The 72089-nt window shown below is 33.9% G+C and overlaps 3 protein-coding genes and 1 non-coding gene across 13 annotated transcripts in view; 2 read left to right on the plus strand and 2 right to left on the minus strand.

The window, feature by feature from the left end:
- Nucleotides 1-2068, plus strand: part of LOC142630723 (uncharacterized) — a 5298-nt gene extending 3230 nt beyond the window's left edge. For 3 of the 5 annotated variants that reach the window (XM_075804755.1, XM_075804758.1, XM_075804759.1), the window contains 2 exons: nt 1-88; nt 1043-2068. The exon at nt 1-88 is cut by the window's left edge. In XM_075804755.1, the coding sequence (XP_075660870.1) occupies nt 1-88; nt 1043-1494 (540 nt within the window). In that variant the 3' untranslated portion in view covers nt 1495-2068. The other 2 variants (XM_075804756.1, XM_075804757.1) reach the window with 1 other exon arrangement.
- Nucleotides 2069-10664: 8596 nt separating this feature from the next.
- On the minus strand, nt 10665-11909 carry LOC142631376 (calmodulin-like protein 3). The gene has a single exon (XM_075805515.1). The coding sequence runs from the start codon at nt 11615-11617 to the stop codon at nt 11165-11167; it is 453 nt and encodes a 150-aa protein (XP_075661630.1). The 5' UTR covers nt 11618-11909; the 3' UTR covers nt 10665-11164.
- A 17829-nt stretch (nt 11910-29738) lies between these two features.
- Nucleotides 29739-29820, minus strand: TRNAS-GCU (transfer RNA serine (anticodon GCU)). The gene has a single exon. It is a non-coding gene; the product is annotated as a tRNA-Ser (tRNA).
- An 8119-nt stretch (nt 29821-37939) lies between these two features.
- On the plus strand, nt 37940-50907 carry LOC142631377 (uncharacterized). 6 transcript variants are annotated; one of them, XM_075805519.1, is made up of 10 exons: nt 37940-38065; nt 39906-40044; nt 41358-41487; nt 41632-41711; nt 43444-44550; nt 45484-45521; nt 45611-45812; nt 49047-49133; nt 49583-49635; nt 50696-50907. In XM_075805519.1, the coding sequence occupies exons 2-8, from the start codon at nt 39910-39912 to the stop codon at nt 49047-49049; spliced, it is 1695 nt and encodes a 564-aa protein (XP_075661634.1). In that variant the 5' UTR covers nt 37940-38065; nt 39906-39909; the 3' UTR covers nt 49050-49133; nt 49583-49635; nt 50696-50907. The 6 variants fall into 6 exon arrangements, with proteins under 6 accessions (XP_075661634.1, XP_075661633.1, XP_075661637.1 ...); XM_075805518.1 differs by lacking the exon at nt 50696-50907 and adding an exon at nt 49882-50054; XM_075805522.1 differs by lacking the exon at nt 50696-50907 and adding an exon at nt 49882-50019 and having other exon boundaries at nt 49047-49137.
- The last annotated feature ends 21182 nt before the right edge of the window (nt 50908-72089 follow it).

Raw genomic sequence — 72089 nt, forward strand, 5'->3', positions numbered from 1 at the left:
CTTCTTACTATTCCCATGCTTGTTGCTGGGTTCATTAAGTATGCAGAAAGGATACTTGTCATGCGATTGGCAAATGACACTACAGAAGGTACGACATATTTTTCAACCAAAAAGTATGCAAATGCGACATTTGATGGATTTGATGTATATGATAACTTTGTAATAAATTTTCCAAAATTCAGACCTCTCTTTCAAAATCAGAAGATGACGCATTACACAAGCGAAGTTAAAACTATAAAACCTCTTGATTTTCAAAAGGTATTCAAAATGATTGAGATTTATCTTGGACTTGCATATGATGATTTCTACACAAAGGCACCTTTGTTTTCTAAGGCTTGGGTTTGCATCTTCCGCGGCATCACTTTTTCTTCCACTGTTTTAGTGTTTGTATTTTTCATTATAAATGAGAGGCACAAACACCTGCAAACAGATTTGATTATTACTTACATTCTACTGGGCGGAGCTCTAGTTATAGAGATATATGCTGTGATTTTACTGACTGCCTCTGATATGGCACATTGATGGTTATATAGGAATGTAAAGTTTTTGAGACCAAAAATGAGCAGTGATCAATTTTTTGCACGAAAGTGGTCAAACACAATGGGTCAATTCAATATGCTTAGCTTTAGCTCGAAAAATCCTGGAATTGTTCTGCAGGGAACCCCAAAAATCTTTGCTGACTTAAGAGTGTGGTTCTTCATTCACATATTGCCAAAACTAAAAACAGAGCTAGAGATGCTTTTCTATAAGACCAACAAGGAGATTTCTGATGAACTGAAAAGCTTGGTTTGGAACACAATTCTAGAAAAAGCAGACTTGGATGGACCAGGGTTTTCTGAAGACTATAACCAGTACTTAACTTTGGATAAAAGCGTAAACTTGGATATTGATGAAAGCATAATTATCTGGCACCTTGCAACGGAAATTTGCTTTTACACTGATAATGATATCAATGCAGGATTGGATTATAAACGACATGTAATTAAGGAGATATCACATTATATGATGTACATACTTGCTTTGTGTCCTTTCATGTTTTCAGTGGGAAGTGCAAAGGTCACCTTTCAGAAATCATGTAGCTACATTCAGGCTGATCTCCTAAGTTGGGTTGTCCTCGGATCACCAATGCCCAATGTTATTGAAACATTAAAGATGCGCCTATCTGACAGGACGACTTACCCCGAAATAGAACCAGACAATGGTGAACTTGTCAAGGAGCGTTTATGGGGTTTCAATTTCCTACCATGTGCATATGCAGTTGCACAAAAGTTAAGAGAAAAGGAAGAGCAAAAGTGGGAAATCTTGATTAAGTTTTGGGTTGAGAACCTAGCTCGTGTGGCAACACTTTGTCAAGGAAATAACCACGCTCAACAGCTCCAAAAAGGTGGGGAGTTTCTTTCGCACGTTTGGCTTTTGATAGAGCATATGGACCTCCAAGAAAAATTTCGAGTGCCAGTACCAGTTCCACAACAGGGAGAACAGGCTCTACCATAGAAGACTCGGGATCTATTTATTTTTGCATTGTAAGTTATTGTCTGATGTGGGGACATCTAACGAGGATGACGCATTCTGCAGTAGCAACCTTTGAGATTTGGCACTTAGCGAGAACCAAGTGATCGATGGCATTCCACGGCAGGAATTAGGGAGAAGTAATAGGAGGCCAATATATCCAGAAGATTACCTTCCTTATCTAAGGTTAATATGCCAATCATGCACAAGGGTGATGTCTATCTTCAAAAGAAGTTCAAATTTAGAAGTTGAAAAGCAGGAAATTTCCAATTTAGTTATTTCCCTTATTAGTCTCTCGGTTGACTTAATAGTCTTATTTGCATTTGAATTTGAATTAGGATTTAGATTTATTTGCTTTCCTAGTTTATCTTTATCTTTATTATGTTTCCTAGTTTGATAAGGAATCTTTTTTTTATTTTTCGGTTTTTGAGAAGTATGTAGTTTGATAAGGAATCCTAATCATAAGGTAAGTGAGGTTCTATTATAAAAGGGTGTAAGGGGACCTAAGGAAAAGGCAGCTTGTGTTTTTTCAAATTGATTATTATAATGAAACCTGAATGTTTTCATCAAGAGTTGTTGTATCACCCTTTTATCTCTTCTTTTCGTATTGATCATGGCTTGAAAAACCATAGATTGGAGTAGAGTCGTATAGCTTTTCTTATTTCCCGTATATTTCCGTTGTTTGGTTCCGCAGAAGCTGCGGATCCGACCTTTCCCACGTTATTGTCAACTTATAACCACATATTTAAGTTGGCATGCCCTTACAATACAATAACTTCTTTCGTTTTCTTGTTTTCCCCTCTCTAAATCAATATAAGTGAAATAAATTGTAATGGAAGTTAAATTTAATTTATAAGAAATTATTTCCTATTTCTATAATGGATGTTTTGGTGCTTCTTTGTTCCAAAGCTTTAGGATTTGTTTGCTCTATCCAAGGTTTTCTTATTTCCACAAAAAAAAAAAAAAAAACCAAAAAACAAAGTTTCCTTATCCTTATTTCCGCATCGGACCTATTTTTTTTCTTCGTTTATACATAACGAAAGAAAAATCCGTTCTTTTCTTATCTCAAAATGATATTTGATTAATCCAAAAATAAGATTACAGATACAAACTGTAAAACAAAATCATGCACGATAATTGATTAATTATCATGTAAAAATTATTAACTCTCTTATTAAGTGATCCTTAATTATTGTCATAAAAAGATCCAATAGCGTAGGTATATATTGCACCTCTCGATTATTAAATACTAAAAAATAAAGGAAGAAAAATATGACCTTTATAGTCCTTTGTGAAACTTTATTATGAGAACTAAATTGAATAATGGAGATTGACAAAGAAACTGAATTGAATAAATTTAAAAGTTTAGGATTAAATTGAATGAAAGTGAAAGTAGATTATTGATTAAATTTTAGGCAAAATTAGAAAGTACAATTTGTAAGCACTTTTTTTTCTTTCTTTTTCCTAGTTTCTACTGCTTATTGGTAATAAAAAAAATTAAAAAAAAAAAAACCCATTACAACTATTAAATATCCCTAAATTAGCTTATCCCCTTAGTTATCAAAACGACATGTAGTTTCTGGTTGTAAAGCAATGGAGCTACAAGTCGTAGTTGTTGCTCAGAATTAATTAATTATTGGAATGTACACTTGTCATGTGTTGATAGGTTAGGCTGTCAAGTTGAGTTGGTTAGATCAGTTACTAGCTGTTACTTTCTTTTCAAGTTACTTATTTCTGTTAAATCCCTGCTTCTTGTATATAAGAGTGGAGGACATGTCTCATTATCGGTAACGAGGAATTAACCTTCTGTTTTTTTTCTCACACAAACCCACCATGATCTAGTTTGGTACTCTCTGTTCTCTTTGTTTAATACAACAAAATAAAACCAATTCCAAAATCCAAAATTTATATTTAGGGAAAGAAATGTTAAGCATCACTCATTTCTCAACATTTTCTTTTTCTAACTTGAATCAATGAAAGATTTAACACCCCTAATTTATATTTGGAATTTTGTGATTGAAGAAGAATATGTAAAAGAAAGGGACTCGGTTTGAGGAGAGAGAAAAGCATAATAAATAAATATCTAGACAAAAAGATTTAGCTCCAAATTAGTTTGGAGTTATCTTTCTTCATTCCATTATGTCCATTTTATTAAAGAGATTATTTATGTGACTTATTTAAATAATACACATAAATATTTTAATCATGATTACTGAACTTGAACCAAACCATACGAACTAACTAGGTTAACAGCAAATTGACCCTCAAGTTAGATTTTATTCTCAGGAAACCAAAAATAAGGTTTTATCTAAGAACCATTTGAACCATCGATCCAACCACTATGCCATCAAATGCTTTGTGTTGACTTATGAAGAATTATTATATTTATTTTAAGTCAACCCTCTTTTTCGCCTCCCATAACACCTTATGTTGGCCTTTCCATTTTTTTTAACACATCCAAATAAACAAAAATACAATTTATTTTTTTAAATGATCATAAATTATATAAAAATAGTTTTTTACTTGAAGGATTAATAACTTTATTATATGTTTTATTTGTCTTATTGAAGTTGTTAAACACATTTTAAAAAAGATGTTTAAATGTCTTCATATATTATTTTTATTCAAATTTTCTATTTTTACTAATATAATATATTTATTTATATTTTAAATAATTATTAAATTAATTATGATATTATCATGATTCGACCCTGGACCGGCTTTAAAACTTTAAACCTCTTCATTTTTGGGTTCTTAAAAAGGTCCGAGTTTCAAAACTATGATTCTTAGGAATTGGTACATAGTGAGTTAAAGCATATTTGTCCTTACTAATTTGGAGCTAATCAATTTTCTATATTTAAATTATTTTTTTGTGATTGAAGATGCATTACTTTGTAAGACTTTATATAGTAAAATTTATAACATCAATCCCTAAGAGCGTTCACATTCGAGCTGCTAAAAAATTTAGCTTTTAGTATCTCAAAAATCTACTTTATCTATTTTAACACTTCACTTAATAATACACCCTATGTTATATCTCCTATTTTAGCAATTAACATATGAACTATTAAAATAATATTAAATCATTTCAACCCTTAAATAATAATAATAATAATAATAATTAAAAAAAAAAAAACCACCACACAAGAATATCATCACATCACAGCCACTCCACCACTTCCACAAGGACCACAACCACCACTTCCACTTCCACTTCCATGGCCTGGCGGAGATCTTTTTGCCTCTTCCACATTTTCCCCTTCCTTCATCGTCATCCTCCGCCATTGAAATCACACAAGAAACCTAGGAAATCACCCACAAATCCCACTACAAGACTCATAAAAATCCTAACCATGAAACCTCAAATCGCACAAATTACAACCATGAAATCACAACCAAAAAACCCAGAAAATCACCCAAAATTGCACAACCCATACCCACACCCACACCCACAAGCCACAACAATTGCAACCCATACCAACAACAGCTCCTCTGTAAACCCATTCTCACAACAACCTAAACTACCACACCAAATGCACCTACGACCTACAGCATGACCCACCAAACCAACCACCACAACTCACGATCAAGAGAGGCCGAGATAAGAGAGATGGAATAAATAAATAAATAAATAAATAAATAAATATATATATATATATATATATATATATATATATATATATATATATATATATATATAAAGCAAGTAGCAACTTGCTAACAATTCACTATAGCAAGTTGTCACTTTTTTTTTGTTTCCAAATATGACAACTCCAATGCGTATGTTTTTTGTTGATTATGGTGCTAAAATAACTTTTTGGCCATTATAACACCACCAATATGAATGTTCTAACATCACAAAGTTCTGCAACTACTTCTCATAGTGATCTTTAATAACCCCACCTATTTGGCATGAATTCTCTAACAAAAGAGCCATCAGTAACTTAATTATTGTTCAAACACACTTTAACTCAGACACTGGCTGTTAAAAGAAAAACAATGTGTATGCACACTTTAACTCAAGCACAAGCTGTTAAAAGAAAAACAATTTGTATACGCTCTTCTCCTCTCTTGAGTAGGACATACTGTGAAGGCACATGTTGCTAATGGTATGGTTGTTGACACAGTTGGTGATAAGGCTGCTGGTAAACGACCTGTAGTATAGGTAAAATAGGAGGTAAACTACCAGGTAGCATAGTGTAGTTGAGGAAGGGAGTAGTCTATTACTGTTTATGTACATGTGTTAGAGTTTGGGAGCAATTGAATGAGAGTTGGTTAGGTTTATTCCACACTTTACGGAGATGGTTACAATTATATATATTGGGGCTTGTATTTGATTCAAGTAATGAATAATAACAGAATTTTCTTCCATCAAATCTCTCTCTCTCTCTCTCTCTCTCGTTCTTCTCTATTTTCCTTTTATCTCTTTCTTCTTGCATTATATTACTTTTCATGGTATCAGAGCCACCATTAATGGCTTAAGCTCCGAGCTCTAGTTCTTCAACAACTCCTTCTACCACTACAACCACAAGTCCTCTAGTGAATCCATCGTTGCTACTATTATCAAATTTGTCGAGCATGATGACAGTGAAGCTACATTTCACCAATTATATTGTGTGCAAACATCATATTGTTATGATTCTTGAAACTTATGCTATGATTGGTTTTCTTGAAGAATCGTGTGTAGCTCCAGATCCTTTCTTGAAAGATAGTTCTGGAAATTTCACTAGAGAGCCAAATCCAGAGTTTCTCAATTGGAAAAGCAGAGAGCAAGCTCTTTTCACCTTCATCAATTCCACTCTATCACCATCAGTCCTAGCCATCACCGTGGGTTAGAAATCTGCGAAGGGAGTCTGCAATGTGCTTGAAAAGAGGTTTACTTCTGTATCTCGTTCTCATGTTTTGAGTTTTAGGAATAAATTACTGAGTATTAAGAAAGATCCTGAAAGCATGGATAATTTCTTTCAGAGAATTAAAGAAGCTATGGATAGATTGAGTTCTGTTGTTGTGTTTGTTGATGAAGAAAAGCTCATACACTTTGTTTTAGAAGTATTACCACATGAATATAGTGCATTCTGTTCTACAATTAGGACTTGTAATGATGTGGTTACTATTGAAGAATTGAATACTTTGTTGAATGCTAAAGAGAGGGCTTTTAAGAAGAAATCTGAAATTAGGGATACAACTAGAGATACAACTATGGCTATGATTCTTCTGAATGGTTTTAATCAGAATAATAATAGAGGTAAAGGTAGAAATGGCAATTAGAGGGGTCGTGGCAGAGGTTTTAATAATTTTGGATTTAATAATGGTCAATCCTCTGGCAATGCAACTGGTATACCTCAATTTTCTGGATTTCAACCACAAGCTAAGCATAAGAATGGTTCTGGTTTTCCTTCATTTTAGTCTCCAAGTCACCCTTAGTCTTCAAGACCTACTTGTCAGGTTTGTGACGAGAATGGTCATATTGCATTGGATTGCTATCATCGCATGAATTTTGCCTATCAAGGCAGACATGCTCCAGCCAAGCTAGCATTTATTGCAACTAGTTCTATGGCAGCAGCTGCCAATTCTACTTCAGCAAACGCATCAAGTTGGCTTACTGATACAGGGTGTTCTAATCATGTTACACCTAATCTCTCTCAACTTTCATTGACTTCTTAAGCTACTGGTAGTCATGAAACTGTTACTATTGGCAATGGGAAAGAGTTACCTATGACTCATGTTGGTAATGGTAAGCTTCAAACACCTTCCCATTGCTTTCGTTTAGATAATATCCTTAAGACCCCTGATTTAGCTTCCAATCTATTATCTGTCCAAAAACTTTGTTTACAAAACAATGCCTTTTGTTATTTTGATGCCAATCAGTTCTTAATTGTGGATTTGGCTACGGGGAAGGTCTTTTATCAAGGCCTGAGTAAGGATGGTGTGTATCCTATTCCATTTCCTTCATAACTATCTGCTGATTCTGCTATTGCTTCATCTCTTGCTTTCAAGTCTTCTGTTACTGCTCCTGTTTCCAATGAAGCAATGTTGTGGCATCAAAGACTTAGTCATCCTTGCTCCAAGCTCCTTCATTCTACCTTATCTTCCTTCAATAATAGTGTTAAAATTTATGTACATGATGACATTTGTTCTCAATGTAAATCTTGTATAAGTGCTAAAATGCAAAAACTTTCCTTTCCACAACATGTTATGTCTAGCACTTCTCTTTTACAACTTGTTCACAATGATGTTTAGGGCCTTGCTCCTGTTACTTCTACTCTTGGTTATAAATACTATGTCATTTTTGTTGATGACTTCACTAGATTCACTTGGTTGTTTCTTCTTATAAATAACTCTGAGGTGTATACTGTTTTCTTGCACTTTAAAGCTCTTGTTGAGAATCAGTTTGAGTCTAAAATCAAAATCCTTAGGACTGATGGTGGGGGTGAATATATGAGTAATCAATTTAAGTCTTTTTGTTTGGATCATGGCATCCAACATCAGTTGTCATGTCCCTATACACCTCAAAAAAATGGTATTGCTGAGAGAAAACATAAGTGCATTGTTGAGAGTGGTCTTTCCATGCTCTATCAGTCCAATCTACCTTCTTCTTTTTGGTATTATGCTTTTAATACTGCCATTTATCTAATCAATAGACTTCCTTCTTCAGTCCTAGCCTTTAAAAGTCCTTGGGAATTGTTATTTCATTATGTTCCTTACTTTTGGCTGTGCTTGCTTTCCAATGCTTAAGCCCTATATAGATCATAAAATTCAGCCTAAGTCCATTCAATGCATCTTCTTAGGACACCCTCCATTATCCAAAGGGTATATATGTTTTGAACGTCATGCTCATAACGTTTATATCACTCTACATGTTATCTTTAATGAATCTGAATATCCTACTCTTTCTACTGGTCCTCATGATTCTTCTTGCACATCTTCTCATTCTTATCCTCTTTTGGACCTTTGGATCTCTACTCTTTTGTCTAGTTCTTCCCCTTCCTCTTTCTCTAGTGTTATTGATGTTTTTCCTTCTGTCCTTTCCTATTTTCCTGTGTCTGGTCAGTCTTCTAATTTCCTTGTTACTTCCATTGATGTTACTTTACCTTCTTCTAGTCTTGTTTCTTCCTCAGGTCCAGTTGCATCCCCATCTCATGCTGTCACTAAGTTTCCTGATCAGTCACCTTCTCAAATTGTTCCATCCTTCTTCTTCACTTCCAAACACTCATCCCATGCTTACCAGATCCAAACATGATATTTTCAAGCTTAAAGCCTATGCAGTTGTGAGAAATTATCTTAAAAAAGAACCTCCTACCTTTAATATTGCTTTTAGATTTCCCCACTGGGTGGAGGCTATGGATTCTGAATACAATTCTCCTTTAAAGCATAAACTTGGTCTTTAGCCCCTCTTCCTTCTAGTAAGAATGTGGTGCATTGTAAATGGGTGTATAAAATTAAGATAGGTAGTGATGGTTCAATTGCTAGGTATAAAGCAAGGCTTGTTGCTAAGGGATTTTTGCAGCAATATGGCTTGGACTATGAGGAGACCTTTAATCCTGTTGTTAAGCTTGCTACTGTTAGGACTATTTTAGCATTGTCTGTTCAATTTAATTGGTCCTTGAAGAAATTGGATGTCTTTAATGCATTTCTACATGGTGTGCTTCAAGAAGAGGTGTTTATGTCTCAACCCCCTGGCTTTGTTGATTCTGACCATCCTGATCATGTTTGTAAACTGCATAAGGCTATTTATGGTCTTAAACAGACACCTAGGGCCTAGTTTGACAGTTTTACAGCTTAGTTATTTCATAGTGGCTTCCAAGCTTCTTCTGCAGATTGTAGTTTGTTCATTTTGCATCAAGGTTCTTTTGTGGTTTATCTCCTCCTTTATGTGGATGACATCATAATTACTGGTAATAGTGTTCCTTTCATTGAGCATATTGTGACAAGATTTGCTGCTGTTTTTTATTTAAAAGGTCTTGGTCCTCTTGCTTACTTCCTTTCCCTTTAGATTTAGTATACCTCTTCAGGCTTATTTGTACATCAATCCAAGTATGCCTTGGATTTGCTTACCAAGTTTAATATGCTGGACTGTAAGCCTTGCCTCACTCCCTGCTCTCCTACAATTCATGTCAGCTCTTAGACTAATTCTTTGCTTCCTAATCCTAGAGTTTTTAGAAGCATGGTTGGTGGGCTGCAATATTTGACCTTCACCAAGCCTGATTTGGCCTTCTCAGTGCAACAAGTGTGTCAATTTATGGGCAATCCTACTCACCATAACTTAGTGGCTGCTAAGAGGATTCTTAGATATCTCAAGGGTACATTGCATCATGGCATTCACTTCTAGCCAAGTTCCTTGGTTCTTTCAAGTTATTGTAATGCTAATTGGGCTAGTGATCCTCTTGATAGGAAGCCTATTACTGGTATGGTGGTCTTTTAGGGTCATTCTCCTATTACTTGGTCTGCTAAGAAGCAGTTTGCGATTGACTGATCCTCTACTGAGGCTGAATACAGGGCCTTAGATACCACAGCTGTTGAGTTGAGTTGGATTCAAATGATCCTTAAGGATTTAGGTCTTTTCTTGTCCTTGCCTCCAATGCTTTGGTGTGATAATGTGTCTGCTTTGGCTTTGGCATCCAATCCCATCTTATATGCTCAGACCAAGCATATTGAGGTTGACTATCATTATATTCGAGAGAAGGTTCTAAGTAAGGAATTGAAGGTTAATTTCATTTCCTCTCTTGATCAGCTAGCTGATGTTTTTACCAAAGCACTCTCTTCTCCACGTTTTCTGGATCTTGCTCACAAACTGATGGGAGTTCCTCCCCTTAGCTTGAGGGGGGATGTGAAGGCACATGCTGCTGATGGTAAGGTTGCTGACACAGTTGGTGATAAGGATGTTGGTAAACGACCTGTAGTATAGGTAAAATAGGAGGTAAACTATAGGTAGCATAGTGTAGTTGAGGAAGGGAGTTTGGGAGCAATTGAATGAGAGTTGCTTAGGTGTATTCCGTAATTTACGGAGATGGTTACAACATTAGGGCTTGTATCTTATTCAAGTAATGAATAACAACATAATTTTCTTCCATCAAATCTCTCTCTCTCTCTCTCTCCTTTGTCTTCCTTTTATCTCTTTCTTCTTGCATTACATTACTTTTCACATACATCATCACTAAGAAAAATAAGTTGAATATTCTTTTTTTTTTTTTTTGGTTTACAATTCTGCTCTAAATAATAGAGCCTACCAAAACTTGGGTTTCCCTTGAATCATCCCGACAATGGATCAGATCCATAGCAGTACACACACTATCAAAATAACATGAACAAATAAAGACACGGGAAATTAGAAACATAAAAGAAACCTCCACACCAATCTTATAGAGTCGAACACAAAAGCTCACAAATAAAACACAATTAATTTACATTCTTTGATGATATTAATATGGAACCAAACCCGTGCCGACAGACCCCCTCTTCTCATCCCAAGAGCATTGGTGCGTGTGTCCGACCCGTGCCGACAGACGTTATACACTACAGAAATGGCTTGAGCCAAAGGAATGTAGCCATGAGAAGGATCACATTTCATCACTACTAATGGATCTCCAAAATATTTACAGCCTATATTGGACTTTGGTCCCCTTCAAAATATCACTGTTTTATTTTTATGTTTTTTTCATCCCAAAGCACTAAACCCACCACCTTTCATCATTTGCTTAAACTCCTTATAATTAACCATACCATCTCCATCCACATCCACCTTCATTATCATCTTCTTGCAATCCTCTACAGTCCTCCCTTGTTTAAGACCAAGAGATGCCAAAACCGATCTTAATTCATCAACAGTGATGAACCCATCACCATTTTGATCAAACACATTAAATGCCTCCTTCATGTCCTCCTCCTCGTCACGCTCGTCCATTATCGATTGGTACAACTCCCCAAATTCATCAATATCCACGCAACCATCTCCATTAATGTCAATCTTTTCAATCATTTGGATTAGCTCTTTATCTGGGATAAAGATACCCAAATTCTCCAATGAATCATTCAATTCTTTTTTCGTAATACGCCCATCCCCATTTCGATCAAACAATTGGAACACGCGCTTTAACTCCATGGGGTCCATACTTTTTCGGGCACGAGACAATTATGACAATGGTAGTGGTGGTGGTGGTGGTGATGGTGATGGGAGGAAGAGAATTAGAATTATGGAGATTGAACCAAAGGAAGGAGGTTGTATTGTAAACAAGGAAAATTTTTAGCAAAAATAGTTGGCATATATGGAAAGAGTGAGTGAGTGAGAGAGAGAGAGATTGTGTGGCGGGTGTTGTTTGCATAATATTGTTGAGAAAAACTTGGAGAGAAAATTGGCTACTTAAATAGAAGAATTAAGGTGAGCATTGGATCCACCATGGACCATGGTAGAGAGAGTTGATGATGGTGGTGAGAGCCTTTAAGAGCTGTCATACAGTGACACTTTTACGCGGTATTAGATGACACAAATTATTATCATTAAAATTTACAATTTTCAAATACAAAGACGCGTTGCTATAATTGTTGTTGTTTAGTGTGTGTGTGAGACCTAAACAATTGTAGAAAGTTGTTGTCCGTTGCTTTGAAAATTTTTAAATGGTGTAAATGAAAGGGAGAGAAATGTGACCGTTGATAACGGATCTGAAATTAAAGAGACAGAGAGACGTTGGGGACTGGTACGCGCTAAATAATAAGGGAGGCCGGCTGATTTTTGACCGTTGGATGTACTTCAATGGCTATTTGTGCTTGATTGGTGGGAGGTGGTGACACGTTGCAGCAGTAGGAGAAGTAAGTACTAGCTACTATAGTGCCAACGCGGTAAGAAAAAGAAAAAGAGATATGCCAAGTTTACAATATTTTCACAACAAACTATAAGTGGCTAGTACCACAAAAAGTTTCATAACACATCACGTGACAAAAATTAGTAAATCTATGGGATCACTCGGTATATAATTATGGTAAAAGTTGTGACTTTTTTGATACTATCATTTCCTATGAAGTAAAAATAATGGGTTTCTCGGTCAAAAAAAAGTACCAGGTTTGTTTCTTTAGGCGAGGTTTGGTAATTGACGTGGATACTGGACTGGCTTGAAAAGGACCGACGTTCATGTTCCAAAGAATTAGAATACCTTGAAATTGAATTAGGGTTGTTTGTATGTAGTGACTTTTAGCCTTTTAGGTGAATTGTAGTTGCATAGGTACAGCCGTAAAATAAGAGCAACCTATTATTTTCTTCCCATAATTAAGGGAGTTCATCTAATAAAAAACAATTTAAGGGAGTCTTTTTTTCATATTAGGTAAGTGATTTATCATATTGATATTAGGAAACCAATTCTTCTTTGACCACAATTTTTGCTACAATTTGATGAAGTGGTCAATAATGATTAGTAGATAATCATTTTTTCATAAATCTTATACTTTTTTCCTACCACTTACAATCAACTACTTTAAAGTTATGTAAAAGTTATGGTAAAAAATTGTGTTTATATACTTTTTTTGTTAATTAAATGCATTTTTGCTTACGTGAAATTATTCAATATACTTTTTTGTTAAGTAAATGCAATTTTGCTTACGTGAAATTATTCGATGTACCTGTGTATTACATATTCTTTTATATAAAGGTAGATCTCATATATGTGTCTTGCACATTAGACTTACATTTTCTACAACTACAGGAATTGGCAAGCTATGATTGATGGAAAATAAAAATAGCATTAATGATAAGTCCATGTGAAAGTGATTGTATAGTACTCCTATAACTTGTCATGTTAACCTATTATGTTAAAAGTTTTAGAAAAAATTGTGCGCCTCCAAATTTAGTTCATAGGGAGGGAATTTGAAGTGCAAAAATGGACAACTATTGTGTATGTTTAGCTTACTAGCATCATATTCATATATTGGTAACTACAATTAGTAGGAATAAATCAAAAGAAGTGACAAATCCTTTAGGACAATTCTTGTCTTCTTTGTTTGTCACAATCACAGGATTGCACCTCTGCTCACGCTAACATATATAATCTGCATTTGTTATTATAGGATAAATAGACCTCGCATATAAATATATGGTTTTCGGTTTATCCTCTTAATCTATTAAGAGGTTTTTATTATTATTATATATTTTTAAGGGAATATTAGTCTTTCTCTGAAAAACATCAATTTTCTTTTCTAATTAGAATGAGGAACATCATAGTGAGCGAGTGATTATGCACAATACATGAACCCCACTTAGCAAATAGGTCCAGTGCAAAAAGTAAAAGTTGAGGGGTTACACTATAGAGTATAGAGACTATAGTCCACTCGACAAGATTGCCAGTTGGCTTACAAAATTTCAAGCATCAAAGTGCCTCCAGCTACGCTTCTTTTGAAGTTTTAGTTCACTTTGTGCAATCCTTTTCCTGGTCAAGAGTCAGGACTCTAAACCATACCCCAATCTTCATGGAGTTTCGATAATTAATTTGGTTTGTTGATTGTGACCAAGTTCATTGATTTTGGAACTTTAGCAACAGAATCTAATTTGGTTTTCTTATTTATGTATTAATTATTAGAAAGTCTCACATAAGTGGAGCCAACGGATAATTAATCCCCAACTAGCAATGGCCTCATGCGATGTGCGGATAATACTGTAAACTGTTATGTGAAAAACTTATATAGAATGTTCAAAATAATTTTAAGTAATAATATGAAGTAATGTTGTGATAGTATGAAGATGTTTCTGTTAAATTAATGGTGTAATACAAAATTAAGGGGATAAACAATTTAGGCTATAAAGAAAATGCTACATAAATTAGAACTTAGTTATTATGTGGTGTAATATCTACTTAAAACAAATGTGGTGTAATAACTTGATTGTTTGTTTAATAATTTTTTTTCTAAAATTTTTAATCATAATTTTTGTTTCGTCATTGGCTTGGAATAAGCATGAAAAATTTGTAATTTCATGTTAATGTTTAGTTGGCTTATGTAAATATTATTCAAAGTTTATAATGTCACGTTTATGTTATTGAAGTATTAATGTATGATAGTAGTAGGTTTAAATACTTAGGGCATGTTATTGAAGTATTAATGTATGATAATAGTTATTCCTATAATTTAGTTATTCTTTCGCTTGGTTATGTTTTTATTATAAGGAATAGTCATTCCTTATGAATAATTATTTTTTTAAAATGAGGAATAACTATTCCTCTTTAAAAGGGTTGTATTAGTTATTCCTTAGTAAGTGCAACAATTTCAAAACTTAATATATTTCAAAATAAACAAACTTTCCATACACATCTAACAATTATAAAAATAAAAAGAGAAATGATATGTCCACAACATTTTTACAACATTTTTACAACAAATCTTAAGTGGCAGGTTGTTACTGGTTGTTATTGTTGGGGCAAAAAAGTAATCTTAGTGTTAAGTTCAAATTTGAACCAATAATAACTAACCACCTATGATTTGTTGTGAAAATGTTGTAAAAATGTTGTGGACGTAGCACCTCTCAAATAAAAAATCATAAAAAATAACATATATCTCTTTTAAATTTAAAAAATAATAATTTTTAAGGAGATATAATTGTATGAATAAGATATTTCCTAAAATAAATCTTAAGTTTTATTCTAATGTTATGACTCACAAGCAAACTTATGAATATGTTTAATTATTACATTACAACACATTTTATTCCTAATAATAAATATTACAATTCATATCGTAATCCCTATTCAGTTTACCAAACGTAACCTCAAAGAAAATAGTAATATTCTATTAGTAGAATTTTATCATAATCCAAAATATGTAAAGAAGTTGAGGTTGAAAACTAAATGAAAAGTTACTCAAACAAAGTGCCACATGATAGAACCACGGGTTCTCCACATGAGGTTTTTGCTTTCTTAAAGTGTATTTACTCCATTGACACATTTAATGAATTAAAAGTTTTACATAAATGCAAACTTTGATGATGTGGAAGCCTACATAAGAGAGTTTCAAAGGATGTGTCATTTAATAGAATCTCATGCCCTCACACGTGAGGTCTCTGCCATTATATATATATATATATATATATATATATATATAGAGAGAGAGAGAGAGAGAGAGAGAGAGAGAGAGACCTCACGTGTGAGGGCATGAGAGAGCCCTCACACGTGAGGTTTTTGCTTTCTTAAAGTGTATTTACTCCATTGACACATTTAATGAATTAAAAGTTTTACATAAATGCAAACTTTGATGATGTGGAAGCCTACATAAGAGAGTTTCAAAGGATGTGTCATTTAATAGAATCTCATGCCCTCACACGTGAGGTCTCTGCCATTATATATATATATATATATATATATATATATAGAGAGAGAGAGAGAGAGAGAGAGAGAGAGAGAGAGAGAGAGAGAGAGAGAGAGTAAATATCTTATGCATCTTCTCCATGAAGCATGCCACTCACAATTTGTGGACCTTATAAGTAAATGGGATCCACAATTAGTTGTGAGTGGCTTGTTCCATGGAGTAGGTTAGGGCTAACTTGATAAAATTTGAGACCTAAAGCTAAAGCAACATTTTTAAGTAAAGTATTCTCTTATATTTAGATATTAAATAAATAATGTTTATATAAATTTATATATTATAATTATTTACTTAAAATTCATTACTTTCAATTTTTGTTAGATGCAAAATTAGTAATTAAATATTTGCATTCAAGATTTGTAAACATCTCATTTTTAAATGATAAATGGTTGATTCTCTTGATCTTTATTGTGACAATAAATTTTAGGTAGGAGAGTAAGTTTAGGGGTAAGATAGAAAAAGAGTGGTTAAGATAAAAAAAAAATAAAAACAAAAGAGAGGAGAAGTTTGACCTTCTCTCCTCTCTCCATGTGTGTGTGTTAAAATACTTAGTATTCTTTAAAAAAATTATCAAAAAATGCTTTTAGTGAGAAGAAAATTCTATATAGTTTGATGATGACTAGTTACAAAATTATATTTTGAATGAAGAAGGGATAAGGCACGTTTGATTTAAAGTTTTTTTAAGTGAGATAGAGAAAAACAAATGTATATGGATCTCTTCAATTTTTAGCTAGGCATTGATACTTTCAAATAAAAAAGTAAATAAGAACGTGATGTATTTTATTTTAAATTAATACAAAAATATAATTGTACTATGTGACCACAATTATGGCGCCTTATTTTTTATGGGAGCCTTATGCTATGTTTGGAAGTTTGGAGGGAGAGGAGAGTAGAGGAGAATAGAGGAAAGGAGAGTAGAGAGGAATGGTTATCCTCCACCTTATTTGGATATTTTTAAAATTAAGTAAGGGAGAGGGAAATAATTAGTCTTTTCATAGTTTGTAATTTTGTTAATATGGTAAGGGTAAATTTGGTAATTCATTTGGTCAAACATTTTATACTCTACTCTCCCTCCAAATCTCTCTAATTTGGGGGAATTAAAAAAGAGGGGATAAAAGTAGTTAGAACCCCTCTAAATCCCTCCCCCTCCTCCCTTAAAAAACATCCAAATAAGGTAATTTAACTTACTCTTACTCCCTCTACTCTACTCCCCCTCCATCCAAACAAGTTATTAGTTAAGGTGGGAGGATAGTCTCCTTTAGTCTAAACATGGCTCCATCCCTGCAACAAGAAATTATGGAAAATCTTTTTTGAGCTAATGCAACCTCCAATTACAATGTTCCAGTGAAAGACATTGGGACATATATTGATGTTTCATTAGTCATCACTATAGGGACGAAGGACCCAGTTAAGGATATTGGGTAGTGGACCGCACCTGAGGACGTCAAAGAGCCTGAAGACAAGCACGTATTAGTGAAGGCAAGTAGATTACTGGACCGAGGAAGAGGTCTGATCATAATGAATAGGTGATGTTGTCCAAGGAGCAATTTCACCTCGTCCACTAGAGTGGAAGCCCAAAGTTCAACCACCCATCAAGTATTGGGCTATGGGCAACCGCAATTGGGAGGATAAGCTTTAGATAGAGATAAGTCAATAGAGAATTGAGAAAGATCTGGGAAAAAAACTGCTACCACCGCATTGAATGCTCTCATCTAACCTCCTGGCTGCATTAATGTAGAAGTGATACCTGAACAGTGACTTTCAACCTCACAGCTACCCACAAAGATTTTAGGAAGGTAATGATGGGACAAGTATCAAGGAGATTAGCAATTTGATCTATAAGTGGAAGGCTAAGATGAAAAGGGGGAAGAGAATATAAAAGGGAAGGATTCCATTATAGTGGAGATCATGAGAAATCTAAGAAAGAAATCACGGTGTAATCAAGAACTTGAATATTTGTATTAGTCTAGGAGAAATATATAAGAACATATCATCCTTGGACCTAACTGATGAGTATCTTTTCTTTTCAAACTGTTTGTCTAACTCATTCTAACGCCAACTAGCCTATTGTGATCTACATTCTAACTCATTGAACGTTCAGAACAGGCCCACTCTCTATCAAATTTATTATTTTTGGACTCATTGGGCCATTGTCCAAATCTCTTGGGCTGTGGAGCGAATCGTGTCCTTACAATCACTATGCTACTTTTTTTACCCACGAAGTGTGTGTGTGTGTGTGTGTGTGTGTGTGTGTGTGTGTATATATTAAGTTACACTTTTGATCTTTTAAATTTGGGATAAGTTTTATTTTGATTATTCAAATTTTAAAAAGTCAATATCTAATACCTAAAATTTAAAGAGAACAATTTCATCAGTCAATGGGATTGGTTTAATTTTGGTCCCTTAAATATGAAGTTAGTTTGATTTTGGTCCCTTGGATATGTAATTGATTTGATTTGGTTCCTCAAAAAGGGGTACTTCAATATCTCATTAGGCATGCAAAATACCAAACAAATGAAAAGATACCAAAATTCTCAATTTTTGTAATATGAGGGACCAAGTATGATCTTTTCAAATTTAAAGGTATTTAATCATAAACCAATTTTTAATTAATTTTAATTTCTTATTAATGTGTGCAAGTACTTGAAGTGAAAACCCAAATCAAAGTAAAATTTGGTTTTACAGATTAGGGTTCGCAGTCCAAAATACCTCTCTTAAGAAGACTTTTTGCTGCAATGCAAGTACAATGACAGATAAGAAACTAAAGTGACTACAATCCTCAAGAGACTAATTCCAGTTTCTAAGTCTAACTCATATTCCAATGCTATTGATTCGAAATAACTTGATTCAAAACAAACAGACTCGAAGTGAACTATTCCTAACCAGCCTAACTCAAAGTGCACTTATTCAAAGTAAACTACATCAAAGTGAAATAATTTGAAGTAAACAAAAGCAGATAAAATCCTAAGCCATGATTCTAACCTCAAATTGATTGAAAGCAAGCATAAATGCAGACCAACCATAGACTAACAACTAAATCTTGCATCAAACTCAAATAAATTTGATTTTTTTTGAAGATTATAAATTGCAAGGAAAAGCACTTATAACTTACAAGTATAAATTCTTCGCAAATACTAAAAACTAGAAGATCTCCTAAGAATCTAAGAACAAATTATCTTAGAACACTTCTAAAAAAATATTATCTAGGTTCTCTAGTATTTTTGTGGTATCCTTTTTCTATAGAATGAATATTTATTTTAACTTGAGACTGTAGTGGTAACTTCTTGTTATACTTTCCACGTGTCGCTCCTTCGATGAATCTCACTACCACTTGACATGTAATTATTGATCTCAATAACCTCTTATAACTTCGTTAAGTCATGTTAACTATGTAATTGCTATATATGTCCGCTCTTGTAACAGCTCGAGGTGACGACTTATAACTTACTCAAGATATATAACTGCCCCATTTCTCTTGTAACCACTTCAAACAAAGTTGCATCATTCCTTGCTATCATCATCCTTTCTTTTTCTATCTATCTATCTTCTAGTATGCCACATGTTCTCTTTAAATTATTATTTCTGGCCCTAACAAAAGGATCAAAATGAAACCCATACCAAATTTTTTGGCACAAAATTATTATTTACTGTTCTTTTTCTAGTAGCCATATTTGACACCATGGGTAAGTTGTCTAGGGTAAACAAGCCAAGTCAAGTATTAAAAATTCATAATGGTTCATATTAATTTTACTTTAAATATGAGTTAAGCTTAGATTCATCGACAAATCAAATTTTATTTCAAGTTTTGTTCATTTTTTGTTAAACAAGTTCTAATTTGTTTGTGATATACTTGAAAACTTATTCTTTTTCATATATTGTAAACATTGTGACTAAAATTTGTTATCCCTTCTTTAAAATTCTATACTAATAATTAATACATAAATTAAATTTAAAATTATATTATTTAAGTTACTTAGAATGTTTTTCGTTTACTAAGATTTAAAAATTAGATTTACTAACCTTGCATTGTTAAAAATTAGTATATATAATTTTTGTTACAAAATGGATTATTATTATAGGTGCCCAAAAAGTTAAAGGCCCAAGCCCACTGAGAATAGTGGTACCTTGTCCTTTAGATCAAGCCCAACAATAGAATTTCTATAGAGAGTGAGAAAACAAACTCAAACACAGTTCTAAATCAAGTTTTAGCTTATGGATTCCCAAATGATTGACAAACGTAACTAGAGTGAAAGTTATGAGTAAAGCTTTCCTCGGGCTGGTCCAAGGATAAGTTCCAATATAAGATTAGTTCAACTTTACACCAGATAATATATTGTTCACTTCCTTCTTTTTCTCCTTTTTTTTCCAAAAAAAGTCTCTCCTTCTGGGAGGTTCTTTCCCTTTTATATCCTTCCTCCCTCTATCACAACCTTTCACTTGTACACCTTAAAACATTCCTTAGGATATTTGTCCCATCACGGCTCTACAGAAGGTGGTTGAAGAGGCTGCTAGCTGTGAAGCCACTGTTCAAGTGTCATTTTCATATTAATGCAACTGATATGGTTGGTATGAAGCATTCAATGCGGAGGTGGGAGGTATATCTTTCAAGAAACTTCTTGCCACATCCCTTGCTCCTCCCACGGTCGCTCCTTCTCTTCCTGGGCCTTTGTAAGATACTAAATACTCTATTTCTACTTCCATCCTCAGAGAGTTGGGTTCCTTGGATCTTACTCATCTCCTCGGGCTAGCTTATACAAGCTTTTCCTTGGTATGATCCTTCTGCTCCTCGGATCCCCCACAATAGCCCCTAAAACCTTGCTCCCCTGATATACTCAGAGAGTAAGGTTTTAGTAATAGCGAGAAGAATAGTACATGCCAGATGCGTTCCCACGAGGGGACATCATTTCACATGTCCTCTGAACACTCCTGATGCTTTGGTATCCACGTTTCTGCAGTTATTAAATCTAGCGGTTGTTTGTCTTCCCACGTTCTACGGTGAGATGCTAATCCAACGGTCTAAATTTCCTGTCATTTTTAAGCGGAAAAATTACCACTCTCTTTAACTCCTATATAAAGTGGGGATGGGGGGTGATTTTTTCCCACTTACATGCTTTCTATAAATTTTCTTGAAGCACCAGTTCGAGAAGATGAGTAAGATCTGAGGAACCCGACTGTCCGAGAATGGAAGCAGAAACAAAGTATTTAGTATCTTACAAAGGCCCAGGAAGAGGAGGGACCGTGAAAGGAGCAAGGGATGTGGCAAGAAGTTTCCTGAAAGATATACCTCCCACCTCCACATTGAATGCTTCACACCAATCATATCAGCTACATAATGTGAAAAATGACACCTAAACAGTGACTTCACAGCTAGCAGCCCCTTCAACCACCTTTTGATTTTGAATTAGTGAGAATTGCGACAAATTGTTTGTTACATTAGTTCAGTGCATTTTACTATCCTTGAATGGAATGAAATTCTTGCAATTTGTAAATTTTTTACTATTTGAACTTTTCTAATTTCATTTGATGAAGAAGAGCTTGGCCTTGTGCTGATCGACGTTTTCTGGAGCTTATTTCAGTGGTTGAAGCGTGCTGTGGGTTTGGTAGAAGGAAAATGGATAGTGAGATGAAGTGCAAGCATGGGTAGTTGGAAAAGTTATGAGAAAATACCCGTTGGATTTTGGTAGCCTGCAGTGATGGAACTACACATTGCTGTGGGACCCAATGTGGCTAAAAATTACGAAAATTGCCACTGAGTTAATAAACTCATAACTTGAAAACATGTGTTGGCTGTTTCCAAAACTGGTAACTCATCTCCCACAAAACTCAGTTTTGATAACTGAGTTAACTGATCCAAAAACCTGCCAAACAAACTTTATACATGTGGGGCCCACGGTTTTTGGGTTATGAGTTAACAAAACTCAGTTTTGTTAACTGAGTTTGGCAAAATCCAAATAAGGCCTTAATTTGCAGAGGCAAGGTTCTCCAATAAAAGTTCTCCACAAATTTATTAAGGGAAATGTTAACTAGCACCGTGCAGTGCTGGTTAACGTTTCCTCTTTTGTGTTTAACTTAAAAAGAGGAAAAAAAGTTGTAAAAAAAATTGCTAAAAGAGATAAAAAGAAATTACTAAAAATTGAAAAATTGTTAAAAGTTAAAAAAGTTACACAAAAAATTACCCAAAATGCGTTGTTAACCGGCAACTTACGGTGCCCGTTAACACAACCCATTTATTAATACAGACATGTGCCATCAGTGCGACAAAGCCCTGCAATTTCTCAAGTCTACACTACATCATATGCAACTTGCCTAAGAGCGTAAAGACAAGGGTTCACTTGATTGTTTGACTCTCAGTTTAATTGGACTAGATGCTGTTTATTATATACATTATATGACACAAATGGGAAGTAATTTTCTGCAACTCGTTCTTTTTTTTCTGCAACGCGTGTTTAGATGTAGCAGGTTTAAACTTTTAGTACTTTTATAATGATTGGTTGACTTATAAGTTACTAAAACACAAGAGAGTGAGAGACAAGTATGGTTGTTGTTATCCATTTTAATTACAACTGGCTACAGATTTAGAATTAGGAAACATTTCTGTCTCCATCAGCACATGAGCTGCTCTCTCTCTCTCTCTAAAGTAGCACTTATTACAAGAGAATCTAGGCATGTATCCCTTTAATCACGCAGGCACCCACGCCAAAGAAGCAATAGAAATGTCAAGCGCCAGCTTTCAATGCTTTCTCTATACTCTTTTTAGAAGGTATCACATGTAGGAGAAACTATTTCCCAACAGATCCCATAAGTTTGATATGCTGAATCTATATTATATGAACTAGTCGCTAACCCGTGCGATGCACAGGAAATTTTTTGTAACTATAAGATTTTAGCAAATCAAATGCCTTAAAATTTGAAAATCTTAAAGAACTTACATTAGCACTCATCAATTTGTTTACAAAGCTAATGCTAAATAGATCTATAAATTACATTCTCATATTCTCGGTCATATGCAAGGTGAGAGGACTCTTTTGATTATGGTTTGCATCATTCTATCCTTCAAAAGCTTTAAGAAGTGCCATGCGGTCACTGCATAAGAATGTGTATAAGGTTATACAAAATTTTGTCATTATAATCAACATCCTAAAGCTAATATCCAATCCAAAAATGTGTAACCAATGTTACATATTATAACAAAAGCCCAAAGAGACAACAAAAACAGTTGTAGTTATATAAGAGAGAGAATCAGATCAAACATGTATTTCTATTTTTGCTTACTTTGAGATCGAATTTCAAGACTGAAACTTAAAATCCAGAATTCCAACAACAAAAGCACAGAAAAACCTCTCTATCTAACAATATCAAAAAACTCTACAGAAAAGTACCAAATTTAATATGATATTACCCACTTTGCTTTGAAAGAAGATCACAAAGACATCACAATAAAGAATAAGATGGAATATACTCCTTCAGTCTACCATGCTTCCAATCAGCTAGTCTTCTTTTCCACTCCCAACCATAAAATCCTGCATATTATAATCTATTGTAAACTGGAAAGAGATATATTCTCCTAGAGATTCAAGATATGATGAGAAGGAAAACTATTATCAAATTTGATGGAAATGAAAAGGAATATCATATCATTCTTAGGTAAAACTAAAACATAAAGTTTTTTGGATAGAAATTTCATGGTGTGAGCCTAAGAAGGGACCATCATGCATAATTTTACATGATAAGCTACAACCTAAATATGAAGAAAATAGTCCTCTTGCTAATGCTAATTAGCCAAGAAGGTCATACAATCATATTTTAAATAACTCCTCCTTAGTCCTAACAAATCCAATTCTTAAGGCCCTTGTGCACAATAAAGTATTTTGAACTCTAAATGTAGGCTGTAGCTTCACTTCAAGTGAGAACTTGAGTTTAATATTGATCTTCAATAGCTTCTTTTCTTTAGTTACTGTCATAATTATGTAATTTATTTTTCTGTTTTTTTTATATCTTAATTTCATAAAATAGAGTAGCCATTGGGAGAACCCATGGTCTCGAAGAGACAATGCAAAAATAGAAGAGAGTATATTATACCTTTTTTATACGCAAATTTGAGCAAGCATTAAGTATATATGTCCACTTATTAAACCTAAAAAAGGGACATTGTACAAAATCAAATTGTGGAAAAAAGAAAAAAAAACTAATGTAATTCATCAAACAATTTGCATTTTCTTTTGATTTACATATAGGGTTTGAATCAACAACAAATTCAAACCAAAAACCCTGTAGATGATGGGAATAAAGTTGAGAATAATAATGTGTTAAGAGAGTTATATATTGGATTAATTGAGCAAACAAATTCCAAAAAAAAAAATTAAAAAGAAAAGAGAAGTACATATTAGAATATGTGCAGGGAAGACTTCCTATTGTAGGCTTTCGTGAGAAGAGACATGTGTTTCTTGAAAACCAAAAAAGAAAAAAAAATCTGAAATAAAGAAAACACGGGAAACATATTGGAAGCAAAAAGTACTACTCACAATACCAATTGAGAATACACTTTGATCATATATATAATTATTTAAGACATACAATTAGAGAAAGATTATTAATCAACCTCATGCAATTCATCTAAAAGTAAAGAAAATTAATCATACAAGAATACATATTTGACATCAAGATTAGACTCAACTTTTACTTAAAATTGAAACCTAAAACAAGTCCTAGTATCAAAATTTTTGGAATCTCATAACGTAAGATTAGTACCCAATTAAAGAAACAAATGGATTTTAGAGAACCAAATTTAAGGTACATAAACTATCCTACAATTGTATTATGACTATTTGATAATCCTTTCAGATTTTTAATGAGGCTCCTAATCCACAATTTTATCAAATATGGGAATGACAGATAAGTTTGCTTAAGTTCCAATTCAATTTTTCAATCTCTCTATTAATTTACTTGTAGAAAGTTTTGTAGACAAACTTCGTAAAAAAAAAAAAAAAAACTGACAGAGAACAATGGTTCTAGGAATTTAATTAAATAAAACTGTATCTCACCAAAGTTCAGTCTGCCTCTTGAAAGAAAGAAAATACACTTTTTAATAAACAAACATAAGTTGTCATTAAGACTTGCTATGACAATTTCTCTATACTTTTTTTCATATCAATAAAAAATCTGCCACCCCATTATCTTATGCCACTTTGTTGATTACTAAAAATATTTGCTTTAAAGATTGAAAATAAACAACTTTCAAGGGAAAGAACCATCAAATTTTAATGTGGTTAAGCGTTAGAACACAATAATGGAAAATAGGACAAAATAAGGATCTGAAATATTATAGACAAAATAAGGATCTAAAATATTGTAGACAAAATATTATAAAAGAGTTTCTAGTCCTCTTGCCAACCGAAGTTTTGAACGTGAAATTAACATTCTAGAATGTGCATCACTTTCTTCTACCTTAAAGCATAAACTTGTAAACAAAACTAATATAAATAAATATGTTTAGATCCCACTAGAAGGAAAAGGAAAAATTATACCTTCTAGATGCAAGCCTTGTCTTAAGAGATCTCTAAAATTAACTTTTCTTGAAGCTTCAAGCAAAGCTAAACACCAACGTAGAAAACATAAACAGTCATATAAGGTGTAGAATTAGAACATGTCATAATCCCTAGTATTGTTTTATACAACAATATCTAATAATTCAGCAATTAGTACAGAGGCAAACAAATACCATTCCTTTAACCTTGATTCGAATGGAGGAAAAGACTGAAGAGAAAGGCAATAAAAAAGTAGAAATTAATTAGGAATATTAAACCTAAATAAAAGTGAATGGAAGAGAAAAAATTAAGAATGAAACCTGCTTTAAAACAACAAACAAATGTACAAAGAATTGAATCTGTTGCTGTTTGGTATTCATTGAAATCTGCTGTTTTAAATCTATTGCAAGGAAGGAACAACACAAATGTACAAAGAGTTATAAATTGAACAGCCGTAAATTGGTTTGGTGCATAGAAAATATATATATTAAAAAAAAAAGAATAAACACTATTGCAAAAACTATTTATAAGATAATCGTTATAAAGTCCTAATTAAATTTGTTTATAGTTACAGATTTCTAAACAAATTTGACAAATTTGATTAAAAAAGACATGAATTTGTACAGAAGAGGTAGAAGGTTTGGAAAAAAAAAACAAGGGATTAAGTGGAGACAAAGAAGGCTGACATCTAAGGTGCCCAAATAATTATTCAATCAAACAAATGATTAAGCTAAGCTAAATTAGATGTGCTAAAAAACCTAGATAGCAAAATAAAGCAAAACTTGAAGGTAAAGCAAAACATGTAGGATTGTTGTCAGATTTTGAAGGTTGGGAGGCTCTTCAATACATCTCCACTTTCTTACAAAACCTGTACAATTTGATTTTCTATGAGTGTTTCCCTGACTTCAACAAAAAAGAATAGAGAGAAAAAGGGGTCAGGAATTGAAATCCCCAAATTGACAAAAAAAAAACCTAATTAAAGATGAAATCCTTAAATTGACAAAAAACCCTAATTAAAGACAATAGGAAAAGAGTTTATTCATAAATTAATTGAGAGATACTGAGAGAGAATGCTTTGATATGGAGGCTGGGTTGGAGATTGAAAACATTGGCTCCCATGGTTGTGCCTTGCAAGCTTTCTATGAAATAGCTTGGATTTGCGTTTGAGAGAGTGTATAGGTTCTGTGTTTGGTGAGTAATGTCGAAAGGAGAGGTTTTCAGAGTGAGGTTCTGCCTTGCGTTTTGGTTTCAGAGTGTTTTGGTTTCAAAATTATATTGGGGAAGAGTATTAGGTAGAGAAAGAAGAGTATATATATTAAAAAAATAAATAAATTAGATTTACAGATTAAAAAAGAAATGCTGACGTGGAAAATTGTGGAAAGGTCAAAGCTTTGGTTATATATATTGATTATTGAATTTGTAGTGTTTGATCCGACAACCAAACTGAATACAAAATTTTCAAGGGCCTAACAAAAAGGCCTAAATAATTCTTGCAAAAAAAACAAAGGCCTAATATAGAGGTTGAATACAATGACTAAACACAACAATTGGACCAAAAATTCCCAACACAAAGGTCTAACGTAGAGGCCAAATTAACACAATAAGAGTCATCAAATATCCCATTATCCACGGCCTAACCCAATGGCCTGATGGCCCACTGGGCTAATGAGTGGCTCAACCTATTGTTATTGAGGCCCATAAGTAGCCCACTAGCCTAGTGGGTCAAGCCGTATGCTAGTTTTCATGTTCATGGGCGCCCGATGGGCTATCCTAGTAACCTAGCCCGTTGGCCCAACCCAATAATTTAGAATTCATAACAAAAATATATAGGCCCAACACAATAACTACAGGTCACCAAATAGTCCATTACCCACAGCCCAACCCAATGGCCCATTGGGCTAATGGGCAGCCTGGCCCATTGTTATTGAGGCCTATTGGTAACCCTCTAGCACAATGGGTCAGACCATGGGCTAGTTTTTATGCCCATGGCCGCCCAATAGGCTAGCCCAATAGCCCAGCTTGTTGACCCAATCTAATAACTCAAAATTCATAACAAAAATACATAGAAGGATTATGAAGGATTGATTTTGAAACATTATAGAGGAATTTTTTAAAAGAACTCCTCCAACCACTAAGATACTTAAAGTGATTCTTTTAAACTTAGTTTAGTAAATATATATTTTACTAGTAGTCTAGCAACTTCGAATTAACCATTTGACATTTTTTTATTAAAGATTAAAAAAAAAAACCATTTAAAGCCTTAATAAAAAAAATTAAATATGTTTTCATCAAAAAAAAAAAATTAAATAAATTTGACCGTAAAATTTTTTTAGGATAAACTATATATTTGGTCCTTAACCTTTACACCATATTTTAATTTCATCTCTGACCTTTTAACAGTGTCAATTTGGTCCATAACCTTTTAATATTGTGTCAATTAAGCTCTTACCATTATATCTTAGATAAAAATTGCTGACATGGCAAACAGCCAAAATAAAATTTAAGTTTATTGTCACATCAACAGAAATTAATTTTTGTTTTGGTCATTAGACACATCATCAATTTTCATCCAAAAGATAACGGTAGTGACTAAATTGACAAAATACTGAAAGGTTATGGACTAAATTGATGCAATCAAAAGGTTAGAGATCAAATTGAAATATAGTACATAGGAGAGAGACCAAATATGTAGTTTACCCAATTTTTTAATTAAGTATTAAACTCTTTGATTCTTTCCTTTTAAAAAAAAATTGATTATTCCCTTATAAAAAATTGATTCTTTCCTTATAAAAAATAATAAAATAAGATGCTAATACAAGCTCATGGGTAGCCCACTAGGCCCAACCTGATAGCCCAGCCCGCTAAAGAAGAAATGAGCATTGCCCATGGGCTAGGATTTTCTCTTTCAACCTAGCCCAACCCGGCTCGTTAACTAATCAATAGCCCACTATGCCTAGCCCATTGTGTACATAGGTCAAGTCAGGCCATTGACGACCCCTAAGAATGACCAATGAAACAAGTAACATATGTAATACTCTTAGACTTGTCCCATCCGTCTACATGTTGGAACTGCTGCCTTGATATGCACCTAATTAGCTAACTCGAGGGGGTAACTAATTGAAAGGCTTATTGCTTAGTTTAAGGTAGTTGGGAAAACTGTCCTAACAAACATCCCCTCAATTGATGTGATAGAACAACCAACTAGCAAGTCTATTGCTAGGTCTTAGGTCAATTTCTTGCTAGATCTTCTCTCTCCCTCACTCAACAGGACAAGTTATGCCTAACAAGCCCCATGCATTGTAGTATTTCATTCTTCATTGCTCATCTTCTCCACTAATTTTCTAACTTAACTATTAGAGCCTCCCTAACCAGACCCTTTCGAGTGGTCTTGATTGGTTTAAGGTCTTCGTCTTTAGTATGTGACCGTATTCAATTCGGAAGGTCCATCACAATTCGATCAAAGTAGAAGTCCTTACCATAGTTTTATTGTGTCCCCCAAATTCCAACTCCCCCCCCCCCCCCCCCCAGATTTATCTTTATGCAAGAAGAACTAGGAATATAAGAGGAGTTGAAATTACACTCCTCTCAAGCTTAAACCAAAATGACATTGAACCCCTAAAACAAAATTTGACTTAACTACAACACTACCAAGAAGTTTGAGGTTTTATGCGCTAACTTGCTTTTGGTTAAATAGAATACTCCTATTTTAGCTTTTGCACTTGGTTTATGCACCATTATAAGTACAATTGTTTACCCAAAAAAGGCAGCTAAAAATCCTTATATTGTCCTTGGGTAATATGTGAAAATTTTGCATTGCCCATTCCTTCTACTCTTCTCTCAAACCACCGAGAACCACAATGGAAAACACCAATTAACCTACAAATATCAAACTCGGCCATCACATATTTGCCACTAACAAGGCCTACTACCTCCAAGCCACTACACCAACAACCAATTGGCCACCAAGTCATAAATTCACATACGCAAATGGCAAGCCCATACACCAATCCCATAATAATATCACAACTCAAACCCCCACATAACATATCCACCAATAGCTAAGAACCTTATAGTTCAATTGATTTTTTTTTTTTTTGTGTTTCTAATAAAAATGTTCAGAGTTTGAATCAGAATCCTCTTTCTTTCAATTACCGAATTACAAAATAATAATAAATATCAAATAAATAAATAACCAATTACCACTTTTGGTCTCAAAAAGAAACAATTTATTCATATTTTGGCAAGTTCTAGGAACATTGCAATTTGCAAGCAACTGAACTTTACTTCACCACTTCTCATTACAAGCATCCAAGTAGTACAACTGACTGAAATTATTGCATTTTCACAAATTTTTAGGAAAAAATATTTTAGCGTCGCCTGAGAGATTCGAACTCTCGCGGGGAAACCCCATGTACTTAGCAGGCACACGCCTTAACCACTCGGCCAAAGCGACGTTGGTGAACGTGTGACGATAATTTGTATAATTCAATATGTATCAATCTCGAAACTTAAACCTGCAAAAGTATACAAAGGAATGGTATTTGACTATTAATTGATAGGAGGCAGACAAAAACATTGTTAGTCGTTTCTGTTCGGTCAAAAGGGAGGCAAACTCTATTACTCGTATTAGCGAAGTTTGTATCCCTTGAAAATTTCAATGTCTTTTTTTAATATACATATATATTTAGAGAGAGAGAGAGAGAGAGAGAGAGAGCCATATAAAGGTAAATAAATATTTAGCCGCTCTTTTATATTTCTTGATTACCTTCTTGTAAATTTTGGTACTTCAGTATTTAAAATATGAGAAAAAAAAAATTAACATTCATATTAATTTATATATGGTTCAGGATGGATGTTAGTATATTCCAGTCTTACTTTAAAATATATGGGAATTTTTTTTTCTCTAGAAATATGATATCATCGTAAAGTCAACACCATAGATTAAATTCTATCATATCTAGAATATAAATTGGGAATATTCCATTAATAAAATGAAATTCATAATTGATTTTAATATTATACGTACCGTAAGGACATGATTCGATCCATAGCCCAAGAGATTTGGACAATAGCCCAAAGAGCCCAAAACAATAAATTTGATAGAGAGTAGGTCTGTCACTGAACGTTCAATGATTTATTATATAGATCACAATAGGCTAGTTGACATTAGAATGAGTAAGACAAACAATTTAAAAAGAAAAGTTACTCCTCGGTCAGGTTCGAGGATGGTATGTTCTTATATATTTCTCTTAGACTAATACAAATATTCAAGTTTTTGATTACACAGTGATTTCTTTTTTGGATTTCTGATGATCCCCCTGTAATAGAATCCTTACCTTTTATATTCTCTTCCCCTCTTTCATCTCAACCTTCCACGTGTAGATTAGGTTGCTAATCTCCTTGATACTTGTCCTATCAGCACCTTTCTGAAGTCTTTGTAGGTAGCTATAAGACTGAAAGTCACTGTTCAGGTATCACTTCCACATTAATGCGGTTAGGGGGTTAGATGCAGAACATTCAATGCGGTGGTAGCAACTTTCTTCCCAGATATTACTCAGTTCTCTATTAACTCACCTCTCTCTAAAGCTTATCCTGCTAAGTATGGTTGCCCACTGCCCAGTACTTGATAAGTGGTCAAACTTTAGGCTTCCACTCTATTGGTTGAGGGGGGATTGCTCCTCAGACAACATCACCTGTTCATTATGATCACACCTCTTCCTCAGCCCAGTAATCTACTTGTCTTCATTGATACGTGCTTATTTTCGAGCTCTTTGATGTCCTCAGGTGCGACTCACGACCCAATACCCTTATCTAGACCCTTCATCCCTACACATACATACATGTGTGTGTGTGTGTATGATGTTACACCATTTAAACTAATACATAATAGAAAATATTAATAATAATTTATTTTAATTTATGTGTATCATGCACACCTTTAGATTTATAATTATTAAATCTTCATCATAAAAGAAGATTGGTAAATGGTAATGCAACCTAAGGAGGATTAGCAATTATTTTTGTAGGTGGGCAGAAAGTTTGGCCTATTCCCAGACCAATCTAGGCCCATCCAAAGTTAGTTCGGCCCAAAAGGTTGGCCTTATCCCGGACCAACCTAGGCCTATCCAGGTTAGTTCAGCCCAAGATAAGCCCACTCTAACTATTTAAGTATTGAGATGTTTTAAACAAAGGACCCCACCTCAGCAGTTACATTCTGACAAATGTCCACCGCAATCGAGGACATAAAGTAGTGCATTGGGGGAATCCACCCACTAAACACAAGATTCGACATCAAGAACAACTTACTAGAAAATCATTTTCAACAAATGGGTAGTAAGGCCCACCTCTGACACACGATTAGACACATTAGAATAGTGACAAAGACCCAAAAGACCACCAAAACTCTATGAGTGAAGGAACCCACGGACATGCAGGATATTTCTCTCATCATGGCAAACACACTAAGGCAAGAGTATAAAAGAGAAAGGAAGGTCAAGAAAGGGGTGTTGGAACAAAAAACATCAGAGAGAGAGACACGAGAGAAAAATGAGAACATAGTTCTGGGGATAGGGAAGTTCCGCTCAGACTTTAGAAAGGGAAACTCAGCTATTTGGCAACCTCCTCGACTAGACTGAATCCCTAGCAGCCTATTATCAAAGTACTACTTAGGCATTGCCCACTGTTTGGAGATATGTGATTTGATGTTAAGAACATATGTCAACATTTCATGTAATTAGCTAATCCTTTGACAAAATGCACTTTACTTGTATTTGGGTAGATCTAGAATGTGTTTAATACTTCAAGGAACCTTGTTTCAAGTCCAAGTATTGAAGTCATGCAAGTCTGTCTAATATTCAAGTGTGAAAAGTGTTGTTCATTAAAGCTCGATAGCTAGCTTAACAACTAGCATCTATCAAGACTTGAAGAGCTGTTCTAATCCGTGGCTCGACAACAGCTTGACATATAGGGTATTTGTCGAGATTTATGAAACTCAGATTTTCGAGTCTGCTTTTCATCCAATCTGTGATTGTATGTTTGAGTTTTCTTTTCTCATAACCCTAAACATATATAAGGATTATTTTAAAGGTCGTATCAGGTTACATGCAGCCAAGAGCACAATTGCATTAGAGCAAATTGTGACCGGAGATTTAGTTTGCCCTAGTTCATCTTTCTTGTGAAGAAGCTGCTGTGTTTGTGCATCGTAGGGTTTTGTAACCAAGGAGCTTCTCGATCTTCATTGTGTGATAAATTGAAGAACTTTGCAGCCAACAATCATTCTCTAGTTGGTGATTGAAGTCGCGTACTAGAATCCGCACAATTAGTTAGGCACGTATTGGGAGTTGTGCAATATAAGGAGAGATTGTCACTACAGAACAAGTCCAATTGGGTATTAGGGTAAGTGTTCAATTGTAGGTTGGTATAAGGTACTGGGATCCCTTTACTTGTAACTGCTTATTTTGATAATAGTGGATTCTCGGGAGTAGTGACCTTAAAATCACCTGGTGAAGTTTTTTCTGTGTTGGTTTTTTCTATTCGTAAACAAATCACCGTGTCAATTTACTTTTCCGCTGCACTTTAGATTATTGGTGATTTGTTTGTGCTACCATGTGTTTGTATGTTAATTTGATTAATTAATAAATTTGGCTAATTAATCAATTGATTTATTACAAGAGGTCAATACGTTTTTGGACTATCACCCACTACCATACAAATCACTTCTAGGACCTCCCATTGTGGGCAAAACCTAATCCAGAATACAAATTAATTGAGGGTTTACGCCCAATCAACCTAGGGTTGTTAGGAATGTACAACCACAATTTTATTTCTACATATTTATATCTTTTTAGAATTTGCGGTGTAAAAATTATATGACTTGAACCCATCTCATATATATATATATATAGAGAGAGAGAGAGAGAGAGAGAGAGAGAGAGAGAGAAAGAGAGAGAGAGAGAGTAGATATAACTTAATATTGTCAAACAATAAAAAAATACAAATTAATAGTATTTTTTTTGTTCATCGATAGTTGGGGATGAGAGAATTTAAACTTTGGAGTTTAGATGTCTCCATTGGAAAGGTATTACCCAATTGAGTTACAAGTTTTTTCTTTTCCAATTTTTTTTTTGGTTCTTTTCATAGGGAGTTACAAGCTCTTGACTCGTAGGATATGATTATGAACCAAAAAAGAAAAAGAAAAAAAGGTTTCTAGTAGAGTGATGGTCCATGCTGCGTGCCTCCCATCCAATACTAACTGCCACATGCAGTTTTGGTATTGGTGTGTAAGTGTATTCTCTTATCTCATCTTCCTTACCCTATATATATGTGTGTGTGTGTGTGTTTCTCAAAAAAAAAAAAACCTAAAGAATGTGAATGGGCCATGAGTTCAGGCCAATGGACATCATCTACTAATCAAAGGTCACAGATGATTAGATTCATCATCTAATTATACTTATTATTATTAAATTACATTTTTTTTTTTCATATTAAATTTTTGTTTCATTTTCAATAGCATGCAAACAATCAATTTACCATCGATATTTTAATTTGATAGGATTGTATCAATATTCTTCATATTGTCTAAATTGGGTGTTAAAAAAATAATAACAATGATTTTTCGTTACAACTAATTAGGGTGATTTTGTCATTACATCTGATTTTTATCTCATTTAACTCAATTTATATGAAAATACAATTCTTCAATTTGGTGCGTTAATCAAATAAATTGATAGTTTGGGAGATGTTATGAATGAGGTGAAAGTTTAAAGTAGAAAAGTGTAATTTATTATTATTATTATTATTAGGAAGCAAATTACAGGAAACCCCCCTACAATTTTCCTAAAAACACAAAACCTTCATCGGGCTATAGAGCATTAGGCCTACAGTCATGACAATTGGACACTAGGGGACCTCTTAGGTATCATATTGAGGGTCCTTTATCCCATGTAGAAGACGAAATTAACGCAAAATTTGTGCATCAAGGAGGTGCATAGAATCTAAAATCCTTAACCATTACACTACTTGCATGGTATTCCTTTGGCACAATACCATATCCAACCAAACAAACTAATTTGGCAAAATAGTAATGGACAGAGCAATGTGAAAGAAGCATCCAACACACATGAAGATATTCAAATTGATAATAGTCAATGGAATTGGATATGGAAAACCCCATGTCTACAAAAAAAAAAAAAAAATCAAACTTTTATATGGAAATGCATTCATAATAGAATACACACCCTTTGTTGCTCACCACCAACATGTTGGCCTTGAGTGTCTTTGATGTCTAAATTTTGAAAGTATTTTACATTCATTCTAGATTGCCCTTGGGCAAAGGAATTCTAGATTGCTCTCCTAGGACAGTGAGAAATATTTATTTTTCCATAAATTGCTAGTAGAATGGTTACACGAAAATTTAATTAATATATCTCCTAACTCTTTTCAAATGAGTCTCGGAATATTCTATTTGCTTATGAAATTTGGCAACTTTGGCTATTTAGGAATAATAGGATATTCAATCCTCCTTCTGAAGCACTAAACTAGCTAATGCACAAAACTTTACATTTTGCCACAGAATTTTATCATCTTGTATACAATAGAAAAAAGAAGAAGAACAAAAGTCACTAAAACAATATCCTGACGTCCTCTCCACAACCCTCTTTTGTTACTTTAAATACAGATAGTAGTTCTAAAAATAACATTGGTAAAGTAGGAGGTGGAGTTGTATTAAGAGATAGCTAGGGAAGAGGATAAAAGGTTTCTCAATTTGCATAGGCACTACCACAAATAATATTACAGACATATGGGCTGCTAGATATGGTTTAAAAATGATTGGAGGGTTAGGATATAAACATATAAACCTAGAAATTAGCTCTCATATTCTTCTCAATTGGCTAACAACATATGGTTTTTTGGTATTGAAACTTTTTTGTTTTGATTTTGGATTGCAGGATGTTGCTTGGCCAATAATGGATTGTCTTTCCACATCACATCTTTCATGAAGCAAATGGCATGGCAAGTGAACTAGCAAAAAGGGGACAAGAGCACAAATGCAATTTCAAAAAATATAATGAATGTCCAAATTTTGTTTATGTAAAATATGTATATGATATTTTGCTACTAGGCACTCCTTGTGAGTGCCCAATAAATAATACTTTGTAACAGTGCTCCTTAGATAATAAATAAATCATCTTTCTTATAAAAAAATTCCAATGTTTTGCATGTTTAGCAATAGGTGAATAAGAGTTCAAGATTAAGAAGTGTTTCATGTCTTTAGGTGACTTTTTCCTTCTTTAGTAGGTGATAGGTGACTTTTTTTTTTTGATAATCAGGTGATGGGCGACTTTTTCCTTCTTTAGTAGGTGAGTTAAAAGGTTTGACTATCAAACCAATTTGGCTTCCTGTGAATGTAGGAATAGTATAGTTTTTGTTTTTTTTTTTTTGTTTTTTTTTTGACATTTACTTTTAGTGGTGGCATGTAATGCTTTGTTTTCTTGTCTCCTTTGTAATCTTTATATAAGGCTAGCTATGGTTTGTATCAAGGCATTTGATAGAGAAGTGTGGTGTGCAAAATTAAGTGGTGAGATAGCAAATAAGTAGTGAGTGAAATAGAGTGGTGTTTGTAGCAAAGTGTGTGTGATGTTATAAGTATTAATAAAACTTATTTTTATTTTTTTTGAGAAACAAATACACACACAAAGGAAAGGGAAAGGGGTTTTAAAACAAAGGAACACCACAACTCCGCTCAAAAGTCATGGTAACTTCTTATTTTTATTGATAACTCATTTGTTATTCTATTTGAGTGTAGTAAAATTTACCACAAAGTATTTGACAAGATACTTTATTTTTAGATACAAATTTATTTTGACAAAGTTTCCGCAATGGCAAATCTTAACACCTCCCTTATGTTATAGTTCTATGTTTAATTAATTGTGTAACATTTAAACATTGGAGGTTTTTATATATAACACAAAACCCCTTATGGTATTGTTTTATGTGAAAATACATCCCTTAATATGGAGATTATCATCACATGAACAATTCATCATTTATTTTCCTAGATATTTAACGATTTGTTCATAAAAATACCATATGAGATTAAGTTGTAATGTTCAAAATTTCAAGGGGTTTCATGATTTACAAAGAAACAACAATGAGGTTTTGTGTAGTTTCTTTTATTGTTATTGTCATCTACTATACCATAATTTTATTACCTAACTTAAAGTTATATTAATAAGATAAATAAAGTATGCGAAAGTAAATTGAGAAGCAAGGGAATATGATTTCTCTTAAAAACATAAATAACAAAATTTATCTCACAATACACAAAAGTGTCCAAAAAACAAAGCTAGTTATCTATACTATTATCAAGAGAATATAACTCTTTATTGTTCACCTTTTATACTTCCAAAAATAACCATATTACCTAATTAAGATTTATTTAACGATAACAAAAGTTAAGGGTACAAAAGTAAATTGAAAATTTTAAAAATACATAGTATTCTAAAAAAAAAAGATAGAAGGCGCTTGATCTACTAACAACGGTATAAAAATATCAACTATACAGTCATTTGCTTCAACCCCCCTCCCACACACACACTGCTTATGAGAAAAAACAGTTTCAATAAGTGCTTTTCTAAATCTTATTTTTAATTTTTTTATCATTTCTTTTCTATATTAGGGTGAAGATGATATCTTTGTTAATAAATATACTATTAAAAAAAAAGACTCTATGGAATATTCTTATTTTTATTCTTATTCTTATGTGGCACATACATGCATCATCTGGGATAAAAATTTATGTATATGGTAAGATAGAAATAATTATGCCTCTACCATTTATGGTTTAACATTAAAAATACATGGGAAAGGTGTTCATCCAATACAGCTACACAAGACATCAAATAACACTTACTTATTTTTGGACACCGAGTTGTAATCATATCAGCTTTGTTAGAGTTAAAACCAAGAAAAAGTCTAAAAAAAACAACAATATCTCATAATATTTTCATATTACCCTTATTTTGAGTTATAATAAGTTCCGAAATAACCTTACTTTGATTGTGATCTACGATGATATAATGCTTTTTGTTTCTTAGGAAAATGTTGTGAAATTTTGTGTCAAAAAATTTTAAACCCAAAAAAAGAAAAAAGAAAGAGTTATCATTACTATTATTTTTTTTTATCAGAAAAAAAGAAGTTATTATAACGCAGCAATTTCTGAATCTGATTGCCCAATTGGGGGCATCTGGCACCAAATCCTTTAAGTATAGAACCCAAAATTGCCAAATCCGTACGCTCCCATGTTGTCTTTATCTAAATTTAGATTCCATGCCATCACTTCCACCGTTAAAACTATTGTACCTTAGACCGCAGCCAATTAGGCCCAAATACGCAATTTACATCAACTCATTAAACCAACCAACATTGATCTTTTTCTGTACAGTACTATACCTGCACCACACCGTACAAAAACACCGCTTCTACTCCAAACACACATAATTCAAAAATGCCCCTCGAAGTCCTCATTATTATAAATATGCCATTCCTCACACCGTTTTTTTTCTATCTGAACGAGAAAATAAAGGAAAGCCAGATTTTGAAGTCTCGTTTGCACACACTAAAATTCAAAGTCTTCTTTCTCTCTCTTTGAAAATTTTCTCGCACTTTCTCACCGATTTTCCGGGAAAATTTCTGATCAGGTATACTCTCTGTTGCTCTCTCTCTCTCTCTCACTCTTTCTCTTACTTACTTGTTCGCTTTTATTTGACTCCTTTAAAAGTGAAAGATACAAAATTTTGAACGAAACGTTTGAGGTCGCTACGAAAATGTGAGTAAACGAAGCAAAAAATCGAGGTTAGGTTTTTTGGATTCTTCGTTGTGTGAGGGAGCTGAGAAGTGGTTTGGAGCTTTGTTTTTGTGCGTCGATTTGGTTGAAAAACGAAGTTATGTTTTGGTTTTTTTTTTTTTTTTTTTTTTTTTCTCTTTCCTCCTGTTTTCTCAGCTTCCAAACGGAGAGAGTAGGGTTCAAAAAGGTTAAGGGATTAGGGAAATGGATTTATCGTGTTTCTGTTTTCGTGTTTGTGAAGGAAATTGGAACTTACTTTAGGTTAAGAAAAGAAACTCTGTTTGAATTTTATATCTTGTGTGTGTATGTGTTTGTGTTTGTGAGTGTGTGTTATTTGTTGTATGTTGAACTTATTTTGAGCTGAAATACACTGGAAGAAACTACATTTATATTTAATTGATAAACTTCAGACAAGCTAGCCCCCAAGTCCTAGGAGCTGCATTGTTGTTTAAATATTTTTGCTCTGTATATTAAAATTTTTAATTTTAATTGGTAGGTTACACGCCGAACCAATGGGTTAGTGGCAATCTAATCCTCTACTCATTGTTTGTAATTATATTTCAACTTTGCAAAAAAGATAAGCCACATTGCATTTGGAAATCTAATAATTTCATTGGCAAAGGAATGGATATAGCTACATTTCCAAAGATGATGAGTAATTATTGGGTACTCCTGGAGTACAGTGATGCGTTGTGCCCCTCTCTCACATTTATAGCGGATCCCACTAATTAAATTCACGGTAGGGTCCACTATGAGTGTGAGAAGAGGTAGCAGCACGTTACTGTGTTCTGGGAGTATCTAATCATTTTTTGAAAATGACAGTCAAGCTCCTTTGGTAATTAATTATTGCTTGTTAATTGTTGGGATGAGATCCCCTCACATTTAAAACCTCCAACTCCCTCCATTTTTGGCCGGATGTGAGACGCATGGCATTTGTTTGATTTTGTGTAGTTTACATGGGTTTTTAAGACATTGAATTTTTTAGATGACACGCTTTTTACATCTGAATAAAAATTGGAGAATTTAAATGGGTGGGGGTCTTATACCTTTAATACTCACAAGTGCAAAAAGTGTGCTTGGTTGAGTGTTTTATCACATAAATTGATAAGGGTGTCAGATAATAATTATCACGACAGATGTGTATAATGTAGGGGCAATAGTTCTAAAAGAAGAAATGCTTGATGTTAAAATATGGGGGCATTATTTGGAAAAAAAAAATCAAAGTTATTGTGTGATTTTATGAGTAACTTGAAATGTAAGGGTTCAACCTTGTGTTTTACTTGATTTTTTTTTTTCCTTCTCTAATACAGTTTTGCATTGCTTGTATATAGTCACTTGTGCAAAGAGTAGGGTTATGTTAAGTACCCAATCACATAATTTGCTAAAGGTAATAAAAATTATCACAACAAATGCATATAATATAAGGACCACAGTTTCACAGAAGAAATGCATGATGTAAAAACGTGGGGGCATTGTTTGTAAAAGAGTTCAACTTCTTGTGAAATTTACAAGTAAGACGTCATTAATTCCAATGATACTTTATGTTTAACAATTCATCCATTTATTAACTTGGTTTTCTTTCCTTCTCTAATACAGTTTTACAAGAATAGCCCACTGCAAATCTTTTGTTCTTTAATTAATGATGCGTCCTTGATATAGACCCTTGTTCTTATATGCTGACGCTTTGAGTCCAGATAGATGGCAAATAAGGAAAATGAGGATTTCTATTACAACCTCCCAAGGAAAGAGCTTCAAAGTTTGTGCAAAAAGTATGGATTGCCTGCTAATAGGTCACATTCTGAATTGGCAACACTGCTGATCTCTTACTTAGAGGTACCGCTTCCATGCTACTTGTTTTTGTTTGACTAAAATAAATCACATATAAAGGGAAGCCAGAACCTTTTTTCCCCCTTTGTCTGCTGTTACATGTTGATCCTTTTACTGTGTTATTTCTGTTTGTGTACACCATATTACATATTTGAGCTCATAGTTATAGGCTCTTAGTGTGTATGTATTTTACACACATTTTTCTCCCACTTACCTTCATCTTAACCTTTTGGGATTGATGGTATTCTTTAATAGGGTATTAAGACAGCTTTAATTTGAGAATACCTCTCTCTCTCTCTCTCTCTTTTTTTTTTTTTTTACTTATCAAAATGAAAACTATTTGAGGTGTTCTCAAATTACAGCAACATGATCTGTGTAGAACAAGCATGTCATGCTCAAGGGTAAAAAGAGTCAATATGAACCATGGAATGGGTTTTTGAGCTAAGCTTAAAGGATTTAAAGGCTTATTTCCAATTGGTTTGAGCTAGTGCCAATATGGGGCACTCAGGCCCAAGCTTGCTTGGCTTGTTTAATTGGCAAGAGTTGTTGGTTTATATGGAAAGAATGTAATGAGCAATAAAAATGGGGATTACCCATTACCAGTTCTTGAGGGGAACCACTTATTTTACATTTTAGAGTTAGTCTATGATAAATTTTAGTAGGTAAACTAACAGAATGGGGCCTAAATTGCCCAAATTTATTTTGTGCAAACTTTGCTAACTTGGAACTTGGGCTCAAGTTTGCTTGATTAAGCTTGTTCTTTAAAATTCCAATCAAGTCTTTGGTTAGGTGTGCTTGTGTACATGTATAAAAACATATTGTATGTGGCCTTATTGGTCATTTACTAAGTGCTTCTTTTCGTACAACTGAATTATTTCCTTTTGAATTGTTGAAAAGTATTGAAATATATGGTCTTAGTGTTACATATCTATCGACCCATTTATTATTTTCTTGAATATGTAATTTATATCACAAAGCACTAGAAAAATAACTAAAAGATCTTGCCATCATCACATATAAGCATATAACAAATTTACCATAATTGTTTAGAAAGTGGTCATTTCCATGAATTCAATTCAAAGAGACCAGGGATGTACTTAAACTTAAATTTTCATTCCTTGGTATAGACTAACTTGTCTATATTATTTTTTACATACTAAAAATGCTCTAATTCTTTGTATCTATTAGATTGTTCATTGTCATGCTTCTCTAAACTTTCTATTTTAATAATATGCTTTGAGTTCACATTTATTTAAGATGAAGTTGAAATTATTGTAGTCAAGTTATACACCCATCATTAATATTTGAGAATTTTCCAGAACAAGAGTTTAAATTCAAAATCATCCGTGGAAAGGGTAGGTGGGATCAATGGGGCTTCACCTCCTACATCATCAATACCGCAACTGCAGCCTGGAGCACTGTTCAATCCTGCAGGGGATGCCCGAAAAGGTTTCCAGTAATTAGCGATTGCCTAATAAATTTGAGCTTCTAATATATGAAATTAATCTTGTATTGCCTAATAGGACATTTTTCCTGACTTTGTGATGAGAACATCTTAAATGGATGAATGGCAACTGATTGCTTCTGTCACAGATGGCAATGGATTCATATTGTGTCTCAGAGAGGAAGATAAAAAGGGAAATTGCTCTCAAAATATTAAATACCATGATAAGGTTTGATTCCTTATGACTGAATTTCTTTTAGATAGATACTGAATGGCATACTAAATATATTCCTTTCCAATTATCAACATTCTTTAGGGCTTATTGTATTGGTATGTGAATGACAGTTTGTTTGGGAAAGATTTCTTGATTTAAGATACAGCTTGTGGACCCTATAAGACGGTGCTATTTCTAATTTTTATTAATTGGAGAGGGGTCTAAATAGCTGCATCTGTTTCATGGCTTCTCCTCCTAAGCCATTTTTAAGACCAATGGCCCAATGCGGCATGAAAGATTATAAAATTCTCAGATAAGAGAGAAGGATAAAGAGCCTGCTGCAGATATTGTCTGACTTCTCTGTATATACACCCTTGCTTAAAATGTAGAAGTTCAAATTACCCTTCACTAATAAATAACTCTTCTAACCCTCACTGTCAAGTTTGTGGACAGGTGTCTATCATGGTACATAATGCCTAACTTTTAAAAAAGATTTGGAATTGGTTCTTACTTAACGTCTATGTAAAATTATCTCCCAATAGATCACGGAACATATGTTATTTGCTTCCTTATGACCATGTCTCACACGAGTTGAAACTAGATTTAGTGTGTTTGGTTCACTCATGACATACTTGTTTATTAGCTATATTAATTGCTAACCAATTAAAAAGAAGTCTTGATGGGCTTGTTATTAAAAAAGTGGATCTCCTCCAAGAGGAATCTCACCATTTCATCTCACATGTTGTATAAGCCGTAATCAATTTTTACTGGGGAAAAAATTGGGGGGTTAGCAAGACTTTAAGCATAGACCTAATGGGCAACCAGATTCTTCTATGATCTTATAAAATTGTTAGACAAGGAAGAAAGATACTGAGAATAGGAAAGAATGTTACCAAATATAGTGGCTAACTCCTCTTTATAAATAGCATTTGTTTTAATATAAAAGTACAAAATTAACCCTCACTAATACGTGGGTCACCTAACAAAAGGATTGTATCATCTTGCCATTCGCCTCTAAAGGAAAGCACTGAATATCAGACATGGGAGAGTTTTATTTGGCTACAACTTTTAGCATGACTAGGTAAGATGGTGAAACAATTTTACACAAAGACTTTAAGCAAAGACCTTATGGGCAACCAGTCTTCTATGATCTTATAAAATTGTTAGACAAGGAATAAAGATACTGAGAATGGGAGAGAGAATTTACCAAATATGGTGGCTAACTCCTCTTTATAATTAGCATTTGTTAAAATATAAAAGTACAAAATTAACCCTCACTAATACATGGGTCTCATAACAAAAGTATTGTACTGTCTTGCCATTCTCCTCTAAAGGAAAGCACAGAGTATCAGATAAGGAAGAGTTTTATTTGGCTACAACTTTTAGCATGAATAGGCAAGATGGTGAAACAATTTTACACCAATAAGCTCTATCTCAAATGCACCTCATCTTCTTGTAGGAACAAGGTGGAGGGTATGGGTTCAGGATTCACTGGACAGATGTAACCTTCCAATAAAAAAGAAAAAAGATGATGAAAAAACTGTACTAATTCAACTAGGTGCAAGGAGAAGACAAATCTCTTCCTTTATTTATTTATTTATTTCCTTTCTTTTTTGGTTGTTTGAGTAGCCTGAGAAGCTGTGAATGCTACAGGTTGGGATCCCTTCTTTCTTGTTTGTAAAAAGATTTTTATCTGTTAGATTCCTATTGTTGCACCGTTAGTATTCATATGTGGCTTCCTATGCAGGATGCTTTTGGTGGTTCAGTATGTCATCTTAAGGAGATGTCCCACTCTCATATTGTTTTTCAACATGAAAAAGGTGGTCTTAATCATAATGAGACCCTAGGAGAATGCCCTGGTAACACTTTTTTGGGTTTTGCAAGAGATGGCACTGTGGAAGATATGTCCCAGATAAAATACAGTAACATAGATGTTGATGCATGTCCTGTAGAAAATGCTATTGCTGCCTCTATAATAAAATCTCCAAGAGTTCCTTCCGCTTCTTTTGAGTTTTATGTCATGTCAGAAGAGGGGATCAATCTATATGTTGATTTGAATTCAAGCCCATCAGAGTGGACGAAAAGATTTAAGAATGAGGTTTATATTTGCGAGGGTGTGCACAGGAACAAGTCGGGAAGTCTTCATCAGGACCTTGGGCACTTTGGAGAGGCTAATAAACAAACAGAAAATTCCTTTATAGGTAATGTAGATTCAGTCCAAATCAATGATGGTCATGTACTAAAAAGATCTTCCCCAAGTTCAAAAATGATAGAAGATGATCATATGGGGTTTGACCGACCAGATACAGGTGATGCATCTTTACTGTCCTCTGCAATAATGTCCTGCGGCATGGCCTTAGATGAATCAGAGAATTTGAAGAAAGATCAAGTGCTTAACTTGTCCGAACCCAGTTCTAATACACAGGACCAGATAAATTCTGCTGCTGAATCTTGTGCAAAAGATCAGTGTACTGTAATCCTTGATTCAGATGTCACTGACACTCTGCAGTTAAAGTCTGCATGCAATTCTGTGGTCAACTCAGAATCCAATTGTCCACTTAGCCCTCTCGCATCAAAGGATCAAAATTCAAAAGGTGATGACATTTTTGAGAACTCAACCATGCAAAACAGTTGCAGTCTTGTGAACCCTAGTGTGGTATATCCTGGATGTTCTGCAAGCGGTTCTCTGGAGATGCCAACATCAGATGTTGCAAGTAAAGATGCATCAACTTCAGCTTTTGAAACCGATGGCTTGCTGGATTTGGTTAATCTTAAGCGCAATACAGAACAAGGTGGATTAGCCAACTCAAGTGAGCTTAATCATGACCTTTTGCCAACATGTGTTGAAGAATGGGTATGCTCTATTGCAAAAAAACTTGTCTATTTCCTGAAGATCTGGATATGTGTAAATGCATTATATGGTGGTGTTTTACATGTACTGCATCATGTACTACCAATTTGAGAGTTTGAGTTTAATTACGCTAATTGTCAAGTCAATAAATAAAAAAATGGGCATAATAAAATTATATATGAAATCTGACCTCACCTTGACATGCAAGGGTTTTTTTTTTTTTTTTTTTTCCCCAATGAATTTCTACTTTGTGTTGTAGGAAATTGTTTGTTCCATGCTTGCCAATATATATTAGCAGAGGTAGTTGAGAGTGAATGTTTGAGAAGTATATTGTAATTTTTATTGATCTAATTGTAAAATTTTGGAGCACATTTAAACCCAGCTGCATGTCTATCAGTTTAAATGACAACAAAATGCCTGCTTTGCCTCTTTCTAGCTTGTTAGTCAGGTACATATTGGTTAGCAATTGATGGATTCTATTACGAACACTTGGTTTAGTATCATTTCTTATGACTAGTTATTTTGTCTGTGCTTGTCGTTGGATATTTTTAAATAAAGTTTGCAAGTATATTTTACCACACATATATGAGACATACCAGTCTAGGAATTTGACTATTCGGTTTGGGGCTTAGTTTTCTATTGGTTATTTTCTTCCATGGAGAGAGAGAGAGAGTGAGGGAGTTAAATATGTGATGAATAGTTAACTCTCTCCCTCCCTCCCTCCCTTCTTCCTTGTACAGAGAAAAAGAGAGAGAGAGAGAGAGAGAGAGAGAGAGAGAGAGAGAGAGGATCGGGTGGAGGGAGGGAGTGAGTGAGTGAGTGAGTTAATATTCATTATGTATGCCTGGAATTTAGGTTGCAAATGTAGATATATGGTTTTCTGCCTGGTAAATTCAATCATGTTGAAATTTTGTGACAATATCCTTTTGTGTACAGGAGAGGAGCAACATTATCAATGGAAGGGAGAGTTCAGAGTAATCTTTCTTCTCAGTCATATTTCTTGTTATGGCATGTCTAAATTTGCTGTTGTAATCTGAGAACGAATCTATTTTGCTCCTTTCAGATGCTCACAGATCAATAACTCAGTTGAGAGGACTTGTATAAGCTCTAATGATACAGAATCTAAAGAACTTCACAAAAAGAGGAAACATGTGGATGGAGAAGATCGAAGTCCCTATGGTAAACCTGATGCAAAGATTTTAAGAAGCTCAAATCATAGTGCTCGTGGAGCAATTCCTAGAAGATCCATGAGGCTGATTTCTAAGGTTATTTTTTTTTGATACTTTCCTCTTTAGATTTGCAATTGATTGTGGCTTTGGTTACCACAGTAAACGTAAGCCATCCATCTTTCTTTATTGGTAAGTTACGCATGCATACCCTCCAACCAATTATCTTGAGAGAGGAAGTGCCAATTAAGCTATAGCTCATTGGCAACTTCACCCTTCATATTGTTTCAAATCATTTTTAAATGTGCTTAATCTGTTTTTCTTAGCACTTCAAAGGGTACTTTTGTTTCATGTATAATTTCTTTTGCAAATACTTCTTTTGGGTTAAAAGAAACGGTGAATTTAATTTTTGTTCCTGTGTTCTTTTAGCCATTGGGAAATATAAAATATTCCCCTTTTTTGTTCCCCAATAAATTTGGTAGTAATTTTTCTGTTTTTTTTTTTTTTTTAAAATTTTTTTTTTTTTCTCCTTCTTGATACAATTTTGTTCCAAAGGTTAAATGTAGTCTTTAAACCAAATGTTTGGTAACTAACTGTAAAGATATCATTCTACTTGCTGCCATTTGCTCCCTCAGGCTTTTTCCCCCTTCTTGGTTTCAGTGTCACTGCTAGAATTTTTATTTATTTATTAATTATTTTTTAATAAGTAGTGTCACTGCTAGAAATTGAATGAAAGGAATATAAAATATAGAATAAACAATGAATGTGCCAAAACCCTATATTATGCTTTGTTCCTTTTCCAAATATTAGCCTCATAGATACCATCTGATTCTTATACTTTTGTGTCTCGGAGCCTGTTATGTCATTCCTAAATGGTGCAAGAGAACTAATCAGTTACTCATCCTGTGAAAAAAATTTCAAAGTTTTATGAGCACTTGAGTATTGAGCTTTCCCCACCCCCACCCCACCTTTTTTTTATTCCTCTTCTTTTTTTAGAGGAGCCATGCTTTTGAGTCTTGGTTGAACTTTCTGTGCAAACCAGACTCTAACAGAAATAAAATCTCAATTTTAGTTTTTATGAAAATTACAAAAAGATCAAGAAAAATTTTCCAATGATGTTCTACGCCAAACCCCTTTACCTGAAAGAACTCATCCTTCAAGTATGAAATTTCGAAATCTTCCATATTAGAAGAATAGATTTTTTGACTATTCAACCCCTTTGCCTTTTGTATTCTTTTCAGATATGCATTTAACCTGTTGAACCAAACAAGCAACTTGAATTCAAAATAGAGAAGATTACCCAAATTAGAACATCCAAATCAAATCTTTCATTCCCGACAAAATCAAATTGTTGTGATACTTCATTATTTGCAAAATCAATTGGATACTCGGGATTCTGGCCTTCTATTTTGGAAATTTCCTCATTTAATAGATCTTTGCTTTCTATCTTTTTAACTTCCTCAATCAACTCCATTTTTTCCTCTTGACCTCTTCATAATTTTTTCATCAACTTCCAAATATTCAGTTTGATTTGATTTCTTTGGCATAACTATTGAATGGAGCTTTCTTCTTAAATAAATCAAAGGTTCTGACTTCTCTAATAATACAAACTTTTGGTTTCATCCTTCTTCAACAAACAGACACGGCTCTTAGAAGCTACTTTTTCCTCAATCCATGGCTTACCTAAGAGTATATGATAGCAACATTTTGGATATGTCATAATTACAATGCAGAAACTTCATCATGATAGTTATACAAAATGTAATATGAAATTAAAAATTTATTATTAGACCTATTGTTACCTGATGCATCCGAATCTGCAATTAGTTGTGCAAACTTTTCACTAACATAACTTTTAGGCGAATTACCTTATATGACAATTTGCACAACCTTTCCAACCCTCCAAGACAATACATAACGATTAAATTTATGATTCATGAAAGTTCGTCATTTCCGTTGGTGTCTTCCCTATAGAGGTGCCTATGAGAATATCCAAAAAAAAGTCTAACGATAGGTTAGTCGTAAAATAGATCTCTTACACAATCCCATTTCCTATCCCTGTTCCTGCCAATGTATAACTCCAAAGCATCAAGCCAATCATTGATCTCTTTGAATTCATGCTCTACATGCTTGAATATGTGTTCGGCTTGCTGTTTTAGGGTTTGTAATGCCTCCATCTTAACTTGTCAAGTAGCTTGAATGGCTTGCACCTTCTTGATCATCATCAACAAAGTGGTTGTTTTAAACTTTGTCACTTGCAGCCAGGCTAGTCAAGGCTTTAAAAAGGAATTGCTCCGGATGTAGTATGATAGCAGAAGAAATGTTAGAGTCTAATTATTCCTTGAGTCTACAAAGTTGAAATTCAGCACACCAGATGAGAAAAATAAAAGATTGGAATTCTGTAGATTGTATACTGTAATGATTCAAGATTTACCAATGTGAGATAAAATTAAAGGCTCCAAAGTAGTTATTTTGCAAGGAAAAATATTTTTAAAACAATCTTAATTAATATTAACCTAATGGCTCTAATTTTACTGAGAAAGCTGGAAACATAAATTTCAAAAATTACAAAAAAAAAAAAATTCAGCAAAAATCTTCCAGCAATGTTCTATGTTAATAGGGTCCTCACGATCCTCTGGCTGCCAGTCCTTGCTATTTTTAGTGGGTTCTTGCTATTACACCAACCGTCAAGTTTACAATGACTATTCATGCTCTCCTTGTCAACGCCTAGATTTCGCCCATCCCATGGAGACCTGAGCATTTTATTTAAAGATGCCCTTGAACCATGTAGTTAGTTATATATTATTTTTAGCAACTCAATTCAAATTAGTTGTGACAAAAGTACTAACCATATCTCCAAGTGCAATAATTTTTTCTGTTAGTTATTTTATATAAGTGATGAGATTTTATATGAATGGAAGAGATACCTCATGTACACAAAATTCCTATAAAAAAAATTTACCTTAGTGAAATTAGTGGTACCAGATTTTGTTATTCCAGATGCAAACTCATATATGAAAATTCAAACAAAAGTTGCATACTTGCTTCCCTTGCATTATAAAACCTTTCTCATCGTGTCCATGTCCCTTTTCCCTTTTCCATTTTGGAGCCTTCAGTTTGTGCTAAGGCACTTTTAATTGGGTTCTTCACCTTTATTTTTGTACCCAAGGAACAATATTAATGACAAGTGAGGTACTTAGAAGAAAAACTTTAGTTTGTTTCCGTCACTGCTTAGAGACTGCTTTGATGGAAAATATGCTTCTTTTTATATAATCTATATGTTAGCTTATTTCCATCACAGTTATTCTAAATATGTTTGGTTTTCTTTTGCAGTGAGTTCAAGCCATTTAGACCACAATAGAAGCATTGGCTCAAATGAAAACATATTTCAGTTTTTCTGTAGTGGGAGTACAGTCTATAGTAAGTATGAAACATTCCTCCACCCCTGTTTTGAAAGCAATAGGGTCAAGTTAGATGTCAAATGGAATTGAACCTATCCATTGTATTCTGTTTGGCATATGAAACAACTCTTTGCATTCTTCATGCGGATTCATTCTTTATTTTACAAAAGCCTTAACTTCAATTTCATGGGTTCTATTTTAGGATAATATATATAATGAAAACAATCTACTTTTCTGCATGGTATATATTGACAATGATTTAAAAAGAAAACAAAGAAAAGCTGGACACCAGGAAATAATTTAAAAACTGTAAGAAGAGTGTGATTGAATGATTCCAGTTTCATGGATTGTTCAAATTCACCCTTACTATACTCTTAATATCTTTTTCTGACCTCATTCTTTTAGAGTTTAGTAGATTCTGAGGTGGTGATCTTTGAATTTTGGACTAATAATGTCAATGTGTTGCAGATCTCTACATTCTTCAGGGAACATTATACTGATATCCATAACAAAACTACAAGGTAGTCATAAAACTTATTTTCTTTTCTTCTCTTAAAGTAGTAACAAAGTCAATCATTACTCTTTCAATAGAAAAATTCATTGTTGCGGTGGTGTTGTATCAGAATTTTGAAAACTGGACTCTATTAATATTTTCATCCTGGTGTCATAATTACATTAATTTATTTATTTGTTGACATGAAACTGTCTTTTTGCTACATGAATATAGAAAAAGAGGAGTGTCTTGACCCTAATTTTATTTTGTTTAGAGGTGAGTGTCAAGCTTCAGGTCAGCTTGACTCATGGACTGAGCCAACCTTGACTGATCATGCTTGTCCAGAAAATTTTCAGCCTAAAGTGATGTTTGTATTCTTATCATTATTCTAAATCTTTGGTATATTAGCGCAACTTACACCCATCCATAAGCAGCATTAAATTCTCATATACTTGTGTATTTCATTGTGCCTCCCTGCTTCCTTGCAAGTCCATTTACTAATTAAGGGCCTATTTGGATGGAGGGGAGAAGGAGGGGGAGTGGAAGAGAGTAGAGTAGAGCTGATTGAAAATAAGCTAATTTTGGGCCAAATTTACTCTACTTTACTCTCCCTCATTTTCCCTCAATCCAAACGGAACATAATTCTCTTGGGTTTCGGTTAGTTAGTTTCACTGGTATCTATGTTAAGCGACATATGACGACCTGCAGGACAACCACTGCAATACTTTGTGAGCTTGGTTGGATTAGGCTAGCATATTTCGAGCCTTTCATGTTATGCTATTCAGCTTGAAAATCATGCTTGGCCTTGGCTTATAATTGTTGATGAAGTGGTTTGAATGAAAAAAGCTTGAGTACAAGTGAAAAGAGAGGGCAGTGGGGGATATAACAAGGTGTTCAATAGTTTGTTCTTTTAATTCTTCCCCTTTTTTCGTCCTCTTCTTTTCAGTCGTGCTATTTGCAATAAATGTCAGAAATGCATTTATATAAAAGCATCATGCAAATACATGATTATCTGATACAATGCAAGATGAGCAAAAAAGTTAGGTGTCATGATGCTTGTTGATTTATTTTATACTTTCTTCTAGCAGAACAGCATTTGAAAGCCATAAGGGTGCAATTTAGTGGTTGGAGGCTTAAGATAAACTGTAGATCCAGACATCCTGAGTTCAATCCTTAGGAGTTTCCCGAATTACTTGATACCCAATTTCTGGCAGGTAGGGCATGTATGGTTTACTCCCTAGGGGTGGGTGCAATGGGCCCTACCTAGGTGAAGTTACATGTCATGAAAAAAAAAACAAAAAAAAAACAGCATTTGAGTGGGCGGTGGGCCTCATGATTTACAATTTTACATCTGTGGAGGTAGAAACGTGCTTATCAGATAAAACTTGAAACATTTGTCACGAACAAATGTTGCTAACTATGGGTCTGTTTGGATAGAACTTATTGCTGAAAACTGAAAACTAAAAACACTGTACTAAAATAATTTTTTAATGTGTAAAAAGTACTGTTCATGTCAAAAATCACTGTTCATTAGGCTAAAATTACTGTTTATGGCCAATGAACAGCGACAGATGCGCTTGGAAAAAAAAAAAAAATTGGGCTAAATGTGGACGTGGACATGCTATCCAAACATCCTCTAAGTACCATAAGCTACCCATGTTGTTCCTGCTCGTCTTGAGATTTTCTTCAAGCATCATTAGAGCATCACCATCAGTTGTTTTATAAAAAATGCCATTTTGACAAACCAAAATCTTATTTTATTATTTTATCACATCATTTTACAATATTTCATTTATAAGATGTTTTATTATTTAATTCTATACATTAAAATAATATTTACTACACATTAAAATAATATATTATTTCTTCCCTATCATCACCATCAACAACAACGGTACATCCACCACTGCCACAACAATAGCCACCAACAACTACTGCCGCAACAACACTGACCAACCACCACCGGCACAAATCCACATCCACCAATGCCACCTTTTGAAAGAAAAAAAACAACTAGAGAGGTGACATGACAAATCCAACAAACCCAAAAGCAAAACCCACATCAAACACAACCAGAGAGATTGGCACGGCAAAAAACACAACCAAATTAAACAAACCCACATCCATGGGTGGTGTGGTGTGGTGTGGTGTGGTGTGGTGTAGTGATCAGGCCAGTGTTGCTATGGATGTGGTGGGTTGGGCTTGTGTGGCTGTGTTGGTGGACGACGATCTGAGAGTGTAAGGTGGCTGTTGTCGGCGTTGTGTGGTGGACGGCGATCTGCCCATCTGAACCCACTCACCACCGATTTGCCCATTCTAATCCACCATCAAATCACAACAAAACCAAAAAAGAAAAGAAAAAAAGAAATCACTGCCATAGAGATTGGCCTGGCTTGGGTTTCGTCGGAGAGAGAGGTAGTGACATGGAGTAGAGAGAGAGAGAGAGCAAATCGGTGAAGGAAATGAGGAGACATAGAGAAGAAAAAAAGGAAGTGGGGCCTATCATCAATAAAAAAAAATAATATAAATTATGAAAAAGGTAAACAGTGCGTTCTCAAATTTGAGAGCGTACTGTGGCATGTTTCAAAAAAATGGCAGATATGAAACATCTTATGAGACTCATATTTTGGGGTTTGGTATGTCAAATGCCAAAAATTTAGCATATGACACACTTGCTGCAGATGCTCTTAGAAAACATTATGATGCCATGATTGGCAGGTTCCGTATCAGTTTTGAAGCGAAAAACAATAGTCCTGACCAACTATCCTTATGCTATATTGGCACTTGGCAGTTGAGTAAATGAGATCAAACTCCCCTTTGGGCTTTAGCGTTAAGGCGGTCCAGTTAGTATTGTTCCGTAGCTAGGACGGATTTAAAGAACGTTAATTGATCAAGTTGAACTCCAATTTTGTGGCTCTGAAGTACAAATTGGCCAGAAAATAAGATTGCACAATAATGGATGGAACCCTGCCCTCTTTAATTAATCATGAAGGGAGAAGAGTGTTTTTATAAAGAAACATGGACTCTGATTGGGGCTGTTAACATTCAATGATATGGGTGGGTTGGAGAGTTTTTTCAACCCAATATATCGAAGACCAGAGAAATTTCCAATCTCATTTCATGAACTATTTAAGAAAATTGAATTCTCATGAACTATTTAAGTTTTTTTTTAATATATCAGAAAAATTCACATAATATTTCTAAATTCATCAAAATTAATTTTTATAATATAAAAATAAATTAGACTAAAAGATTAAAATAAGGGTGATAATATAAACTTATATATATGGTAGATCAAGTTGGATTAGATGGGTTGAAAAACTATCAACTCAAATTGTTAGTTGAGTCAAACCTGACCAAGCAAAGGTTTAAAATAAAATTGCAACCCCCAAATGGGTTTTAGCTCTCCTCCAATTAAAAATCCTCCGATTCCCTCCCATTTTTAAATAGATGAACAACATTTGGTAAATTGCAACTTTGGTTCAATCCTAATCACCTAGCTATCAACACTGCCTTTTTAAATCTCGACAACCTCTTCACATGGCAACAACAACAATCAAGCTAACCAATTTCATTGCCATTCACCTCTCCTTAAAAAACCCAAACCCAAAAGCTAAAAGATGGAAATTGAGCCCAGAAATCTTCAATCCCAATCTTGTTTTATAAGCTTTGCTTTCCTGGGCTTTTTGGGAATTCCATTAATGTTTGGTTTTTGCGTAATTTGAAATGAAATTGGCTCATGTTGTTAATAGATTTTACTTTCTTGAATCATTAAAATTTTGTAACTCTGTTCTCCATATAGGAAAATTCTTAGGTACTCCCGGAGTATAGTGAAATGGTGCTCCCTCCTCTCACATTTATGGTGGACTCTACCATGCATTTAATGAGCGGATCCCACCATGAATGTGAGAGGAGGGAGCACCATTCTTCATGCTCCGGGAGTACCTAAGTATTACTCATCCATATATATATATATATACTAGCCTTATCACATGCGTTTTGCTAGTGCGATGAGGCTCTTTTATTTATTTATTTATTTTGATACAATTTTTCAATTTAAATTTATCTATTAGTGAGGTTATATAGGAAGATATTTTTAAGAAACTAAAATTTAGATTTTTTTTTTTTGGAAAAAAGAATTAACTGCTAAACACACACACACACACACTTAATTACACTTAATTTAGGATTTGAAATGGAGCAAATTGCTAGATTTAGTGTGTGCTAGATTTTACTATTTAGGAAAAATATATCAAATGTGCATAAATAAATATATATATATTTGAGAAACTGCATGAAATATATTTAAATAAAGAGCATGCTAAGTTTTAGGAAAAAATTTTCTTTGGTAGTTTTTTTTTTTATTTAAATTTTGAAGATATATATATATATATATATATATATATAGAGAGAGAGAGAGAGAGAGAGAGAGAGAGAGAGGTGCTTGCGCTTGCTCCATGGCCTTGTGGACATGTGCCTTCGCCATCAGACCAAAGGTTTTCTCCTTCCACTACGTGTTCTGGTAGATCTTCGATTTCCACAGGGATTATATTTGGCATGGCTCTTGTTTTATAGTTAGACTTATTTTTTTGTTATGTGTCTTAAATCTATTTAAAAATGGGAGGAAACGGTCTAACTCCTAAAAATTTGCACCAGACGTTAAGTTGAAAGTTAATTTAGATGAAAATTCAAAGTTTAGGATACAAAGTGTAATAAGAAATATAGTTCAGAGTAATAAAGTGTAATTTTTCATTTGTTTTTAATGGATTTAGAAGAGGGATAATTAGGTCTTTTTACATAATGTCATACTTTTTCATTCAAATTAATACCAAACTTAATATCGGGGTGCAAAATGTAATAAAAGTCATAACTTAAGATGTAAAATATGTATTCAAAAAGTTTAGGGTGTAAAATATAACATAGGACAGATATACCGTAAAGTATAATTTCTTCCAAAAAAAAAAAAAATATTCCCCTTCCATTCTTACACAAAAGACAAAAGGAAAAAATAAATAAATTATAACGTGAAAAAATTGTGCGTGAGGCTTTACATTTGTCCTGCCATGTTTTGGCAGGTATGAATTTGTTCAGTTCGAGTGTCGTCGGGTTGTTTTCAGGTTTGAGTGGCCCAACTAATTGACGCAATTTTTTCTCTTAAAATAGAACAACCCAAGCCCCCCTCTCTCGCTCATTTTTTCTATGAAAATTTTCGTTTTCGTTTTCTTTTTCTTTGGCCAGAAGGTGAATAAATTTTAATGCAAAATGTCTATGTAATAATGATCTATTTGAATACCGTTTATTTTACTGAAATTATAAATTTATTGCTGAAAGTATTGTAGATAAATATATAAGTTAATTAAAATAATAAAATAAGGTCCATAAATAATAACAAAAATAAACTGAATAGTGAAATAATTTTCATTCTTCATTGGTATCCAATCTGAGGCTAAATCTCCTAGTTTAGTAGATACCTTTGTTGATGTTCAAAGAATTTACGAAGCATGGATAGGTCATAAACATCAAATCATTACCTAGTGTGAATTGTCAGTGAGATGGGCAAGTCAATTATTGAGCCCAAGAGAAGAAGAGCTAGTGTGAAATGGTGGTCTTTTAAAATCTTTTATGTAAAGACTTCACGGTTCACACCACCCCAGAGAGAAGTCAACCAAGGCAAAAATAATTATTAGCATTCAACAATGCATAAAAACCATTTTGAAATTTTAAGAGTAATGATATGGGAATAAACTATTTTACAATATTTTTACAGATTTTTATCGTGTCCAACTTTTTATTAGTTCTCAATTGAGCTTAACAATAATATCACTTTTTTTTTTATATATCAATAATCACCCATTACATCAGTAGATTGTAAAAATGTTTGATCTCTAGCATTTTTCAAAATTTAATGTTTATTTGATAATATTATAAATATTAATGGTCCATAAACGGATTTAATTACTCCTAAAAATTGATAGTGTTAATGACATTTCTTTATTGATTTATAGGTCATGCTAATGGGTACTCTTAGAGCAATAGTTAATAATATATTTTAGTAAAGTTTTGACACAACTTTTATGAAAAATAAAAAAAGCTGTCAAAACATTAATTTTTTTTTTCTCATAAAAACTTTCTTTAAATAGATTATTAACCATTGTCCTAACGGCATCTTTTAACATTTCCCTTGATTTATTACAAAAATGCATTGGATAAAAAAAAATCAAGATAAATCATAAATGTACCAAAGTCGACAACAACAACAAAAAAAAAAAAAAAAAAAAGGAAAAAAAGATAAATGCATTGAACAAAGATCATAAATGAAGCAAAGTAAAAAAAGAAAAAAAAGCAATAAGCAATTAAAACCTACCTCACGTCATTAACTCCAACATAATTTTCTCTCAATACTAAACACGGTAAAACTACCAATAATACTAACTCTTAATTCTCTGACAATTATTACTCTTTCATCCTTAATTCTATTCTAATTACTACATCATATCAATTATTTTGGAAATCTAAACTTTTTAAAGCATAAACCCATGAGTTATGGAAGGCCTTTAATGTCATTAATTAAAATTTTCCTTTCTTTCGTTATGTGCAACATTTTCAATTTCCATTACAAGGTTTCTAAGGAAAAAAAAAAGGGTAAAATATCATTTTCGAACCTGAATTATTACAAACGTTCGCCTTTTGTTCCTGAACTTTCAAAAGTTTCATTTTCGTCCCTAAACTTTGCAAAACGTTTTGATTTTTGTCCCTCCGCCTGTTTCCGTTAGTTTTTGTCTTACATGTCTTGACAGAGTTCTAATGTGGTATTTGATTTGGTCTAATTTATTTTATTTAAAAAAATATTGGACACATGGCAAAGACTTATTGGCTCACATGGGAACTTTTTTTTTAAAAGGACAAAACTTAGGTACAGTACATTATGTGCTATTCTTTAGGTTCTCCTCTTAAGATTCAGTCATGTGGCTATTTAGCTAAAAAATACATTTCCATCCCATGAGAAATCCACATGGTAGAATTTTAAAAGGAGAATCTAAGAAATAACATCTAAGTATTGTTCCTAAGTATTGTTCCTAAGTCTTGCTTTTTTTAAAAGACCACAATCTCGATCGTTTGGCCCTTACATTGTTAAAACTATTTTTCCACATGGGGCCATTGAGATTGAGAATTCAAATAATGACAGTGCTTTCAAGGTTAATGGCCAAAGGTTAAAACTATTTTTTGATAACTTTTTTCCAGAGGTGGACACCATCTCTCTTAAAGAACCTGTTTATCTTGATTGATCCAGGCTCCCATGGGAGGAGTGTTGTACTTCAGTTTTTGTTTTTATTTTTGTTTTGTTTTGTTTTTTTTGTTCATTAACAATTGGATACAGTGATGTTAGTCTTCAGACTGCTTTCATTCTGCCATTCTTAGATACTCTTTACCGACTCTCCTTATTTCATATTTTTATTTTCAATGTAATAAGTTTTGCATGACTTGTGCTTTGACTTCTACCATTGAGGACAATGTCGAGTTTAAGTTGGGGGTCTGGCTTTGCATAAATTGTTTCCGTGTTAATTTGAGATTTTGTTCATTTTCATTTTAAAAATAAAATCAAAAGCAAAAAAAAAAAAAAAAAATTGAGATCACACTTGTTTGTACTTGAACCGAATGATTTGGCACATGAGTTTGAGAATTTTTTTATGCTTTTTGCCTAATTCAAAAGTACATGTAATATGAGTTTTTGTTTATTAATCTTTTGTTAGCAGTGAGCATTTAGTGTTGAAATTTTAGTTGTGCTTATGTTGGGCTTATTCATTGGCGAGTTGAGGTTTGATAAGGCAGTGTTATCCAAATAGCCACTTTTAAGGCCTGATGAATCTTGACTTGCTTGTTCACTTGGTTCGCTGAAGAAGAAAAAATATTTTGGTTGAAATTTGGAGGCAAAGAAAAAAATATATATATATATATATAAGGGACTAGTGAATTAGACCAGGTAAATGTCTCTAAAAAAAATAAAAATAAAAGACAAAGAAAAAGAAAAGAAAAGAAAGATATGGGGGGTTCCAATTGAAGAAGGAAGCAACCTAACCATGAATTCTATGTGATCTGATCTTTTTGTTTAATTGGTCTATTTGACTAGAGTGAAAGCCATCATTGTAAAAATGCGAGTAAGTTGGAATATCACAAATAAAGCCCAAGTGGTATTAAGGTGAATATCCACATCTCTCCTTAACTTGGACAGTGAGCTAGGTTTGGAATCAGAGTCTCAAGTTTTTGACCTGTTCTTAGTGGATGTTGGTTTTGACATTGCCTTGGAGAACTGAAACTTTACCTTGCTTAAGCCTTACTCATAAAATAACTTGGTGCATATTTCATTGCAATTTTCTAACAGAGGCTTAAAACATTGAACTTGAGTTGTTGTCTTGGAAATTATAATGAGACTAGAATTATTCTCAATCTTTTGTGCCTTAAAATTCTAGATTTGAGTATTTCCAATGTTCTCCAAAACTCTTGGTTGTGTTGCAATACTTTTGTTGAATTCTACACATTCTTTGCTTGAGGACAAGCAAAATGCTAGTTGGAGGGTGTGTTGATAGCTTAAAATTACACTATTATCTTAGTCTTGGTAGGCAGTATCACATCAATTTCATGTTTAATTACACGTAAATATGTGAGTTTGAAATAGTTCTAAAAAATATACTCATTACGTGTATTTTTCTCTTGTAGGAGATTAAAACCATTCAACTAATCATACAGACATGCTATCAAGAGAATCCAAGGGTTAAGATCAATTGGAGCATGATTTTTGAAGCATTAAATAAGTCAAAAACATTTATAAATAAAAAAAGGGAAGAAAGAAATTTGTCCAAGCCAAAATTGGAAAAATCCTGATATGGAAACATCCTACACTGTTTCAGTATTTTTGCCATAAATTCTTGCACAAATGTCTGATTGACCTGATTCTTAGAAGACTTGAATATATACAACTTTGTAGTTTACCAAAAATTCCATAAAAATCTTTTTGAAGGTCAAAAGTGGGCTGGAAGTTGACAATGGATAAAATTCCGAAAATCAAGGGATTCCTATCCTAAATTTGAGGGATTTTCTCCTTTTCTTCTAGAGGAGGCTGAGGTTATAGTAGAGGAAAAACCCTAGAACGTTTTTTTGATATTTATTTATTTATTTTTAGATGTTTAGAATTGTTTTGATGGATTTCTTCTGCATAACTATGTGTAGCTAAATCTCTAGCTAGGGTTAGATGTGAAACCTAATGTTTTTTTAATGTGTTCTTGGGATTATCTACATGCTTTCTATGGATTGATGTTTGAATTTTGAGATTGATTTGCTACTTGGAATCATTGCATGTTGATAAGTTTTTAAGATTTAATATGATTTTTATTTATATCGAATGCCTGAACTCCTTGATTCATTATGATTTGAGAACATATTGAATGCTTAATCTCCCCTGTAACATACCAATTGAATGATTTGCTTAATCACTCATATTCAATCTACTTTATACTTTGTTTGAGTACTTTATTGTTTTATCTTCCGATTAGGCAAGTTAGCTCTCAACCCTTATTGAGTTAAAAACAATCCAAGTTCATGTGATAAAGTATAAGGTGGATCCTTGAATCCCTAATGTTTTATCTCCATTAATTTCTCTTAGATTTATTTTGCTATTTTCAATTATAGTTTCAATATTATCTTGCTCCATCTTTGGGTGGAAAAACAAACAAACAACTCTTTTTATTTACTACTTAATAATAGAGGTTTTTACATTAGTGTCAATCATCCCTATAGATCAACCTCGGACTCACCAAGGTATTATTACTTGTGAAAAATCTGCACTTGGATTTGCATTATTTTAATCACAACACTGCACATGGTAAGCACTAAGCACTATGTAACTTCGACAGAGGTAGAAACTAATGGCCAATTAGGGACGCTGGTTTGAGGTTTTCAGTGAACGAGGGTGGAGGGTTTTCATGGTTTAGGAAATTTGGGTTAACTCCAACATGCCTGAGACTTGGAGATTTTGGCCTCTTAAAAAATTGTTCCCACGTGAGCCAATAAATCTTTGCCACGTGTCTATATATTTTTAAATAAAATAAATTAGTCCAAATCAGACATCACATCAACACTGTATCAAGATGTTGGAAAAATACATAGAAAATATTTGTTTGTATCTCATACAAAAACTTGCGCAACGGAAAAAATAACGGATCTACTTCATTCGCAATTGATAACATGTATTATGTAAATTTCAAAATTAGAGAAAAAGAAAGCGTATCTTGGTGTGGTGAAATTCAAAACCGAAGATCAGAAGCACTTGAGAATACTTTTAATCTTCACTCCAATTCCACTTAATGCCTAAGATGTGTGGTCTCTCAATCAGTTTTCATCAAAGAGAGAATAGGAGAGTGTCCAGCACTCACATACAAACCATTTCATTCCTTGTATGTTCTTAACGAAAATACTCATGAAAAAGTCTTCTTGAAAAACTTAATTAAATTCTGTATGTTTCTCTCCTTATATATAACTGATTATCTAATTGGGCTAGCCTTTTGGGCCATTCCAATTGGGCTCTTGTGTGTGGCTTGGAGTGGGACCAAAAGGGACCAATAAGACACTAGCTCTAATGGACCTTGGGCTTTTTTGTCAACTCTTGACAAGTCTAAAGTTACCATTAACTATATTTAATATCACTATATAAATATAGTTGCACTCTAGGTCTTATCTATAAATTATATCTCAAGACTTTATTATACATGCAACTCTTTTATGAAATATTCGTAGTAATACAAAGTCATGAATATAGATTGCCACTTTGAAAATTACTACATCTTAATCATTGAGTACCCGGTTTAATCCTTTAAGTTATTCATTATATATTTATGAAATCCAATTTCATCAATATATACTTTAGTAACTTCTTACTAAAGTGGTTGGGTCCAACTTTCTGAATAACTAAACCCATTAAACTTATTTCAAGGGAATATTTAGTATCTCCGTTAAGAGATTATGAATTCCATTTTAAAAATATATGTTCCATCAACACTAAATGTGGCTGCCCAACATACTGAGGTTTTGACCGTAACTAATAGATCTTACTCCTGATATATCAAAGCAACTTATATCTCATGATCAGGTCCATTATTCTCTCAGGATTTAGAGTTGATGTAAATAGAAGTCGTGAGATTTATCATTCATTTGACAGTTGTTAGGAGAATAATAAATCTCACAGCGGTCCAGTTCAAATATGTCTTAACTCTTAAAACATATCAACATACCAACTAGAAATCTCCATTTCCATGATCAAGACAAATAATCTTAGTTGATATATTATAGTCTTCGTAGATGAAATGCCCAATTTCATTACCGACTACGAACTACATTTTGAGTTTACAAGGAACTTGTGATTTACATCTTCTGTGACTAAATCACATAAATCACATACAATGCATCTCATGGACTAAGATAATGTCCCATTAGTTCATTTATAAATAGTCTCATATAATTAAACAATTTAATTATTAATGACATGCCAATAAATTGAATTTTAGGGCATTAACCGCAATACAAGACACATAAGACAAAAACAAATGGAAACAGGCGGAGAGACAAAAATCAAAACGTTTTGCAAAGTTTAGGGACTGAAATTGAACTTTTGAAAGTTCAAGGACGAAAAACAAACTGTTGTGATAGTTTAGGGATGAAAATGATATTTTATCCAAAAAAGCAAATCATACAAAACTGGTTCAACCATGCAAATGGAATATCTTTGAGACATTAACTATAAAACATTCTAATTTGAAATTTAACTTTCAAAGGAACTAAATCAAAGAGGGGAATAAATTCAGATTGCATTTTCTATAATGAGTTTGGTCATTAAGGCCAAATGATTTTCTGTTGAAACTTAAATTTAAACTTTTCCTTTTTTCAAGTGGAATTAAAATATAAAATTAAAAAAAAGGATTACCTGAAGCCCAACTCAAGAGCCATTATACTATGAAATTGTTTTTAATGAGTGTTCTAAGTTAGATTATTTAATTATAAAAATCTACATGTAATAAAAAAAACAAAATACTAAAAATCTACCACTTCAGCATTTCGTTAGTACACGTAAGATTCAAATTAAATGGATGTTGACAGAATGACAAAAATTGAAATGTTACCAAAAGTTTAAAGACGAATAAATGAACTCTTGAAAGTTTAGGGATGAAAAACTAAACTTCAAGCAAAGTTTAGGAATGAAAACAAGTTTGAGCTAATCGATTAGTGTCTTGATTTGATAATAAATAACAATTATGATGAATCAATTATCAAATCTATCAAAAAAGGAAAAGAAATACATTTTTTTTATTATAAATTTTCTTTCTTTTTTTGTTGTTGATAAATTCGATAGTTGCAATCTTGGATATCTCAATTGGAAACACTAAGAGATATGAGCTATCAAGGATTTAGGTTATTTAAATTTTAAACTTATCATGAAGAGATCACTATATGTTTAAATCCTATTATATATATAAATTTATTATATACTTTCAAATTACAATATTAAAATCACATGCATGTTTTCTTTACAAATGAGAAAAACCTATCTCATAATAGATATCCCAAATTATCAATAGGACAAGGTTTAGTTACAAAATTGGTTGTAGCATAAAACTACAACCTTAGTCAATAACTTTTTATTGGAGGTGAATTTTGAGAAATCCACCATTGGATTATATTTTCTTCTTATATCTTCCATGCTTGCACAATTTCTAGAAAATTAAAGTGAATAGTTATGTCATCATTAAATTGTTTAAATTGCAAGTTATTCTAGTTTAATATATATATATATATATATATATATATATATATATATATATATATATATATATATAATAGGTGAAGCAGAGAGAAACTCAAATTAGAATTCCAAATTAGAGTTCTAATTTTGAGCCATGTGTCCCAATATATTTTTCTAAATTTAGGTACCAAGTGAAGACCACACCATACATGCATATACAGATTTCCTCAAATCACGTAGGAGTCTATAATGGCTCTCTCTGTCTCTTGGCTCTTCACCTTTTTTTTTTTCACATAGCTGTCACCATCTGTCATGACTCTTCGCATTCTAGTCAAGTGCATGGCAGATGCATCACTTTGCGGGATGCTTAGTCGCGAGCTACCTGCGAAAACTCTTCTATCTTCAAATGCTTGAGTCTTCACACACTCTCTTTCTATCACACAACCCTTACAATAAAATCTCACAATAAATACAAGGTACAAAGATTGAGCAAAATTACAATCAAATTTGGCACATAATTAAAGCCAGCACAAAATAGTTGTAAATCACAACTTTACAATCTCCCCTTTTGGCTATTCCGTGACAAAACACCCTATAACAAACTCTAGACTTAAACGTGAGTTTGGGAACAGTGGCAAAACTCACTCACACCTAATCTAGAAGCTGTGAAGCACTTGCACGAATACACCTGTATCCTGAAACACTCGCACCCAAACAAAACTTTCATTAAGCTCACGACAAGTTGAATACAAGGTACATATAGGAGCAAGTATAATGTGATCAAGATAAACATCATGATATAAATAGTGAAGCATAACTTGATCATACAGGAACAGTCATTATGAGATGACTACAATGATCATTTAACTAGTAAACGATCATCCGGACACGCAATATAATTAAGTGCAAAGCAAGAATCAAATGCATGTCCAAAACACTCAACCAATGCAAAATACCAAAGTATTCGCATTAAGGATACAAGATCCAACACGGGCACAAGAGTGTAGTACTTAAGATAAACTATAAGTACAAAAAAAAAAGCTACAAAGCAATAAGATAAGCACAAATTATTGAATATTAAACTGAATTTAAAACAAAGTACTTAAAGCTTTAAAAGAAAGCAATGTAAACAACTAAACCACCAAAAATAAACCAATATGTCTATGAAGTGCATGTGCTACACTATGTTCCGCTATGTTCCTCCTTGGGAGGTTGATAGCCCAAACACTTACCACACCTATACTGAGTGTCTAGTGCATTTTTGGTGCTGTTGGGAAGCATTGGAAGAAGCCAAGCTTTGGCGGATGCAATTGGGCGCATTGCGGGATCCGAAAAGCTCGACAAGACACGATTCTGAGAAGCCTTATTGGAGTAGGAGCTTGGAGGGCTTAGGTGCATTGGGTAGACTAGGCTTGGAGGGTCTTTTGCTATTCATGTATCACAACTTATTGTCTAGTGGATCGATTTACCGCTTGGAGGGCGGCAGAGAGGTTTTTCGCCGAGTTCTTCGGTTTCTTTTTCGATAACACATCGGCGTGTTATCTTGTGTTTGCATATCTCTTCCCTACTCTTTTAGATTTCATTTTACTACTGTGTTTTATTGAATATGTCTTAGAGTAGTTGTATTGTTTGTTCGCTCGCATTTACTCTATTCCGCGCTTAGTGTAAGTTAGAGTAAAATCAACCGAGCCGTATTTTTTAATTTTGGGGTCTAAACAGCTCTTGTGTTTTTAACACAAATCCGAGCTTTCAATTGGTATCAGAGCGGGTGCACTTGTTGTGGTTTCATTTCCTAAGTGTGATCCTAGACCCCTTGCGTTGCTATGGATAGTATTATGGCTAAGGCTAACATGAAGTGTAGTTCATGTGTTTGTGAAAATGACTCTATGAGTATCTATAAAGATTGTCCTAGCAATGAACTTTTACAGTAATTCAAATCTAAGAAACATGCTAGAATTTTTGTACATATGCTGAAATCCTTAGAACAAAGAAATCATGATATTCATAATAGCTTGTGTGAGTCTAATTCCTTAATTGCTGAATACAAGAGAAGGAATAGACATTTGTGTGATAAACTTGATGGTTTGAAAAGAAAACTTTACTCATCTTTGAATGAAGTAAAAGAAGAGGAGTTTATCTTTGAGGGTCAAGAGTGTTTATCTCATGCTTGTCTTTTCGTTCATACCGCATTGAAAGTGCTTAATTCGTGCTTGTGGTATCTTGACAATGGATGTTCAAGGCACATGACTGGAGATAAAGCACTGTTCAAAACTCTAAAGGAGAAGGAAAACGGCTTTGTGACTTTTGGAGATGGTAGCCATTCACAAGTTCTTGGAAAGGGAACCATTGATATTCCGGGACTTCCCTTGTTGACTGATGTCCTTTACATAAAAGGTTTAAAAGTAAACTTGCTGAGTATAACCCAAATATGCGATGAAGACTTCATAGTTCAATTCTCAATGAAGAAGGTGTTCAAGTCTTAAAGGGACTTAGAACCACAGACAATTGCTATGGTGTTGTTCCCAAGCCAAACATATCATGTTTGGGCATGCAAATTACAAGCAAGTTGCAAAGATCTCAAAGCTTGAAGCGGTGATTGGCTTGCCAAAGTTTGGAAATATTGAGAACAATGTTTATGGTCCATGTCAATTGGGAAAACAAACAAAATCAGCCCATCCCAAAGTTAATGTAGTGGCTACTTCTCGTCCTTTGGAGCTACTTCATGTGGATCTAATGGGTCCAATGAGAATAGAAAGCTTGGGTGAAAAATGATACATCACGGTGGTGGTTGATGATTTCTCAAGATATTCTTGGGTAGAGTTCCTAAGAGAGAAGTTGGAGGCATGCTACAAGATGGAAAGGTTATGCAAGAAGCTCCAAAATGAAAAGGGAGTTCCCTCAAAATAAGGAGTGATCATGAGAAAGAGTTTGAAAATGCAAAATTTGAAGCATTTTGCAATGAGCACGGTATCAAAAAGGAATTCTCCGCTCCAAAAACACCACAACAGATGGGGTGGTGGAAAGAAAGAGTCGAGTGATTCAAGAGATAGCAAGAGTAATGCTACTCAATAAAAACATTCCACAGAAATTATGGGCTGAAGTGGTAAACACATCATGTCACATTGGGAATAGGATTTTCTTTCAAGCTGGAACAAAGAAGACATCATATGAGATTTGGAGGGAAAAGAAGCTAAAAGTGAAGTACTTCCAAGTATTTGGAAGCAAATGCTACATTCTCAATGATAGGGAGACCTTGGAAAGTTTGATGCTAAGAGTGATGAAGGGATCTTCTTAGGAGACTCCACCAATAGCCAAGCATATAGAGTGTACAACAAGTGTACTAAGACGGTGATGGAATCAATAAATGTGGTAATAGATGACGCCATCTCCGAAAAAGATGTTGATGAGGATGGTGAAGCTCCAACTCTTAAGAAGAATGAGGGTGATGATATCATATATCAAAGTGATGAGCGTGAAAAATATTCACTAGAAAATGAGTTTACCCCTCCTACTTCAAGAAGGGAGACTAGATCAATGCAAAGGCCCTTAAGTCCACTCACCCCTCCAAAACTTCAACCTCTAATTTCACAAGATGAGGAATCCTCTATATCTAAGAAACCTTCATCAAGAGTAAGTCTCAATCATCCCACAAGCAACATCATTGGTGATTTAGATGAGGGACTTCGTTTGAGGAGAGGACCGAGCTATAGCTTGAATCATTTGACATACAATTTCTACCTTGCTCAATTTGAACCCAAGAAAGTGGAAGAAGTCTTGAAATGTGAGAATTGGGTGGAATCCATGCATCAAGAGTTACATCAATTCGTTAGAAATGATGTATGGGAGTTAGTGCCAAGGCCAGACATTGCCTTTAGTGTAGGAGTGTGTGCTCGATTTCAAGCAACACCCAAATAATCACATTTGTCTGCAGTAAAATGAATCATCCGCTATATCAATGGCACCTTTGATTATGGAATTTGGTATTCAAAAGACTCCAATGAGTGCTTAGCTGGATATTTGGATGCTGACTGGGGCGGGTGCATTGATGATAGGAAGAGCACCTTCGGTGATTGTTTTTCTCTTGGAAATAACTTGGTGTCATGGATGAGTAAAAAGCAAAATTCAGTCTCTCTGTCAATAGCTGAAGCTGAATACATCGCAGCAGGAAGTTGTTGTGCGCAACTTTTGTGGGTAAAGAAACTCTTATATGATTATGGAATCACTCAAGACACTATGTGTGTGTTTTGTGATAACACAAATGCCATAAATCTATCAAAAAATCCAGTTTAAGAATCGAAATCGAAACATATTGAGATTCGGCATCATTTTATCCGAGATCTAGTGGAGAATAAGGTTGTGTGGTTGGAGTTTATCAACACCGACATCCAAAAGGCAGACATTTTCACCAAACCCCTTGATGGTCCACGATTTGAATCTCTTCATAAGACCATCGGTGTCGGTATCATCCCTTGACTTTCATCTTTTTTTGTGACCTTATGTTGTTCCTTGTTGCATACATGTTATATAAGTCACATGTGTATGTTTACATATGTATCTTTTGCTAGCTTTTTTTTTTTGTTGATCTTATTTTTCGTGTTATGTTTTTGAGTGTGTTGAAAAATTCAAAACTCATAAAAATTGAAAAATCTTCAAAAAGTTTGATCGCTTGTATTGTGTATATCACATGTGACTTTGGCCTAGTACTTTCGTACTAATGTCGTAGTGCATTTACGAGCATAGCTTGTTTTGTATGCACATCTATCTTTGTGGGACAAATCTTGAAATCTATGTGTGATTGTTGTAAATCAATCTTCAAGCTTGTCATGAATGATTAGTCAATAGTCTTGTTGGTCTTGATACATGCATAGAGTTGTGCTTATATCTTTTCCCACGTTTTTATGTTTTTGCTTAAAGAGCTCATCAAATGTAAATCTAAAAATGAAAAAAGATATTGAGCTGCAAAAGCCGTCGCACATACTAGTATTTGACTAGGAAAAAGGGAAAGCGACTTGTATTGAAATGTATGGTACCTCAAAAAGCCAAAGGCTTACTCACAAAGTTGAAATATCAAAAGTTCAAGCATTGATCTCAAAATGAGATGTACTTTGTTATAAAATGATCATATGTTATGTTTTGTAATGGAGTGATACTCTCAAATATATGTCTTGAATGAAAAGAGAGCAAAAAAAAAAAAAAAAAAAAATTAATATGCAACATGAGAACCAAGTAGAAACAAGTAAGGTAAGGAGAAGGAGGAGACATACCTTGATCAAGCTGATTGTTATAAATTTTAATTTCTGTCAAATATCAGCTAGAACAAAAGAGAATAAAATTAAACAAGAAAATAAACAAAAATATTAATCTAAAAACTGAAAATGAACAAGAAAAAGAAAGAAAGAAAAAAAAATTGCAAACCTGATAAACACAACTGCGATCAATCCTGATAAACAGGATCATCCAAGAGAACTTCTTTAACTTCTGGAGGCTCAAGTTCTAAAAATGGTTTCAAACGTTGGCCATTAACTTTAAACATATCACCATTTTTAGGATTCTCAATCTCAATAGCACCATGGGGATAACCAGTGCGAACTATGAATTGACCAGTCCATCGAGATCGTAACTTGCCTGGGAAGAGATGCAAACGAGAATTATAAAGAAGAACTTTTTGACTAGGTTCAAATGATTTTCCCAAGATGTTTTTATCATGAACCCTTTTTCATTCGGTCCTTATACGATTTGGCACAATTGTATGCATCATTGCGAATTTCCTCTTACTTATTGATTTGGAGTTTCCTTTCAGCACCTGCTTTGTCAAGATCAAAATTTAACCGCTTAATAGCCCAATAAGCTCTATGCTCTAACTTAACAGGGAGATGACAAGCCTTACCATACACAATTCGATAGGGAGACATTCCAATGGGAGTCTTAAAGGCTGTACGGTATGCCTACAGTGCATCATTGAGTCTTAAAGACTAGTCTTTCCGAGTAGGGTTAACTATTTTCTCCAATATTCTCTTGATTTTCCTATTAGATATCTCTACTTGACCACTTGTCTGTGGGTGATAAGGTGTTGCAACCTTATGAGTGATACCATATTTCTTCATTAGTTGCTCAAAAACTCTATTGCAAAAGTGCTTTCCTCCATCACTAATAATGGCACGTGGTGTACCAAACCGTGCAAGCACATTCTCTCTAAAAAACTTGACTACAATCTTGTGGTCATTAGTTCTACATGCAATGACCTCAACCCACTTAGAAACATAATCAACAGCAACAAGGATGTATAAGTTACCAAAAGAATTAGGAAAGGGACCCATGAAATCAATACCCCAAACATCAAATACCTCAACAATCAAAATAGGGTTCAATGGCATCATATTTCTTTTTCCAATATTGCCCAACTTTTGGCATCTCTCACAAGCTAAACAATATGCATGAGAATCACGAAAAGTGGAAGGCCAATAAAATCCACATTGCAAAATCTTGATAGTAGTCTTTCTTGAACTAAAGTGACCTCCACAAGCATGATCATGACAAAAGGATATAACATTTTGTTGGTCACTTTCAGATATGCATCTCCTAATTATTTGACCAGAACAGTACTTAAACAAGTATGGATCATCCCAAAAGAAATACCTTACCTCAGCCAAAAATTTAGACCTATCTTGTTTAGTCCAATGCGAAGGCATTTGATTAGTGACAAGATAGTTTGCAATATCAGCATACCAAGGTCTTTGGGATACATGCAGCAACTGCTCATCAGGGAAAGATTCAAGAATAGGTAAACTGTCATTAGTGTGCTCAACGATTAATCTAGACAAATGGTCAACTACTACATTTTCAGTTCCCTTCTTGTCCCGAATCTCAAGATCAAATTCTTGTAACAATAAAATCCATCAGAAAAGTTGAGCTTTAGCATCTTTTTTTGGAGAAGAGATACTTCAGTGCAGCATGATCCGAATAAATTAAGACCTTAGACCCCAACAAATAGGATCTAAATTTATCCAAGGCAAAAACAATTGCCAACAACTCCTTTTCTGTTGTAGAGTAGTTCATTTGAGCATCATTTAGAGTCTTACTAGCATAATAAATCACATGGGGAACCTTTCTAGCCCGCTGTCCTAAAACAGCACCAATTGCATAATCAGAGGCATCACACATAATCTCAAAAGGCACATTCCAATCAGGTGGTTGAATGATAGGTGCAGAAGTCAACTCAATTTTTAGTCTCTTCAATGCATGGAGACACTCATCATCAAACACAAATGGGGCATCTTTGGCAAGTAAGTTGCATAAGGGCCTTGAGATTTTACTAAAATCCTTGATGAACCTTCGATAGAATCCTGCATGACCCAAAAATGATCTAATTTCCTTAATAGATTGAGGAGGTGGAAGGTTAGAAATCAAATTTATTTTGGCCTTATCAACCTCAATACCACTTTCTGATATGACATGCCCAAGAAAAATTCCCTTTCTCACCATAAAATGACATTTCTCCCAATTAAGAACAATATTTTTCTCTTTACACCGCACTAACACTAAGGATAGGTGGTGCAAACATTCTTCAAAAGTGGACCCAAATACTGAAAAGTCATCCATAAATACCTCCAAAAATCGTCCCACCATATCAGAAAAAAATACTAATCATGCACCTTTGAAATGTACCGGGAGCATTACATAAACCAAATGGCATGCGACGGTAGGCAAATGTCCCAAAAGGGCAGGTGAAGGTAGTCTTTTCTTGATCTTCTGGTGCAATGGGAATTTGATTATATCCAGAATATCCATCAAGACAACAATAATAAGCATGACCAGCTAATCTTTCCAACATTTGGTCTATAAAAGGAAGAGGAAAATGATCTTTTCTTGTCGTGGCATTCAACTTACGATAATCAATGCATACTCTCCATCCCGTTTGCACATGAGTTGGGACTAACTGATCATCCTCATTCTTGACAACTGTTATGCCAAATTTCTTTGGTACAACTTGAACTGGACTCACCCAATTACTATCAGAAATTGGGTAAATAATACCCACATCCAAAAGCTTCAAAACTTCAGCTTTCACTACCTCTTGCATAATAGGGTTTAGACGTCTTTGCGGTTCACGTGAAGTTTTGGCATTCTCTTCCAAGTGAATTCTATGCATAACCACAGATGGACTAATACCTTTGATATCAGCAATTAACCAACCTATAGCTTCCTTATGCTCTTGAAGTACACTTATCAATTGGCGTTCCCTAAGGTCATCCAAATCTGAAGCTATAATGATAGGTAAGGTCTCAGAAGAACCTAAAAAGGCATACTTAAGTGTATCAGGTAATGGTTTCAACTCCAACTTTGGTGGTTCCACAGCAGATGGGGTGGGGATGAAGAAAGTGGAAGAGGGATCACTTTTGGTTGCCAGCTATCAGTACTTAAAAGAGGAACAGAATCTAACAATGCATTGACTTTTTCAATTGAGTGTTCAATATCAAAATTGCAACCAAAAAGATTTAAGCAAGCCTCTAAAGGATCCTCATAACTCAATTGTAGGAAAGTATCATGGACTAGACTCTCAATCATGTCAACCTCACAAATATCCTCATTGTCTAGCACTTGTTTACTTATGTGGAAGATATTAAGCTCAACGTTCATATTCCCAAAAGAAATCTTCATTACACCACTCCGACAATTGATCAAAGCATTGGATGTGGCTAAGAAAGGGCGACCCAAAATGACATGGATTTGTGTACTGGCATTTAGAGCAGGCTCAATGTCTAACACAACAAAATCAACAGGAAAATAGAATGCATCCACCTTAATCAGCACATCCTCAACAATACCTCTAGGGATTTTCACAGACCTATCAGCTAATTGAAGTGTCATGGTTGTTGGTTTTAACTCCCCCAAACCTAGCTGTAAATAAACTGAATATGGCATTAAGTTCACAATTGCTCCCAAATCTAGCAAAGCTCGCTCAATGAGGCGATCCCCAATCTTGCATGAAATTGTAGGAGATCCTGGGTCCTTACATTTCACTGAATATTTATTCTGAATAATTGAACTGACTTGCTCTGTCAAAAATGCATTTTTAGGGACATTTGTCTTTCTCTTCATTGTCACAAGATCTTTTAGAAACTTGGCATAAGCAGGAACTTTCTGAATTGCATCAAGAAATGGAATGTTTATTTGCACTTGCTTAAAAACCTCTAAAATGTCTCCAAATTGTGCACTTTTCTGAGGACTGATTAACCTTTGAGGAAATGGAGCTTTAGGAACAAACCTCTTATCAAGGGGGGAACTAAGATCCTGAATTGGAATGGAGGGTGGGTTGTCCTTCTTTTTTCCATGATCATCATGTGAACTACGAGTACCTTTTTCCTTTAACACAATATTTTCATCATCCTCCACTTCTGGCGTTTTCACTTGATTATCAACTTGCTTACCAGACCTAAGGGTAGTTATAGACTGAACATGTTCTTGTCCATGAGTGGAACTAGAAGAACCATTAATGGCATACTATCCTTTTGGTTTAGGTATAGGTTGACTAGGAAACTTTCCTTTTTCCCTCTCTCCAACTTAGGTTGCTAACTGGCCAATTTGATTTTCCAACTTTGAAATAGCTTGAGTATTCAAATGGGTGGAACTTTTTATCTCTTGAATGGCTTGGCTAGTTGATTGCATGAAAGTTTTGAGAGACTCCTCCAAAGATG

The sequence above is a fragment of the Castanea sativa genome, chromosome 4, assembly GCF_040712315.1.
Source record: "Castanea sativa cultivar Marrone di Chiusa Pesio chromosome 4, ASM4071231v1".
In the NCBI taxonomy this organism is placed as follows: Eukaryota; Viridiplantae; Streptophyta; class Magnoliopsida; order Fagales; family Fagaceae; genus Castanea; species Castanea sativa.

Bases quoted from the DNA above. Each gene is read 5' to 3' on its own strand.
- LOC142631376 (XM_075805515.1), bottom strand. From the start codon at position 11,617: ATGGACCCCATGGAGTTAAAGCGCGTGTTCCAATTGTTTGATCGAAAT.
- LOC142631377 (XM_075805519.1), top strand. From the start codon at position 39,910: ATGGCAAATAAGGAAAATGAGGATTTCTATTACAACCTCCCAAGGAAA. The intron at 44,551-45,483 runs GTATGCTCTATT...TTTTGTGTACAG, and splicing joins CAACATGTGTTGAAGAATGG to GAGAGGAGCAACATTATCAA. The intron at 45,522-45,610 runs GTAATCTTTCTT...TGCTCCTTTCAG, and splicing joins AATGGAAGGGAGAGTTCAGA to ATGCTCACAGATCAATAACT.